Source organism: Clarias gariepinus, chromosome 4 (genome assembly GCF_024256425.1).
Source record: "Clarias gariepinus isolate MV-2021 ecotype Netherlands chromosome 4, CGAR_prim_01v2, whole genome shotgun sequence".
In the NCBI taxonomy this organism is placed as follows: Eukaryota; Metazoa; Chordata; class Actinopteri; order Siluriformes; family Clariidae; genus Clarias; species Clarias gariepinus.
Genome location: NC_071103.1, coordinates 14,247,841 through 14,305,439, shown reverse-complemented (window position 1 = coordinate 14,305,439; position 57,599 = coordinate 14,247,841). Strand labels below are relative to the sequence as shown.

Here is a 57,599-nt window from a genome sequence, read left to right as displayed (position 1 = left end):
TGCTTGAAAGGCTTTCACAAAGCATGCATTGCCATTTTTTTCCTGCTCATGAATCTAGCAAGGTACAAATGCATCTGTTGCCTTGCTGGGTAAATCTGTATGTTAGTCGTTAATATACCCAGTGCTCTGTTTCTATTGTACTTACAATTTTATTTGGCTATGGTTGTGCAATTAAAATATGGCCATGATCCACAGCTTTGCATTAAAGCCTCTATATCTGTCTGTCTGTCAATGTCTCTCTGTCTAGGATGTGTCTGTAATGACATTTTTTTTTTTTTTTTTTTGTATTTCAGAATCTCTTCACACATCCCTGAGAAAACAGCACTGCTGATGAGGATCATCAGTTTCCAAAGTCAACCAGTCGGAATTCGAAACGTTTGAAGATTCAGATCTCAGTGTTGCTTTTACTGTTTACATGCGGCAAATGTTCATAAAGGTTCCTTTTGCTCGCTGCAGACGTGGCGCCACAAATCTGCTGTTGCAACCAAACCAAGTGCTGCTTTCAACTACAGTGACATTCTTCAGATAGTCAAAGAATCAACATCTGAAAGACATCTTCGTTTTTCCGTTTTCTTTTTAAATAAGTACAATAAGTATTTACTCCCTTTTTTTTTTTTACAATTTTAATTTCACATCACAACTAAATAAGGAACTAAGCTATAGATGATCTCTTAGAGATATAGAAAGTTCTATGTTTTATTTCATCCACACATTTGCACTCTTTCACATGCTTAGTAGACGCACCATTTTTTGAACAAGCAGGTAAAAAAAATGTATGCTGCTCTGCTCTAAGCAGAAAAGCATTGGTTAGATGTCCAGCGAGGAAAGCCTTTGAAGGGCTGTGCAGTCAAAATGATTCCCCACCACATTGACCTTAACCATTCCAAAGATTTCACCACCATAAGTAGTCCTCTAAAGACGTAAACCTATCATAGTGTTAGTTTGTTAATATTATCTCAACAATATAGTTGGTTCTTAAACTGTTTTAAATGATTAAAAGAAAATTGCATTCAGGGAGTATTACGGGTCAGGGAAATTCCTAATGACTTAAGTGCCACTGTTGAACATAAAGAGTGCCCAAATTGTATAAAAGTCCTACAGAAGACAAAAAAAGACAGTGCATTAGTTTACATTTTATGGTGTTTACAGTTGTCCTTTGCTTCTGAGCAAAATCATCTTAATAAGTGCCAAAACAAGGAGAATATATTATGTACTAAGTTGTTCTGAATGAACTTACATAAATACATTTCTTAATTCAAAAGCCTTTTAACTAACTCTACCTGACCAGTGCTTGTTTAATAAGGGAAGCCATTTTATTCATAAGAGACGTAAAGACACTTTGGGATATTTTAAAGCATTTTTGAAGATAAGGTGAGAAGTGAGTGTCTCTCAGCTTACTTTGCCTCAAGGGAGAACCATTAGGCCAGTTACTCAGGCTTCCTTTGTTCTGCTGAGGATCTGAGTTTCCCTGGAGTCTGAGACCACATTATTATCACTGCCCACCCTATTTTCTCCCGAAACACACACAGTGCCCTTTTTTACAGACGTTTAAACAAATCTTTTATGTCGGAAGCCCATGACTTACATTTCTACATGCGCTGTTAGGGACTGTGGTTTTAAAGGAGGATTCTGCACTGAACAGAGGGTTGAGTCAGCAAGAGAAAATAGTCGTGTTAGTCACATAAAAATGACGGCCACCTTAGGAGCCCGAACGTGTGTCATCCTACTCTTCCTGTTAATCGCCGCGCCACTTTACACGTCCTCAGCCAGTGTGTCTGCTCCCTCCAAAACCAGAAATTTTCCGATCAGACCCACCAGCACCCCAACAGTCAGCCCTAGGCCCAGTAGCTGGGGGTTCCTAGTACTGCAGTCCAGAGGTGGAGGAAATGGGAGAGGAAATGGGCGAGGGAAAGGGTCAACGGGATGGCCAGAGACACCACCCAGACCCCAGGCTCAAGTCATGCTTTCTAAAAATGCCACAGCTGATGCCCTGGGACCTCCACTCGGAGCAGCACAGGTGGCCCCACCTCCACGAAGACTGGTGGAAGTGGATGTGTGCCGGGGTTACTATGATGTCATGGGCCAGTATGACCTTACCTTCAACTGCTCCAAGGATGACTTTATCTACTGCTGCGGCACATGCCACTACCGCTTCTGCTGTCCAGATCGTTCCCGCCGGCTCGACCAGAACATTTGCCATAACTACATCTCACCAGTATGGGCCAACACAGCCCCACCAGGAACGAAACCACCCCATCACCTTACTGACCCTGACCTCAGGCACATTGAACAGAGCAACAATACCATATATGTCATCGGTGGAGTAATCTCATTCACTGTTGCTGTGGCTGTGGCCATCAAGGTGGCATTTAACAAGGCCTCTCGGCAGGCACGCAACAGGGAGCTCAATATGCCCAGGTAAGCTATATTTAATTTAATGAATCAAGGATCAAGTGATCATACCAACATATCTGTAATCTTATATGAATTTCTCTCTTCCTTTGATCTTCCGTTTATGTTGTTAGAGCTCTGGTGGACATGCTGCGGCATCAGTCTAGCCCAGTCCAACAGGGAGAAAGAAACAATAGTGTTGCCCTGGGCAGTGGAGGTGGAGAGGGAACTCTTGGACGTCCTCCTAAAAACCTGTACCCCACCTTGCAGAGCAAAGACAACCGATGTGAGACAATTGTCCATATTATATTTTCATTTTCCTTTTTAAAGTTAGCTTTTAGATCTCCTTCTAGATGATACAGTAATTTAATGAGATGTTTTATTACTTATGTGTTAGTTTATATATTATACTGTATTTTTAGATAGTTTTGGGTCCCATGAATCCTAAGCTCTTCATGCACATGATCTTCTTTATTGCTATGATTTGGCAAGAGTTTCTCAGTGCAGCAGACAGTTTTTACAAGCAATCATTTACAGGGAACAGATGCTCATGGCATCAGTCATCTCAGCAGCAGTATTTCACCCGGGGTGTTCACAATGAGGGGGCACTCCCAAAACAGATGAAGCTGTGCCAACTGTTCTAATTATTATGCTGTGTGCTTTTAGGTTTTGGTAACTTACAGGAATGGGTTCGAAGTAAAACTTTAACTAAGATTTTGCGAATTCCAAAAATACACAAATAACCAATGTTCTTTCATTTATTCTAGTAAACCAGCATTTCCCAATGCGCTCGTCACTCACATGTCATGGTTTACTCTGTTTTAGTGGGAAATCTGCAGCACAACTTTATCCATACCTCAGGTTCTAGCCCCAAGCACACTGCCACCATTGGTAAGTCAATTTATGTCTGTATTCCTATAGAGTGTTTGCAGTTACACTGTATGACTGGATGTTGCCATTCCTCACCACTGATGGTCCAGCTATTTCTAGCTGCAAGGATTCATTGTTGAAACTATCACAGGATTGACGAAAGAATCCTTAGCCTTGCTGCAATTTTATTATTGATCTAAATGAATACATGTGATAAAATAAACCTGATTTCTGTCTGCTAGACAATAGTGGAAAAGTGATCAACTCCAACTTTGGATTTGCATTTATTTACAATATAAGAACAGGTCAGATATTTTTTATGTTCAAATGACTAAAATATAAAAAGAAACTCATAAAATCACATATAAAATAGAGTTATATCAACCTCAGTACCTCCTATTGGATATACAGTACTGAACAGGCAGGAATAATAATTTGCACCTGGCTTTATGGTCTGGGTTCGACTCAGCAGGGGTTCTCTACAAGTTAATGTGTTTCCTTTGTCCCTCTGCTGACACATCAGTATGCATTGCACTCCTCATGCATTTATGGTTTAATAGACAAAAAGCTAGTGATGAGATTGAATGAATAAAAAAGGTGGCAGAAGTGGATCCAGGCCAAGTGGTGATCTTAACTGCCTAGACTCTGCCTGTAGTTCATTAGTTCTCGTGTAAGTGGAGAAAATAATACAACGAAAACCTGTAGTTTTATAAGCAAATATGTGATCATATTTTTGCATGTTTTGCTATTTGAACTAAAGTGTGTATGCTGCTGTTCACAGAGCGTGCACCACGTATGAACAATGTGCAGATGACCGCCGGTGGAACACTGAAGCCAAATAAGCATACTAATGCCATGAAGCCTCAGCCCTCGTTTCACCACTCACTTCATAACCTGGCACAGCTCCCACCCTCGTATGAAGCTGCCATGAAGCCTGAGCTCAACAGATACTCTTCCCTTAAACGGCTCGGTGAGTCTAATAGAACATCCTCACTAAAGGCAGGACATGCAACAGTTCTCAGAAGCTTACTGCCATCATTTGACACTGTTGGGTTTGTGACACTTCTTGTTCGATTGGAAGAATAATTAAAACAGCTGTTTTATTGTGCGGTGGGACCATTAAGCGTAGGACAACTGGACATAGTTCTACAACACTTTGCTTAAAAATATATACACACATAACTTCATCCAATTCAGTATGAGATCATGGTCATTTTAACGAGACCAGCTTAGAGCATGAAAGCATTTTTAGCCTGAAGTGTATCTGGGGATTAAGCTGCAGCCTGATGGTTGTGGCAAGATAGGCAGGAAAACGAATGGACAACAGAATCAATACAAGATACAATGAAAAAAACAAACAAACAAAAACTTCAAGAGATACAGTTTAGGTTTCTATACCTTTTTTGATGTATATGTGTATAGTATAGGTATGGGAATAATAATTGTATGAGACAGATTTTCCTGTGGGCAGCACAATGACACAGCAGGCAACATTGCCACCTGACAGCTCCAAGGTCGATCCTGAGCTCTGGTTACTGCATTTCCAGATTTTTACAGGTTCTATGGTTTCCTCCTACCTCCCAAAAAACATACCAGACTTTAAACTTCCTGTGCTAAATTGCTGCAAGGGTAAACTTTGTGTGTACACGGTTCTCTGTCATGGACTTTAAATGACATATTTCTGTTTCACGCCCAGTGTTCCATGGTAACACTGATCAGAATCAAAACTAAAATAAATATATAAATCAAAATATAGTGCATCTTAAAAAAACATTTATACAGTAAAAAAGTACATTTTCTGTGGAATGTTAATGTAAAAAACCAGAACTCTCATATTAATTACATGTAAAGTAAAATATTTTAAGTCTTTTTGGTTTTCATGGTGATTACAACTTACAGCTCAAAAAATAAATGTTACAGCTCATCTCAAAATGTAAGCATATTTTTAAAGATTAAAAATTAGCTGGTCTGTATTGTTGGGTCAGGTATCTCTAATCTTCTTCTTTACCATAGTCCAGAGATTTTTTTATGGGTTTCAGGTCAGGTGAGTTGGCTTGCCAATCAAGCACAGTAATATCATGGTCAGCAAACCAGATAGTCAGAAGTTTGCATCTGTGGGCAGGTACTAAGTCCTGCTGAAAGAGGAAATCAGCCTCCCATAGAGCTTGTCAGCAGACAGAAGCATGAAGTGCTCTAAAATCCCCTGGTCACAGACTGCACTGACTTTGGTCTTGAAAAAACAGCAGATGAAATAACACCCCAGTATATCACAAAATGTGAAAACTTGGGACTTCAAGCAACTTGGATTTTGTGCCTCTTCACTCTTCCTCCAGACTCTGAGACTTCCCTTTTGGGATTTCCAAATGAAATGCAAAATTCACTGAAATCTGAAAAGAGGACTTTTGACCACCGATCAATTCAAGTCCGTTTCCTTTGTTCCTTAGGCCAGGTAAGATGCTTCTGATGTTGTCTCTGTTTCAGGACTTGAAGGACTGAAGACGTCTATGTGTGGTGGCTCTTGATGCATAGACTTCAGCCTCATTCAACTGCACATAAAGCTCTCCTAAAGTTCTTCTGTTCCTAATCATTTGTTCTTGACAAGTTTTTAAGACTACAGTCAGCCCTGTTCTTTGTGCACCTTCTCCTAAAAACAAAATAAAGGCATGAAAATTTCACTTGAGGTGTATTGAACCTAGACTATACTGTATGAGACTTTCAGGGATATCCATCTCAGGGAGTTTTCCTTGCCACTGTCGCCCTCATCCTCGGCTTACTCCTCATGGACAGTCTTATCATTTTAATTCATACACATTCACATTTCATTGTGTAAAGCTGCTTTGCGACAATGTCAATTGTTAAAAGCGCTATACAAATAAAATTGATTAAAAATGTAAAAAATTTTAACTACATCACGAAAATAACATTACGTTTTCATGATATTCTAATTTTCCAAGATGCACTGTACATCTGTCTTCAATTTTCATGGAGGGGTTGGTGGTTTTGTCTGAAGAGGTACCAGTAGTGTATACCAGGCATGATTTATATCACCAGCTATATGATGCCAAAAGTCTGATATTTCATAGAGATTATATTTTATACTGTTGCCTTTAGATACCATACATTGTTGCTTTATCTATTAATTATAAGTTACAAATATGCTAAAATATGTGTTACATTATTGGCCACATTTATTTAAAAACATCTGTTTTTCTTCCCAACCACAGAAAAAGGAGGTCTGGAGGAATATTCAGGTTACTGCACCACTAAACGGAGACCCAACAATGTCCCTCCGTCCTTCCACTCATCGCAGCACCACTTGCCTTGGGGTGGTGACTATACACTGGGTGGACGAGGCACACTACCCACACATGCTGCTCGTCCCCGCATACCTCACCCTCAATCTGCTCCCAGCCATACTCCTAACCCCTATCCTTTGGAGCCTAAAGAAACCAAGCCCAACCAGAACTACGACACCCTCTCCAAACCTCCTCGCCGTGTCAAATCAACAGATCAGCTCCTTGCCCTTGCGGATGGCAGCACCTTATCACGGGTCCCCAAGAACCAGCAGCACCAGTACTACAAAGCCATGAATGCTACAACAGGCAAAAACTCCAATAACCAGAATACCCTGCGCAAGTCTAAGGAAAGGCTGCTGATGTCCCCTGATCATCTAGAGGAGGAAGTGGGCATGGGTGGAGTCGATTATGGAGGTGGCGGGGGTGGTATGGGCATGGGAATGGGCGACTACACAGTTGGAGGGGGCATGGTGCCCACTCTACCCCGCATGAGCCACCAGAAGGCTCAATCACAGCAGAATGTCTGTGCCACTCCCTCTCTTGATCGCCATCACATGATCAAGATGAACTCACACCCAACCTCGGGCCGCGAGCAAGAGCGCAACACAGGAGCCATGCCGAGTCACATGGGAGGCAGCGGAAGTGGAGGTGTGGGATGGAGCGAAATGCAAGGAACAGGGGTTGTCATGGGCACAGGAACACTAGCAGGTCATAGCGCCAGGAGGCTAGCTTTTGCTGCAAAAAGGCAAAATACCATTGAGCAACTACATTTCATTCCTGGTGGAGGAGGAAGCAGTGGAAGCGGGGTGGCTGCAAACCAGGGTGTTCGGACGGGGAGCAAAAATGAAGTGACTGTGTGAAGGGGATGGAGGGGATTGAGAGAGAGTTAAGGGAAATTGAAAGATATGGGGGGTGAGTTTGAGGGTGCTATGAGTGGGATGGTAATGGAGGGATTAAAGAAGAAAGAGTAAGTGAGTGGGCAGACAAGGGAGTGAAAAGTGTAAAGGAGAGTGTAAAAGTAGTGGGAGGATGGTATAGGTAAGAGAATGGCTGAAGAAAAGAATATAGAGATGGAGAGCGGATGAAGGATAAAAAGTAGAGAGAGAATGAGGACATGAAAGAAAGTATAACAGATGAAGAAGTAGAGGGAACCACAAGGGAAACAGAAGCTGTAAATACAGAGAGAACACAATGTCTTGTAGACAAGTGTAAAACTTTTTGTTGTTTTATTCTCTTTGTAAAATTTCAGCCATAATTACAGTATAGTAATTTTCTTATAAGTTCGATAATAGCCACCTTAGAAAACATTGTCAGAAACGAATATTGTACATGAAGAGCCTGGGTAACCAGGTGAAGAAAGATAAATTCATGTCACTGTGTCATGCTTTTTTATTTTACTGGATATTACATGACATTTAATGCCACTATAGAGCCATATGTTCAAGTAATGTCCAATGGAACATTCATCTTATCAAAAAAGAAACAGAAAGGAAGGAACAAAACTTAAGGAAACATTGCACGCCAACAATTTGCTCACATCTGAAGATTACTTTAAAACAGAAATAAGTTACTCCAGCTGTTCGGTTGTGCTGCTACAGATTGTAAACTGAAATGAGTATTAAAACAAACACATCGGGATACTGATAACCTGTCAATGTACAAAAGGAGCTCAACAAAAATGCTGGAAATCAGAGCTACTGTCACAAAACAAGAGAATACATGGTGATGACATGGCTTGTCACAGAAACAAGTTGATCCAAAAATGATTGCTATGATTAAAAAACAAAAAATGACACAGAGTAAGGGAAACTAAACTGCATCAGCTTTAGGAAAGCCCCATGATTATTATTGCCTTTTTTCATATACACCTTACACTGCATCACAAGTTCTGAAAGACTTGCTTGTGGATTTTCTAGATAAAGACTGCTTTATTGGAGCACGTTTTTCATAATGTTCACAGAAATCAACATATGTGTGGAATAAGATAAACCAATAATCATCATTTTGTCCTTTCAACCTAAAAATTTCAATGTAGGTGGTGGGTAATTTATCTTCAAAAGCCATTCTGATTGGGCAACACAGCTCAGACCAGAGGGAGAAAAAAAGAGAAATGTATCTGACAATCATCGACTTTCACCAACTGAACTAAGCTCATTACTGATCAATGGCACTTTGTTTGGATTCTAAGCCAACGGTTTTCTTCGATGTCCAAGTGCAGGGACTTGACAATGACTTTTCTGCCTTGGCTGAAGGACAGTGGCAACGAATTTGCAAGAAAACTAGTTCTGTAAGGATGGGGACACATTTGTGTCATTATAAGCTCTATGTATGCTGTATGTATTGTTGAAAGGTTTTTATTTATATGGATGCCTCAAACTGTTCAATGTGGCTTATATGAGGAAAACAGGAGAAGAGTCCAGATGTTCACAGTTTTATATATATATAGAGAGAGAAGTTTGTTAAGGATTATTTATGTTCATTAGGCAGCACAGCACAGTAAATGTTGGCAAGGTTTAGCCAACATGAGAATTTAGCTCAGGTGTGCACAGACACTTCAATGAGCTTACTAACAAACCTGCTGGGTTGCTGTTGAAATCTCCCTAAAGCCATGTGTCTGCGCTGTTAAAGTGACGACTGAACACGGGGAGAGTCCAAGTCATCTCACACCGCTGATCAGCTTTCATCCAGAAATGGACAGAGCGTCACACCCAATATCATAATCAATAATGCTTATCAATATTAAGGGCTATACTACATGTGTGTCAGTGGTAGACTGCCTAGGCACAGTTTATTAATTGTTATTTAAAAAGTGGTGAGAATACTGACGACAGTAAATATTAATGTATATAGACTGAGATAAAAAAATCCTGTGAAGCAAAAGAAAGCAGTGAGGTAAAGATGACCTCAGTCTAGCCTACAGGACAGGCTATGGTGTAAAACCATTTTAGTTCTCATTCATTTCTAAAAGTCCACAGCAAGTATTGGTAAACATTTTAGTATTAGGTAGCTAGTTATTTTAAATGTATTTCTCCCAGTACAAGTAGTTCAGAGTAAATTGCCTAGTAATTTTTGAGGCAGAAAAGTGAAAGAAGTTCTTCATGTGGTGGCAGTAGACTACATTCACTTATTTCTGACAGAAATTAAAATGGATCTTGATGCGTTACAAACAAAACTTAGAGACAATCTTCCTACAGACTCTCTTATACATACGTGTTTGTTATTGTCATTAATATGACAGTTAATATTATGGTTATTGGTGATATTTATTCTTGCTGTTTATTCTCTATTATCTTAACATTATGATGGTGATATTTTCTTCTGTGGTTTTAGTGTTAACTTGTTTTTAGGTATCTATATTTCTCATTAAATTATTTTGCATTCTAAGTACAAAATACAAGCACAAAAACAGGCACTCATTCTTTACAGATTCTCAGTGCATCCTGATGAGTGCATTGAAACATTCCTTGGCGTGATGTCATAGTGTGACCATCATACAGAAGCTTGCCAGTGTCATTGTGGCAATGACATCCCACTGGGTTGATATGATGTCATAGTGTGTATGTAAATGAAAAATAGATTGATTTGAATTCAGTTTCAGCTGTTTGAATGTTTATTTCAGGGAATATTAGAATAGCTAAATTGATTTAGCATCTCTTTTTTTTTTTGTCTTTAAAAAGGTCTGTAGCAACGTCTGTTCGGTTTTGTACCCACAAGCCATAACTGTAAGTTTTTATGAGATGTTTAAACTTAAAACTGCAAAGATAACCATCAGTTGTGCTGACGTAGGCCTTCGGCAATATTATCAAAGTAATTTAAAAAATAGGCTACAAATATAATGCCGACACACGTTAGAAAAAAGGGGGGAAAAAAGAAGAATCTCCAGGTAGATTTTTTTTTGTCTTCGGGATCCTTATAGGTAATATTTTATATGGTGTTTAAGTAATGTTGTTGGTCTTTCGGCTGCTCTCATCGAGGGGTCACCACAGCAGACCATCCAATCTGCACAACAACTTGGCACAGGTTTTATGCTAGATGCCCTTTCTGACGAACCCCTCCCATTTTATTTGGGTTGGTTTTTAAGTAATTAAGCTTTGTTTACAAGTTGTGAACATTTACGTACCCTAGAGCACATGGTTTATTCAGATGTGCACTAAACAACTAAACATATACATATATATATATATATATATATATATATATATATTTCCCTGAATTGAATAATTGGGAGGAAAAGAAAATGTTCTCCTAAACTGAATAGCTTTAAATGTACCTTTGTAACGAAATGTAACAAAAAGCAACAGAATAGAGGTTTGGTCAAAAGTGAAATATTTTACCCAGATCACACTATTGTTTTACTCAGCACTTTGTTTTCTATATCCCTCTTCGATAAGGCAAATATGATTGTTTACCTTTGTAAAATAAAGTCAACTGATGAAAACTGTCTTTGAGATTACTGTCTTAGAAAACAACATGACATTTTTTGGGTGTTTGTGTGCCACTGGATTCTTTGTCCACCTGGACAGAACCGCTGCCAAGAAACTCAGGCAGCCATTTTGATGCGGACATGGGCTTTTACTTTAAGCTGTCACACCGTAATAAAATGGCCACTGCCTTTTCACATACCACGGTGTCACAAAAAATATATCCTGTTATGATATAAAATTATATACTGTATTATTATTTTAAAATATAATTTTTAAGAATCCTCCCCAAACCCTCCATTCTTATCTTACATCAGCGCAATAAACATTAGTAATACAGCTTGCTAGCGCGCTACATGAACAGCAAAGCGAGGTCAGCTCCACAATTACTCACATATTTTATTTAAAAAACACTGAAATAACGTTTTACAGTATTATTACTACGTTATTACGTAAAAAAATAGCTTTAGAATAAAACACAACCCGCAGAATAACTATAAGCAAATTGCGCACTCGCATTAACCGGAAACGTTCTTAAAAAAACCGGAAACGCCTGATGGAAATGCGCTCACACGTCATTCGTTCCTTAAAAAAAAAAAAAAAAAACGGTCCTAAAATATTTTAGCCGACAAAAATGAAAACATGCATCGCCTAAAACCAGAAAGCAGGCTTGGTGTCGTTTAAAATAGAAAGATTTTTTTACGCTAATCATGTATGTTTAGCAGAGGGACAAAGAGCTTGTGTGCGAGATAGAACGCTAGGTTGCGGTGAACATAAGGTCCTAGCTATCTGGCTAACGACTGGAAAACAGCACGCAGAACAAGGGGGCATATGAGCAAGAGGGGCAGGGTGGGAGAGTGTAGCAGGCCCCGTTCATCTCTTTCCCAATCTAAAAGATGGATGCATAGGTAAAAAAACGGCCTGTTTTATTGTCTTCGGTAACGATGCGTTTGCTGTCGACGTGTGTGTGATCCGTGCTTGCAGATGTTTGCTTGCGCATCATGGACAGACTGATGACATAGCAAGCTAGGCGAATGTGTTGCTGTTAGCCAGATGTTTTGCATGCTAACGACGTGTTAACTACGGAGACAGTTTTCCTTAGTGTTGCGCATCCGGAATTTCTAACAAGGTGTATCATGCATGTGAGCGTTCGGTTTGTCGATTTCCCCGTTTCGTGAGGTTCCCGTTGCGTCTCCAAACGTTGCGTGTTTTCCCCTTTTGTGTGACATACAGAGGTATCAGCAGATGGAATAATTACTTGAAATTCACACCTCTCCCCGCTCGCGCGGCTCCTCAGCATCATTTTTTGCACAATGCGAGCAGCTCGCGATGCGTAAAGAAACGCATTCATATATTATAAGTGTATATAACTTATGTGCAAAAATGTATTTGCCTTTTTGCGTGAGTCTTCATTGCATTGCGAGATTAAGCTCGTATGCAAGCGTTAAGCAAATGGTAAACATATAAATGATATTTATATATACAGTAGGTGCTAGACTGTGATGCGGTTGATGCATTAGGTCAAATAAATCAGCCACATTTTTAAATTAAATATAAAGAGCAGATTTAGGGCAATATATTTTACCTTAAAAAAAAAAAAAAAACTATGCGAGGCAAGATGAACCCAAACAGTAATCAAAGGTGCAAAGCATGCATTTCGGGTTAGCAGTGCGTTTGTGTTACACCCCCACCCCAACCCCCCCCCCCCCCTTAAAAAATGCTCTTTTTTTTTTTTTTTTTTTGACAATGCATGCTTTAAAAAAATGGGACAGACAACAACTTCATACAGTATAACATACTGTATGGACCAAGCTTTAAAAAAACACTCATGCATTATATTACAAATGTTGTTTGCATTGTACATATTTAATATAAAATAAACATTATGATTGTTTTACACATGCTCAAAAATATCTTTACAATTCTATTCACATATTCATAAGTTAGTTGCTTGTCAAAACTCCACTCACAAGTCTAGTATACGGTATATTTTCTGCCCTATCATACCAAGTCCAGTGATAAATCAACCCTTACGGTAGTTAAATGCTTTTTAAACTGCACAGAGCAGCGGGAAACTAAGGGTTTTCTCACGTTTACGTTTATATTTGCTCTTTCTCTGTCTCACAGTGAGAAAAGGAGCGGTGTGGAGAAACGTCCCATGCATCTGAGAGTAATTTCTTCAACAATGGAAAAGATGCCTGGCATATTTGCTGAAACACGGAAAAGGAATTGCATATCACTTGGGCTTGAACGGATTAAACATTAGCAGGCGTTGACTGTTATGAACTAACACATGGCACTTGGAGAAATCTGTCCATATCTAGGATGATCATGAACTCAAGTATGTAACCAAGAAAAAGTCTTATCTAGTCATCTTGGTTTTGTTTCATAACAAAAGCATCACTAAGCACTTTCAAAAATGTGAAAATAAAGTGTCACCATTTGTGATTTACACATCTTCTCACTTACATTACATTAAAGATCAAATCCATTTACATTAATGACGGACTGACCGTTGTTGCAATTCGAGGAAAACAGTACTGACAAGGATACTGATGAAAGAAAAGAACCGAAAAGAAAGACAACTTCTTAACCACAGACAATGACTCAAGTTATCATCAAGCACTAAAACCACAGAACTGTTAAAGACTCAAAAATCAAATCCAGCCTTTGAATTGTGTGTTGCAGAACTTTGGAATATCACTATCCATACCGAAAATCCATTCTACGCTGCAGCATCTGCTTGGCACAACTGGCTTTAAAGTGGGAACAGTTGGTGATTGTCCGCTAACTGCAGATCAGTTCAAAGCAGACCATACACAAGGGTGAGTTGAAACAGGTTAGAGAATCAACAGTGATTTTCATTGTAACACCTCGTCTGGCAATTTTAGTGTGATTGTTGTTACTGCTCCTAGAGCAGACGGTGTTGCCATTGCACACCCATGTTTCAGTAACTGGGAAATGTTCCAGTTTGGAAAATACAATGTGGACATCATAGAGATGCTGAGTGGACACCAAGCCCATCAGTTCAAAGGTCTTGGATTAGAGCGACAACTACAACACCAGCAGCAAGTGCAGCTTCACCAGCACCAGTTGCAACAGCAACAACAGCAACAAGTAGAAACCTCTGGTGCTATTTTGTCTGGACTTGGCTTAGGCCCATTGCAAGGATCTAGAAGCAGTGCGTTTTCTGATTCTGCATCAATTTTTGCAAAAATGAGTGCACCCCCTCCTCCTCTACAGCAGCAGTCACTGTCTTCGTCATCACAAAGTTCAAGAAAGTCAAGCAAAATGTCTGCGAGCAGTAGCAGTGGAGGAAGTCACGTGAGTGGGTATCCTCAGTTTTTGCGTTCATTTCATCCAGCTGAGGCAGCCCTTGCACAAGAACAGCTACATCCAGGAGTTGGGCGATTTGACCATTTTGCAGGCAGTAGTGGAAGTGGAGGAAGTGCAGGAGGAATTGGAGGACTAGTATCATCTGTTCCACCTCCACCTCCCCCATTACATCCTGGCCTCACTGTTCCCCAAGCATCCCCTGGACCATCCTCCTCTTCCCCATCTCCTTCAAGTTCTAGCTCTAATAACCCTTCTAGCACTAGTGCAGTAACTTCCCTTGGTCACCAGTTGACAGGAGCTCAGTCTGATGCACGGAGCTTGCATCAACAGTTTAGTTGCATGCTAGCTGCTAATCAGTATTTTCTGTCAGGAGTACCAGCCAATTCCAGCCTAGAGCAATTTTTGGTGCAGCAAGGAAGCCACAACCATCTAGGTCTTGAATCAAGTTCAGGTCTTGCTCCACCCCCTGCTCTCCACTCCTCACACACGCATAGCCATTCAACCACCTTGCCCCAGCCACAGCAGCCACCACCACAACAACAACAGTTGCCCACTCACGCTTTGTCACATCCCCATCCACATCACCCTCTTCATTCCTCATCTCAACCTTCCTCATTAAGCAGTTTTGACTTTCAAGGAATCCCTGTCCTCTCCTCAAACCAGCTGGCATCTCTGATGCAACAGGAAACTGGTTTACCCCTTCCTCTGCCCTTACATTTGTCCCTCTCCAAGGATGAAGGGAAAGTAGACAGTGCATTAGGGGGAAGTGGAGGGGGCAGGAGAAAGAAAGCAATGGCTGGGTATTTGCCTCAGCGGAAGACTGACGGCAGCAGTAACACTAGCAGCAGCAGCAATAGTCATGGCTCTGCAAATCATAACTCCAGCAATAGTGGCTCTTCGGGGGGTCTTAGCCAAGATCCTACACCTGGCCCCCTCCACCAAGGCCGTGTTGGTATGTCAGGACTTGGTAGAGATCCCCCTTCCCACCTAACCCCCCCATCTTCCTCTTCAGTCGTGTCATCATCCTCTTCCTCCGCTCCCACTTCTACATCCGCATCCGTTCTAGTGACAAACAGTTCTAAACCTGACAATCATAGTTCCATGCACCCACGCTCATCTCATCCTGAACCTGAACCGCTTTATCATTGTGGAGAGTGTGGAAAAACTTTTACTCACCTGTCCAGTCTGCGCAGGCACTTACGCAGTCATGAGTTGACCACTGCAGGCACAGCAGGCACAAGAAGTAATGTCATAAATCCTGTTTTGCATCCTGCTGATCCAAGTATTCCTCACTCAACCCAGGATAGTTCAGCATCATCCTTATGCCAAAGTCCTGACAAGACGTTCCATTGCTCAGATTGTGGAAAAGGATTTAAAAAAAAGGGACACCTGCTTCAGCATGGTGTCATCCACTCTGGTGCACGGCCATTTGCCTGCAGTACTTGTAGCCGTGCTTTTAATCGGCGTGAGTCCCTCACCCGTCACGAAAAGATACACGAAGAGAAGCCTTTTCGTTGTCCAGCTTGTGGCCGGTGTTTCCGTGAGAGTACCTCTTTGTTGAACCATGCAGCCTCAGGCACTTGTGGCAAATCAGGCAGAGGACCAAGACCGAAGAGTGATAGTAGCAACTCTATAGTTGGTGGCAAGAACAGTAAGACAGGGGCTTCCAGTGATGGAATGGTAACTAGTGCAGTGGGTGAGTCACATATTTATCTTACAGGATAGTATGTGTGTGCGCCAAATAAAGTTGTGCTGTATGATGTGCTAAGGGGATATTTGTATATGCAGCATTCATACTGTTTGATTTGTCATGCAGGGTCTTACCGGAGTGATGGTTACAATAACTTCAAAGACCAGCGCTCTCAAGGCAACCTTTATGCTGGAACATCCTCATGTGGTGGAGGCATAGCGGGGCCAGCACTAAGAAAAGCACCTTTAGCTCCTACTCTGCACCCACACCCACAAAGCCAAAACCAGCAGCTTCACCAACAGCACCCACATTTACCCCTCTCTGCTCTGCTGGAGGACTCTGAAGACGATGTTACCAGTTCTGTCAATAATGCTATTTCTGCCATCACTGCTGCAGCGGCAAATTGCATGACTGGTGATCTTAATAATAGCAGTCGAGGAGACGATAGAAGAGATATAATTGGTGGGCTACTCGGAGGTCTTGGTCTAGGCCCTCTTGGATCACCCGGTGGTCCGTCTTCAACATCCGGAATGGAGAAATCATTTCGAGGTGGCGATAACCAGGATGCCCTGGCACTTCACCAACAATCAATCCAACAGACAGCAGGTGGAAAGCCCAAACGTCCTCGGAAGCCTCGTAAAAAGAAGGAACCTGGGGCAGCTGGTGCAGATCCTCCCAAAAGACGTCAGTCCTCCCAGAGAACACCAGGGGGTCTAGGGGATGTCAGACCGTATTTGTGCAGCATCTGTGGCCGGGGATTTGCGAGAAGAGAAACTCTACGAAGACATGACAGAATCCACACAGGGGAAAAGCCTCATCACTGCACAGTATGTGGCAAATACTTCAGAGAAGCTTTTCACCTTAGTAAGCATCATACAGTGCATTCTGGAGAGAAGAACTATAAATGTCTTCTTTGTGGTAAGGATTTTGGATATGCCCAGAGCCTTAAGCGACATGGAAAGCTACACCAGAAAGGAGAAATTGAGGAAGTACCTACAACACCTGGAGGAGACAACCTTAATAATTACCCAGCTCCTGGTGGAAGCATGATTCAAGGTGGTCAAGGTAATTCTTCATTCTATCCATACCCACAGGATGTTAAACCCCAAGGTTCAAATCCCCATCCTCCTCCCAGACTTTACACATGTGCTATATGTTGGAAGTCTTTCCGTCATCACTTCCATCTTACTGCACATCATCAAACAGTGCACGAAGGAGGAGGTGACAAGCTGTTTTCTTGTGAAGTGTGTGGGAAGGCCTTTGCATATTCTAACAGCCTAACAAGACACAGGCTGTCTCAGCATGGCTTAACCCGGACCGGTCAAGGAACACCACAAGGGAGCGTTAATGTTACTGGAGAAGACAGCAGTGTTGGTGGCTCAGTATCTGAAAGTGAAGCTGCCACCAACGCTTTGCTCCAGCTTGCACCCACCGGTGGAAACCACGGAGAAGAGGATTCTCACAGTGGTGTTCTTCATAGTCACCAGCATGCGCCGCCACAACCACAAGCTGGGTACTCACCTCTTTTCTATGATGCCAGTACATCTCTCCCTTCCTCTTCTAATGCCACACCATACTCCCAGCCTTTGCCTTCAAGCTCCTCTCTACAATCCCATCAGCACACAGGAGTAAAAGGTGAACCCTTGTACCAAGCTGGCCAAAGACATACACTCAACCCAAACTTACCCATCCACCCCCTTGTTCTGCCTCCACCTGAGCAGCATCAGCACCATTCTCTAAGCCAGCAGCATCCAGCTAATGTCCAGCCACACCACCACCACAGCTTTCACAGCGAAGAAGAACTACGACGTCGCAAGAAAAAAAAAAAAAGACGGAACGGGAGAGAGAAGATAGGCTACGAATGGGGTCAGACCACAAAACTGGACGGGGTACAGATGGAGCTCTCAGCTGGGGAAAGGAAGAGAAATGAGAATAGAAAGCTTCAGAAAAGATTAAGAAAAACATTTCGTAGAAGACAACGTAAATTTAGAAAAAAAATGGCTATGCTTTTGCGGATTAGGAGAGGAAGCGGGGGAAGCAGAGTTGTGTATGAACTGAGCCCTTCAGGAGGACTGGAACTATATAGACTACTCTCTTTTCAAGTTCCTCTTAAACGATTCCCTTGTCCCTTCTGTTTTCTCACAACATTTTCACGACGAGCAGCACTTATGGTTCACATAGCAGCTAGACATTGCCCAAGAGTCAGTTACCCTTCGGGTCGATTAAGATGCGCAGTTTGTGGAAAACAATCTCGCAAGTTACTTTCAGCCCTCATTCATAGAAGCTCTCACTTATCAAATAGAGCATTTTCCTGTAAACGCTGTCCTTCTCGTTTCTGGAACGCAGCACTTCTCACGAGACACAAAAGAACTTGTCGGGGAAAACTGACAGAACTGACACGGGGGAGTGCTCTTTGTTTAAAATTAACAGCAGGAAAAATGTTCAAAAGAGGAGACAGTAAAAGGAATATTTCAACCCTGCAAATACAGTACAGTCACTGAGTGTGCTTTACTTTAATGTTAATGTTAATGACTTCAGTATGTAGTAGCAAGAAGGACATTGTGTTTTGCATGACAAAAATAGAGACTAAGGCTTGGTATCTGACCGTCAGAAGGTCGGTTGATTGCTCTTAGTTTATTCTTTTCGATTTAACCATCATGAGTTCCTCACGTAAACCGAACTTCCAAACTGAACTGCTACAAGCAAAATTGCAAACTCTTTGCAGATGTCTTTTATAAAGATACCAAGATAACAAATCCCACCTCGGTCTGCAAAATGGTCTTATACAGTTTTGTGTGTTGAACAACATCTTGGATCCTTCACTGACATTAGGTGAATTTATAGTCATGTTACTAATACAGTATTTCCCTTAACGGTAATACTCACTGTAAGTCAGCAGTTGCTCTGTAGAATTATTCTGTCGCTGGTATGTATAATGTGTAGTTCACTTAGAACAAGTGTGGGGATTTGATCTTTTGTAACAATGCATTAGTAGAATAAGAAGAAAAGAAAGAACGTATTAGGAAGATCAGTGTTTTGTTCCAATCTGTGCATGTTAAGCACTGGTCTTAATGTGTTGGATGAATGTTGATTATGGGATGGTTTCATATTAAGTACGATTGGAAATGTTTAAAAAAAAAAAGAAGCTAAAGCGGAATGTTTCAAACTGTCCCAGAATAAGCACTACTTTTACCTCCATCTTCATGCTAGTGACACAGTGAGATGATCAGAAGGGTTGTGTCCAACTTTGGAAATGAAACTAGCACGAAGAAGGAAGGATTAGCACTTAAATTGAAAAGGCCTCCGAAATAATATATAATGATAAAACAAACAAACAAAAAACAAACAAACATATGCAGCCCTGTTCATTGAGAGCTACTTTGATGCATAGTTTATTTCCTTAACCAACCAAAAAACAACAAGCAAGTATTCCAGGGCATCCAGATTAATGAAAAATGTGAGCTATGCCAGTGTTTAGCAGTAATTTAGGGCGGAAAAGAGGTTCTGCAGGAGTAGCTCTCGAGGAACAGGTTTGAAGACACCTTAATAACATTGTGATTTAGTATCAAAATTTCAGTAAAATGAGGCAAAAGAGCCTGTTTAATTTGAAATTCCACCTATTGGCATGGAGTTTTTATACATAGAGTCTATGGTAGAATTAGGAAGGAACAAGTGTACTGTAATGTAAATTGTGTCAATATTTTATTATTGTTATGATTTTTTTTTAAAAACAAACAAAGGTGAAATATGTTTTTTTATCATAGGTACACTGCAGGTAGTTTGGAATGATAGTGGAAGTTATCACGTTCATATTTTACTTAATGTATTATGTGTCGGACATAGTCTGCCCACTTGCCAACTATGAAAGCATCCCTTATACTTTTCTCTTAATTTCTTATGTAGTGAGGCCATACTACCCATAGCTCATGTTTTTTTTGTTTTTTTGAGAATAATAAGTAAATCAACAAGTATGTTTTTATCACTTTATTTACCTATAATAAGCTGGTTGTTGATGATACCCAAGCATTTAATAAAATTTTAAAATCTTATATATCATTATTCATTCTGTTGTTTACTGCATTTCATTTTATTAATGTCGAATAAAATACAAATTTTCCAATATACATTTTTTTTTTACGATTGTCCACCCATATGTTCAGGTTTTGTCCCAGGTTTATGAATTATTTATTACAGAAAAGAGTATGATTTACCTTTAGTAGAGATCATTTTTTTTAATACAGTTGCTCTCAACTCTGTTTCTTGAAGTCCCCTCATTTAACACACACAACAAAATTCAGAAAGGGCTGTCACTTGGCTGATTAGTTAAATCTGGTATACTTGGAGCTGAGGAAGCAGTTAAATGTTCTGGTTACTTGTACAGATCTGACCATGTGGGCAACATTTTACATTTTATTGTGTATGTTTATGTCAATGCTTTTGTTTCTACTGATGAATAAGCTTTATGTCCTGCTTTATGCTTTGCAATCTTGAGCTTTATGGTATTATTATTATCATTATTATTATTACGAGGTTCGTATCTCCGCTTCATTCTTAATTCAGATAAAACGTACAACAAGAAGCTTTTTTTTCCCTTCTTTAACCAGAGACAATGATTTAATGCATACCTGTAACAGTTAGCAATGTTTGTCTCAGTTTACTATCTTGTAACACAGCAGACATGCCCTGATCATTATTTGTTATTTGAAGCTGCACATCTCTACTTGGACCACAGGATGGCAGAATAAGGGTTTCTCATTTTGATGTTAAATTCCAAGAAAACATGTTTGCATGGTGTGCTTACATTAGAGGAAATTTAGTCTGAAGGCCTGCACAGCAGTCATTTGTGCAGCAATTACTTATTTTATTTTAGTTTTTATTGTAAGTAGCATGTAAGTATGTAGTTCTTAAGGAGTGCATGTGGGTTTAATTTAAACAGGGTTATGTCTACAACAGATTGACTATCAACTGAATAGTACCACTGACAGTGGGTGTTGTTTTATCAGATTGTGACTTCAATATGTGGTTTGTTTGATAAAATCGTTTACAAGCATAAGTATGTGTAGCCGTGACACACACCGAATAAGTATGCACATTCTACACACATACCAACATTAGGTCTAAACTGTGTAGTCTCACGCGGCTGTGGCGAGCGAGGTTACGGGGGCGGGATTGATTTCACGGCGGCAGCCAATGAGCGGATTCAGGGGGCGGAGACATTGTTTCTGTTAACCAATCGCAAAGAGGACAACGACACGGCCAGAGGGTTTTCCGCGTGCTGTGTACACGTGCGTTGGAAAGCGCTTGAGCTGTTCCCCGTTCCTCATTGGAGAGAAGGAGAGAGAGAGAGAGACAAACATGTCCACGGATTATGAGCAAAAACGTGCCTTTTATTATAAAGGCTTATGACGGTGATTTGTGATGTTATATCCATGTGATATGTTAATAAAGCACAAACATGTTATAAATGGTCAAAAAAAAAAAAAAAAACCTGCTTGTATTATAAACACTACAGGCGTGTCTAGGTGATCCTATAACTATATCACATAATGTACTCACAAGCCTCACCCTGGCAACTGTTAAGACTTGAGATAATTTATAAATATATAATTCTATCGTGCGGAGGTGTGTCATTACTATGCATCCGATATTTCACACCAAGTTCTGAAAATAAATGATGATACATGGAATTTCCTTGCACATGAGATCTACAAAGAGTGTATACACAATTTAGCCATAAGATTATTACTATCTGCCTAATATTAAAAAGGTCCTTGCTTTTGCCATCATAAAAAGTCATGCACTGTGTCATGAGTGTTCTGACACCTTTCTATCACAACCAGCATTAACCATTTCATCAATTTGATCTTCTATTGGATCGGTCTACACTGGCTAGCCTTCAGTGTCTTCATGTGCATTCAGTGAGCCTTTGCCATCCATGACTCTGTCAACAGATTATTTTTCTGTTCTTAACTCTGTTTCTTGAAGAGCCCTCCTTTAACACACACAACACAATTCAGAGAGGGCTGTTACTTAGCTGATTAGTTAAATCGGGGGGTACTTGGAGCTAAGGAAGCAGTTAAATGTTCTGGTTACTTGTACAGATCTGACAATGTGGGCAACATTTTCAGTTCACTCATTTGCCTTCCTTGGATTATTTTTGGTACGAAAACTGAAGTTTTGATGTTGCTTTGACCCAGTCCTTTGGTCATCCCTATTTGGCCCTTGTCAAAATCACTCAAATCCTTATGCTTGCTCTTTTTCTTCCTCCAAATACAGCAAATTCAGAATAAAAGGTTCACTTGCTGCCTAACATATCCCACCCACCTTCAGCTGCCACTGTAACAATATATTGAAAATGTAGCTAATGTTAGAAGGACCAAATTGTAATGGCTAAAAGACTGGGTTAGAGCAACTCCAAAACAGCTGCACTTGGCCCTTCTCATAGGTGGATGAAAGTGGGTGGGATATGTTGGGCAGTAAGTAAACGTTTTCCCCTGAAGTTGATGTGTAGCTTAAATGTGAAGTTGATGTGGAAGCAGAAAAAATGGGCAAACATAAGGATTTAAGTGACTTTGACAAGGGCTAAATTGTGCTGGCTAGAGGACTGGGTCAGAGCAACTTCAAAACTGCAGCCCTTGTGGGATGTTCCCAGGTTGCAGTGGTCAGGACATACCACCAAAAAGGGGTCCAACAAAGGAAAACTGGGGAACTGGCAACAGGGTCATAGCTGCCCAAGACTTCCTGATGTACAGTACATTGGAAACGAAGGCTGGCCAGTGTAGGCTGATCCAGTAGAAGTAGCTCAAATTGCGGAAAAGGTAAAATAATATACATATATAGCAGCCTTTCGTCCATATTATACTATAAAAAGACAGGGCTGGATTTATATTCAGGATTTTCACATTTGTGTTGTGTAAAATGATACACATACATCTCGCCTTGTCTTTGTATAGTATAATATGGACGGAAGCCTGCCATCCTCTCTCTCTCTCTCTCTCTCTCTCCATTCAGTCCAGCGTCTGCTGAGCTCGCGGGAGATCTGACGTCACGTGACTGCCCCGGGTTCGTTCCGGCTGAGCGCGGAGCTCACGTGCTCGCTCAGAGAGGAGGAGGAGGAGGAGGAGAAACGGCTGCAGGAAAAAAAAGCGAAGCGATAAGGTCCGACCAACCGGCACTGCGCAGCTGCACCCGTGTCCTGTATATTTTATTTTCCCTTCGGTTTTGTTTTCATTCGTTGTTGTTGTTTTTTTTGGGACGAGGCTGCTTCCTTTGCTCAGTTAATGTGAATTTTTATTATTAGTATTATTATTATTATTATTATTACTGCTGCGCTGTTTTTAAACAGGATTGGAATTTTCACTCCTTGTCTTCCTATAAGCAACTTTTCTGTTTACTGCAAGACCTGTTTCTCCGGGCGTCTGACACTTTCGGCTGGTTGGTCTGTATGGACAGATATACGTCGCAAAATTGAGCTTTTTTTTTCTTTTTCTTTAAAGTTTAAGCCGACAAATATTTTATCACCTTGGAGTTAAGGAAGGCGTTTAATCCACTGGACTGTCACCAAATGCAATTACAATGACACTCTCTTCTTCGTGCTCTCGACACGACTAAAGGTAAATATCTGCTTAAGGCTACTAATCATTTCCTAATGTTTGTCTTGATGATTGTCACTGCTTTCCTTTGCATAGCCCTTGGTAGTTCTACACTTCATGATCTGTCATCAGATTGTTTCTCATGCTTGTACAGTTTCCACTGATTTATTTGTTTATTTGCTTGTGTGTGTGTGTGTGTGTGTGTGTTAACTACTATATTGTCATATACTTGTCCTACTCTCTTTAGTAAACCAGATAATGGCAGGGCCTCCTTCCCAGCGCCTGTTGCCCCCTTCTGGACCCAAAACACACTTCAGGAGCTTAGACCATGCAGGAGGAACAGACTCGTTGAACACTGGACCAGTCAACACTGGGCCAGACCTCAAATCACCACCACAAACCCCACTCAGAGGTGATCAGAGCTTTAAAGACTGCTGTCAAATTAAGGTTGTGTGTCCGCTGTAGTGTCCGTACCGTAGCCTCCGAGTTCAAATCAACGCTGTGGCTTAGTTTGCTAAAGTCGCTTATTGTTTAAATGCCGGTTGGTGTTTTTGTCTTGAGTTGTTGGTAGTTGCCATGGTTTTTGTGGTCCTGCATGGCTAGTGAGACATGGTTGCAAAAACTACATAGCTATTTGCGGTGGAAACACTAGCATTTCATCTAGTTATCTTTATTTGTGAATAAGGTTGAGGCTGTCAGCATTTCACAGTACAGTATGTATTAAGGATATTCAGCAAAACATTCTTGAAGCCCCAGGTACATCAAATTCCTCCCATACAAAGGACTGGATAAGAAATTATCATGGCTGAACAGCAACTCCAGTTACCTTTTAATCTTTAGTGTTTCAGTAACTATGCCTTAGATTGTGGGTAAAGTGGTTAAAGTCAGATCAGATGTAAAATTGCATTGAAAATGACATGTAGCAAAGATTAGACCAGAAAGGATCAATTTAACATTGCACAGGCTAAATCATTCACATAAATGATCGTGATTGGTTGCGGGAGAGGATCTGCTACAGAAGACTTGCAGGTTTACGTTCACAATACAGGAGTTCAAATCCCATTTGCATAAAGTTTAACTCTTCTCACTCCTTGCCAATCTTTGCTTTACCTACCATAAAAAATTATGATGGTAGGTAAAGCAAAATTATGAACTACTATTAGGAACTCAAAAGTTTTTCCACCATTGTTAATGCAATAATTTTAATGCTGTACTAGCAATAATGTAATAGATTATTGTTTTTGTGATTTGTGCCATTTAATTAGAGATGCAGAAAAAATATTTTTTACATTGGGCTATCAATGTGTATATAAATAAATGTTAAATAGCATTATTTATGTAAAATAAGGTTTGCAAATTTCTATAAGGTTTATCCAAGCAGCTGAGCTGCTGATTAGCTTTACATTAGCCATTCACCTAAGAACATGTAGCAAAAAGCATGTTTTTTATTTACTTGAATTCTGTAAAGTGTTAATAAACTAGTAAGAATTAAATTCAGTGTTTAGAATACACAACAGTATAGACTCTAGCAAATGCTCTAACCAGAGGCAGAATCTGCTGTAATCAGTGAACATTTTTTCAGCTTTGGTGCACTCAATCAAAAAGTGCCCCGCATTCAGATGCCCTTGCAGAAGGAGATGTTGACAGCTGTTCGCCACAAGATCAGCATTATGAGACGAGATCCTATGTATTGCTCTAAACTGAAAACTGAAGGATTTTTTTTTGTTCAGTGACTATGTGAAATTGGTGTATGATTAACCTGGTCAAGGATCAGGCATTTTGATCTTAGACAGATTATAAACCAAGTGAAAAGCCACCTGCTGCATTAATTCCAAAGGTTTATTTGCAGCTCAAATGCCAGCCCACAGGGATTTAGGTACATTTGTTCAAACATATAGGATTTATTGCCATTTAGGTTTAAGAAAGAATCTCTAACAAGCTTAATGAAATTTTTCTAATGGTGGGAAGGCACTGGTTATTTCGATACAGAATTTCTATAGCCATTGGATGCATCATTAGTTATGTCACAAGGCTGAGAAAAAAAAAAGATTGACATATTTATAAAATCAATGTTACCTTAAACAACACACATAATAAAGATAACCTCTATCTTTTCTGAATATGCAACTGCAACTTCACAAATTTTTATAACTTTGACTGATCAGTGCAGGATAGTGTAAAGGCTGATGTTACTGAAAACATATGTACCTTTTTGCAGTGGCTGTAGTGACACTGAAGTTATTTCTAATATAGATATCATGTCACACACAATAAACACCACAGTTCCTTCTGACAACTGAATTTTTTAGCCCTTTTTTAATTTAGAGAAACAGCAGTTAATGGTTGGTTATAACTCAAAAGAGCTTGGTTTTTCTTTGCTAAATGTTATATCTCTGACAGTGATGTGGAGTTGGCTGCTAATGACTTAGGATATTGAATTGGTGTTTTAATTGTCAAATGGACTATTATAGCATCGCTATTGCACATTAGTAGTGGAGGGAGACTACTAATGACAGCTCTAATAGTATGGGTTATAATAGCATCAGCATCTGCTGTGAGAAATGGATTTGCTGTTTTTTAGAGTGTATGAGACTAATGTGGTATGATTGAAGCTCTAGTTTTGCAGCTTCCTCATGTTCAGTCTGTGCCTGCAGCTGTGGCCTATTCGGATGATTCAAGCTTATAATGCATTTTCTAGACCTTTTAGGGATAGCGGTGTTTGTGGCAATGTATGCTGTAGTTTTGGACAAAATTAGTCCCATGAGCAGATTAGCACAAGCATGTGCATTAGGAGTGACCTATAGAACAGGCGTTAAACATTTAAGTCTAGTACATTATAGTAGCCCAAGCCCTTGCAAATAGAGATAAGCTACTGAGATGAATTTACATATACCAAGAACTCAAGGGTGACGTGTGCTACAGAAAAAAAATATATTGCGCAGTCAATTTATGGTGTTCTGTTTGTATTGTATGAATATATTTTGAATTGCTTTTTTTATACCTCTTTGCAAAGCTTACAGTGAAAAAATCGAATCTCTAATAAAGACTCTAAGGAAATGCTGTTATAAATAATTCCACCCATTATGTATATTTCATAATTTTTTATTTCACTGACTTTTAAGTTTGTAAATATTTGAAATGAGATTAAATTGAGCATGGATTACATCTCAAATTTGATCAGGACCTGCATGCTTTGATGAGAAACAGTACTGTAACTCACAGCTTTGAAAATCAGCTATGACCAAGCATTACTTTATTTTCAGTGAATAAACTCACTGGATAATAAGAGCATGTACCTAAAACCTGGTGCTGTAATCATAGAGAAGGTCTCATATTTGTAATGTTCCTCCTTCTGGCTCATTCATTAGATATTTAAATCTATAGCAGGACAGTTAAAAGCTTATAAAAAATTTAACAGAATGCAAGGAACTGTAAAGCATAACCTTTAAAAAAAAAATCAATTTTTTTTTTTTGTTTGTTTTATTAATTTTTTCCCCTCAATATACAATATACAAATTGTATTTCATTGCATATTTTCCATCTTTCCATAACCCAGATAAGGACAGGCTGGACATGGATGAGGATTCTCTGGGACGTTGCTCCATCCGTGACAGGAGCAGCATTGGGCAAGTTGCAGATGGCAACGGTTTAGGGACAGGGGCAGGCACCTTCCAGAGCCTGTGGGAGCGGACAGTGGCGTCCGATCCCGGTTTGTTCCAGCTACACTACATGGACCTGGGCGAGTTCCTGACGGAGAACGGCATGGCCATGCATGGAGCTCAAATTCCCTCCCAGAGCTCGCAGTGCCCTTCTACATCTCCTTCTCCGTGCTCTTCCTCTTCCTCGTCTTCAGCTTCCGCCGCCTCACCACCTACGCTACTTGGCTTGGACATGCAGGTCCAGCAGAGCATGCTGGGAGCTGTCGGCTGCTTGCACAGTGAGTTTGTTTGGTGGGCACAGTTTTTGCTGGTGCAATTTGGGAGACTTTAACCTTGAGTTGGGGCTTGCAAAAAGGCAGAGTGCTTAGACATAATGTGAATAATAATTCACAACAATTCAGCTAATTTTAGAACAAAGTCATTTCATGGCGCAACAGAATCAACACTCCACAGCAGGCCTATGAGATATTGATTTTTTTCCATGCTCAGGATTTTCCATTTTCAAATATCGCTGAAAGTGATTTAATTGTCCAGAGCCTAAAAAAAGATTAGCAAAAGCGCATTGCAACAATTTCAGGCTTAAGGAGAGTAGGGAAGAGCATCAGAATATCAGCTGTGCAGTTGGGAACTGTGGCAATCATGAAAACACAGCTGCATGGTGGATTTTTAGTGATTCTGCAGTATCACTGCAGCATGTCTATAAATACAGTATAACTGTTATGCATTTGTAACAATAAAAAAAAAAACAGAGGAGCACATTTCAGTATAATCCTTTCACAAAATCGATTGTCTTATGTTCTTATGCACGGCTGGCATTTTCACTGTCGATGCTGCTCACAGGAGAACAGTTGTGAGAAGATCAAAAAGGAAAAAAAAAACACAACAGGAAATTTAATCACATTTTAATTATCATAATCATTAATTGGATTAGATTAGATTAGATTAGTTAATTTGTTGAAGGCTTGTTTAACATTTTTGGAAATCACTTTGATAATTTTTTTAAATTGATATATATTTTAAACATTACTAGTACTGTGCAAAAGACTTGAGCCACCCCTCATTTTTTCATATTAAAAGAAATTAAATTCTGTTCATTAAATCAAAGAAATGGGAACATATGTTTTACAGTAACAAGCTGCAAACCTCAGCAGCAACCTCATTTCCCCTCTTGACTTTTCCAACCACTAACCATTCAGCATCACCGGCATACTAATCACCTGACTGATCATCTGTCTTATTCAGTCTATTTATATAGCACTTAACAATGGGCATTGTCATAAAGAATTTCTACAGTATAATACAAAAAATATAACTAATATATATTAGTTTATATATCAAACTGTGCATGTCTATTTACTTTTGTCTAATCTTAGCTCAGTCAAACAGTCACTGATAAATTTTATTTCACATGAACGAACTAAAAATATTCAATTTACCTTGTCAAAAAGCAGCAAGAGTCAAAAAACTGCTCTTATGGATAGAGCTAACAGGAGGGTCCCTTAGTTCCTTAGGTCCCAGGATTTCAAAATACTGCACCTTTGCAGATCATTTTAGATTTATATGTCAGATGGTTCTTCTCTGGTTTTACTGGGGAAAAGAAATCGTATGTTTTAAAATTATAATGTGTACTAGCATACTCTGATGTTTTTTGCAGAGCTCCTACCCAAAATGCATAAAGGGGAAAATAATATTGGTATTTTGCAATTATGCTGTCATAACTGAAAAGCAGTATTAATATGTTTGATCTTTTAACTGAAGATTTTTTCATCTTTAAACAGATTTGAATATTTTTACTAAGGCTCTATAGTATGTACTGTGTACTATCCATGTGTCAGAAGTTGCTATACTGTATGACTTACGTCATTATCATCACAGCCACTGCAAGAAGGAGCATAGGTTTCAATGTCAGCGTTTATAACCTATGGTAGCTAGCTAAAATATAATAACATTTAAAATTTGGGCCCATGTGGGGTCTGTGTGGTCCCATTTTAAATGAAAATATCCCAGTGAACTGGAAACAGGAAGTTTGACTGCTCTATTATATGTGGATAGGGAAAAAAGCTCCAGGACTGGTAGCTCAGTAAACCTGTATTCCATTTCCCTTTGGATTTGTCAGTGTATAAAATCCTGAGGAGGTTTGTGATATTGGCACTTTGGCAAGAGTGAGCATATGGGGTTTGTTTCCAGTTGCAGGATTTGAAATGTTAATTAAAAGGTTTCAGGGCTTTGTAGGATTTACATACATGCAAATATTTAATCTCGCTCATATTACTGCAGTTGTTATATTGCAGTCTTTAAAAGTACCATCCATATATAAGCCGCTGGTTACCATGTGTTTGTGCATGTGCATGTGTTCGTGTGTCTATGGCCCTTGTTTATCCTGTGTTATAAAGCAGTTAAGATTGGGTTGGGTTTGGAATGTACTGTAAGTAAACTGCTATCAGTCCTCACATGCTGACAGAGGGACTATGCACAAGATAAAAGCATGCAAAAGAAAGACAGGGGGGTGGGATTGGGGGTAAAGAAGAAAAGAGACTGAGAGCCTTACTGAATTGTGAATGTGATAGAAAAGAATGGAAGAACAAGATGGAACAAAATCATACATAAAGAATTGCAGGATGTTTGTGTCTGTGTGTGTGTGTGCGCGCGAGTGTGCGTGCGCATGCGTGCGCATGTTAACGCTCTTGGTCCATGTGCACATGCTTCATCACGTGCCAGGACAAAGTATGGAGCAGAGTGAAGGAAGGGGGGGGGGTATAGAAAGATAGATAGATAGATAGATAGGGAGAGAGAGGGGTGGAGGAGGAGTAGGAGTGGTTTAGTTCTGTGTGTGTGTGTGTGTGTGTGTGTGTGTGTGTGTGTGTGTGTGTGACAGTGCAAGAGAACAACTGTACTTTAGAGTAAATGTTTACTTTGTGCAGCAGAGGGCAAGAGAGAGATTACAGATGTTCTGTAGAGAGACCCTGTCCCATTCTTTTTCTGTATTCTGTTTTTATATGCAGCAATAGTAATAAATATGGATTTCAAGGGGCCAATAGATCACACACTTCTTATTGAGCGTGGTAGTATTTAAACAATTCTTTACAACTTTTAAAAGGGTTATATGGTTTACATGTGATTGAATTATGTTAGTTTGTGTGTGTGTGTCTAGGTGGCTGGGTGGGTTGTGTGAGAGCAAAGTCAAATAGAAAATGCTGAAATGTATGCTGTGTTTAACTGCTGCCATCTGGTGGAAATGTAGAGAATAACCACCTGCATTGAAATACTGTATATGATAACATCATGAAAGATCTGATGCAAAAATAAAATAATAAAAAAAAAGCCTTAAAGAGGCGTGTAAATATAAAAGACGTTTAACTTGTTTTATATTATTGGATGGGATTTGTGAATTTCATACAAATTCACATTTCATACAAACCTAAATAATTCTTTTGACTATGTAAAGCTGCTTTGCGGCAATGAAAATTGCTAAAAGCGCTATACAAATAAAATTGAATTGAATTGAAAAATTTGTGTCATTTCAGTGAACAGGATGTTGCACTCTTCCTTGAATTCACCATTATTAAAGTGTAGAATAAGTTAATAACATAAATTGGTGATACTGTCCAGAGTTGATTTTTTCAACAGGAATGAGTGTACTTATTAGGCTACACTAATCAGTCTTTGAGCTTCGGACAAACAATTGACAATGATCAAAATGCTAAAAGCTCTTTTCCGATAGCAGGCTATGGAGAGAGTGGGTTAAAACACCACATGGATTTTTTTTGGCTCATGATGCTTGTGAGCTGTTTTTGAATCTAAAAGGTTGACTTCTTAGACTCATGTTTAGAATTGGCAGCCTGCGTTGCAAGTTATTTCTGAAAAACACACACACACAATCTCTGTTACAGCTACTGACAACTTTGGGGTTTTTGGCATGAGTATGGTTCTTTGAGAACCTGGCAGAACAGTTTTGCATCTTTCAGTCCTGAGTCGCATCATACCTGCCATATGAGATAATTCAGGTGATAGCCATATACAGGTCATCCAAAAGGCTGGATGCATAGACCAAAATGTATTTCAAATTATAATTATGGCAATTACTGAAATTGGAAACCTCGGACTTCAAGACAATTGTGTATACAGTGGAACCTCGGATTGCGAGTAACACGGTTTGATTTTAATTAAATTTTGACTCGGAAAAAACGAACAAGTCTTGGCTTACGAGTACAAAGTCTCATGTATCACGCATGCGCCGAGCGTCACGTGATTACAACTGAGCCAATGGTTTTTCTCTCCCTTGCGTGTGTGTACAGCGCGCGTCTAAAGCAAAAATTTTATTTCATTTACGAGTCTTTTATGAAACTAATTATACTCGTAATCCAAGGTTCCACTATACACTAAATATAAGAAGGTTAAGAATTTCCTAATATATAAAAACTGATGTTGAGATAATTTCTTCCTTTAGTGCAGCAATTGTTCTAATTGTTCTACTTGTTAGAGCCTGTTTTTTTTTGTTAAGGCTCCTATTGTTAGTTTTAAAACCATTATGGAAATATAAAAGAAAGAAAAAGTTCATATAGGGAAAAATGCCAACACATCCATCTAATATGTATTTTTTCTGCCCTGATGATACAAAAAAATTCCAATACACTAAAAGGTTCTGGTAGCATGAGTAATCATTTATATACTTGAATTGGCGACCACATTCTGTGCTTTAATCAAAGCTAAAAGAGGTTAAAGTTGTGTGAAGGTTTGCACGGTCTCATTTTGCTTGGTGGGTTTTCTCCCGGAAGTAATATAGTACTCTGGTTTACTCCCAGAGTCCAAAAACATGCAGATTGGGTCAATTAGCATTCCCAAATTGTCCGTAGTCTGTGTTTGTGTGTGTGTGTGTGTGTGTGTGTCTGTGCCCTGTGAAGGATTTGCACCCTGGGATAGGCTCCAGGGCCTGTTACCCTGTACACAGGATAAGAGGTATAAAAAAAGAATGAATGACTGAATGAATGTTCCCACATATTGTCTAATAGAAGTGTTTTCAACTCTTGCATCCACTGAGAGTAATAATACAATAAGAATAAAATAGTCATGCTAATAAGTAATATGCTGGCATCATCTTAATGAACTTATAATAGCTGCATATTATAGATGGACAACTTATATATGCACATCACTGCATTCCCACAAGAAGACTGAGAAAAGAGGAAAACACACATACTTTTTATATATATTTATATATATATATATATATATATATATATATATATATATATATATATATATATAGTTTCAAGTGAATTGAAAGCAAAAACTTAATTTTGTGTGACTTTTTAATTGGTCCTGTGGGACATCAGCCTCTGAAACTTGCCTCTGAAACTAAAAAATAACAACAAAAAAACGAATATCTCTGAATACTATGTTTACTGTTTATACACATATTAATATTTGTTTGGAGGGCATTTATTTATTCATTCCGAGTACTGTGTTTGTATCCAGTTACATCTCTGGTACAGGAGATTATGCTAAAAGAGGTTTTATTTCTGCAACATAAGAAAGCTGTTTACTGTAAAAAAAAGTAAACAGCTGGTTTGCTATTTAGTTACTGTAAAATTCTACATTTTATACAAAGACATTATGAACCTACATTTTACAGTAAACTGACTTGTGAAAATACATCATTTGTCTATGCACATATCGTTCATTCTTTCTTTCTTTCTTTCTTTTTTTTGTAAAATAGGAACTTCGTTTATGTGTAGTTACAGGTTATTATTGTAAATGTGTATTGAAATATACATAGTACATATGATTACAGATGTATGTCAATATTATGAGCAATGTGATAAGCCTTTCAATACCTAATTAACCTAATAATTAATAATTATACAACAGTTCAGACTGGGTAATCTGATTGGATGCGAGTGTTGATAATGGACGGTAACACCGCAGGGATGTTAAACAATATGTATCACTCGCATCACTTGTTTTATAGTCGTTAATTACGCTAACTGACAGTCGCATCATGGGTGAAAGTGGGTCTATACGGTCCGCCATACTAAGGAGTAAGCAGCTACCTCTCAAAACCCACAAGCACTTTTAGCATCTTATAAACACTTAATAATGCTTCTAAGTTGCACTAGTTGCCTCTGTGTTGCTTTATTTATACCTATTTATAAGGCGGGTTACAAAGCTAACTAGTGTCTAAGGCAAACCTAAATATCAAACCCCTGTGTAACCACTAATCAATGGTTCTACTTGGTGTGTGACTATTTGGGGTTTAACCCCAGAATACAGAAATTAACAGAGCTGATATACTAAAGCGGAATAGATGGAACCATGAAGAGAATATTATGACATTGACAGGACTGTTCACTGTTCATGTTTTATTCTCCTCAACTTTTGGCTATATAGTACCAGTAAGAATTTAAAACAAGTTTTATTCTTGTTAATTACACTACTTATCAGACGCTAAGTCAGTAACCAGCTCATCCAGTCGCAGTTAGTACTGTATGTGCTTACTTATTATTTTTATGCAACGAAGTCTCATGATTCAGTGACTGGAACTTTTCACTTATTTCAATAGGGTATAAATTAGTGTATAGCAACGTGCCCTTACAAGAACAGAGTTCAAAAACAGATTTATTAGGATGTCAAATGTTCATATATGGCACTATTGTGACTTTTTGAATAAAATCTGGTATCCCTTACCTGCTCACACTCTCCTGTCTTTCCATTTCCTTAGGTCCTCCACAGGGCAGCCTTGAGACTACTCCATCTCCGTCCTGCCCGCCACTCACTGCCCCACCCGTAACCAACGCCAATGACATGGTGACGACCTTTGACCCTGACCCTGCTGATGTGGCCCTGTCCACCGTCCCAGGTCAGGAGGCATTTGATCCTCGCACACATTGCTTTAGCGAAGAGGATCTCAAGCCCCAGCCTGTGATCAAAAAGGCTCGTAAGATGCTCATCCCTGAAAACTTAAAGGTAAAAACATTTAGCGTTTTATATATGTATTAGAATAACAGTTTGATTGACTTATCGAAGGCCTTTACCTTTTTATCTATAAGGGGTAGAAGTCACCAGTCACCACCTGACTTTTATTGTCGACATTACATATTCTATAATTTTGTTATAATTTAAACCTTTAAAAAACGTTTATTGATTAATTAAATGTAGCCCATTCCTTATAACATTAGTTTTCGTAGTTAAAAACCAGGGACAACATTTTAACAATACAAAATAACATCGTCAGCATTTTAACTGAGCAGTACGTATCCCTGTCATCTACCATAATTATTTCTAAACAAACTTATCAAATAATAGACTCCTACCACACGGGCTGAAAATGTGGAAAAAGTTCAGAGTGTACCACCTGAAGGATTATAAAGAAAACTTGATGTTTTACTTTCCTAAATGCCTCCAAAGTCTCGAAACTCAACTTGACAGTGATTGTGTGAGTTGAGTAATTGCGAGTAACCTAGAGCTTCTAATGCGGACACTTAGGGCTTCAAACGCACACCATTTTTGCCTTATTTTCACTTGTGGTGTTTTGAGACTTGCATATGTAATGAGTGGGTTTGAGACAAGAAGAGAAAAAAAGCAGATCTGAGGTTTTTAACGTGATTTTTGATAATATAACACCAACAAATGTGTTTCTGTTGTGCCACTCTAAAGCTTCTGCGTTTGATACGGAATTGTTTATATCTGAGGCTGATCGGTCGGTCACCGGTCACGGCCAATCAAACCGGAAACCCAGACAATTCTGGTCACATATTTATTAAATATTTTTATTTAATGCGTAACTGAATTGTTTTATTCCCCCCACCCTCTATTATCAATAGATCTGGAAATTTACTTGAAGTGCTTCTGTTGGGTATATTCACAGCAGATAAAGTCTGATCTTATGAAACATTGTTCATTATCCTGGGAGTGAAGTTGAAAAGCTCTATTTAAATGATGAAACAATCTTGTGCAGCAATTAAGATCTGTTCTGTGTTTGAGATGTAATTCACTGCTCTCTTGCACTAGCGGTGTCATTGTATGAGATGCTGTTCTACCATTAAGAACTACACCGCTCCATGGAGAAGCAGCTCAAACTTCATCTAATTTCTTGTGTTTTCAAAGTGGTGATCGGTGTAAATTCACCATCTCTGTGGAATAGACTGTCTCTATACACATAAGCACTTCTTTCTGTCTCTTCCTTTCCAACTCTATTTTTGTCTACCTCTTCTTTGCCACTATTACGTGGCTCCTAAATAGATGGAAAGACAGATCTAGAGCGAGCTTTACTGATCCCTGATGGAAACAAGTTCACAAAATTCAGCTTTATAATCATCAGACATTGAAACCCAACAGATGGACCTAGTATTTCAAATGCTTCACATTCTCTTTACTTAGCTGCTCAAATAATCACTTGCTTCTCAGCTTTTCTCTTTTCTCCTTCCTTCGTGTACAGGATGAGAAATATTGGAATCGGCGTTTGAAGAACAACGAGGCGGCTAAGCGCTCACGGGACGCTCGGCGGGTGAAAGAGAACCAGATCTCGGTGCGTGCCGCCTTTTTGGAGCGAGAGAACGCTGCTCTACGTCTGGAAGTGGCCAACATGCGCAAGGAGCTCGGGCGCTGCCGCAACATTGTCAACAAATATGAAAACCGCTACGTCGAGCAGTTATGAACAGGAAAGGAGAGAGAGAAGTATACGGATCACTGAATGTGTTGAGTGACAAAGGACATGAGCTGCAACTCACACAAAGGCACAAAAAAGAAAAAGAGAAATACATGAACAGAAAGCGTAATGCAGGGAAATGGACAAACAGGTTGTTTATACTTTTGAGATAAGAAATATAGGATAAAGTTTTTTCCATAAAGGACAGAAATGTATATTTTTATAAATAGAGGCATTCAATATGGGAAAGAGGAATTTTTTCGAGGCTATTTGATGTGCTTATAGGGGAAGATTATTTTAGAAGTGTGTTTGATTGAGAAAGAATGTCAAACTATTGCTGTTTTCTGAAGCATCTTTAGTTGGTAATGCACTTAACGGGGGATGGACAGAACTATCTATATATAAGGGGAATAGAGGTGGAAAAGTATAGGGTTTTGGAGTAAAATTTTCATCAAATTGGTGGAATATTAATTTAAGACTGTGAAAGGTAAGATGTGTTTTAAAATTTGCTACAAATACTATGATTTGGTTTTGTTCAAGTACTTAAATAGTTGTGTAATTTTCATGCGTTTGTGATGAGAGTTCAGGTAGATAGTTCCGTTTTTTGGAAGACAGAACATTTCCTGAGTTTTGGCTTATTAAATTTATAATTAGCAGATCTAACAGGTTTTATATTGAATTGAGATTTGGGTTTCTTTAGGAGGAAGATGAGAGAGAGAGAGAAAGAATGGAATAGATTGAGATGCTTAATATTGACTTTTCCTTTTATTCTTTCTTCGCTCTCTGTTCATTGATTTGAATTATAAATGTATTGTGAAATTAGTCTTCACACATGTACTCAGTTTCCTTTTTTTCCTTTTACTGAAATAGACATCTCCTTCTCTCCTTCCTCCCACACAGTTAACACTACAACGTCTGCGCTCACCAGAACTGTTGGTGCCACAGTGTTTAACTCCCTCACGTACTTGAACCCTCTATAGAAATGATCCTTGCTGTGCAAAGCATACGCTTGTATAATACTGATACAAACGACAAGAATTATCCTTACCAGATTGTGTAGAACATACCGTCTGTATTGTATACAGATATTTAGTATATTTTCCACACAGATTTGCATTTTGAACTGATTCTGCTTTTGTAGGTTGCTTGAGTACGTGTGTGCAAAGCTGTTCCAGGAATCACAAGTTTTACATCTCTGTCATTTCTGGAATTTTTTTAATTTCAGCGACTGAACGGGAACAGTTACAAATCATGCCCTTGAGTTTTAATAATCTTCTTTTAAGAATCTCAATATTAATGCATTCACATCATGGCATGGCGCACTTCACTTGTTATAGCACCTTGAATATTGACCTCTCCTTACAGCTTCTAAATCTCTTTCTTTCTTTAGATCACTTATAAAGTTCTTTAAAATCTTATTGTACTAAATATTACATTTACCTGTAATATGATGAACTTTTGTTTTTCATTTAGCTTTGCTCTATATTTCTGTTCCTGTAAATGCACAACTCTTTCTTTAATTGTGCATGTTTTCGGCCACTTCGTCGTTGATAGCTCTCACCGGTTCTGACTGGTGCCAGGCGGATTTGCTTATCCAAAGAGTGCATCATAAACCCTTTGAGACACTCTTGTCATTGCCAGCGGTCACCACAAGCTGTCGAGGAACTGAACTTTTAATTTTCTGTTTAGACATTCCATTACTTTTTCAGTCGTTTTTGGTGATGTAGGTGTTTGAGCAGTGCACCCCCGCCCCCACCTGTTTTTTGTGTCAGCAGTGACAATATGATGATTTCCTTGCAACTTTCCATCTTGGTTAACAGACTCATGAACACAAGATGAACATCCTCATCATCCTTGAGTTATGCATCCCAGTGACCACTTTGCTCTTAGCCAAAGTATTTTGAGGAAATGTCTTTTAATGGAGAACACAAATAAATAATTCTTATTCACGAAGCTTGAATATTGTCTAGTTTTTTTTACAGTTACAGCCTGCAAGATCTTTAAACTATTCATCACATTTCTTGAATATATCATACTTGAATTTCTAAAAGTCTAAAAACCCATATTTTTATTTAAATAATTGCATGGAACAATATTAACTACATATCAGTAAAATGTCAAAAATCGCAGACACTTGCTTAATCCTGAAGAGCCCTGATTTGCAATCCTAGATGATATGATTAAATTCTAAGAACAATCATTTGTCATTAAACAGGCCCTGCATTCTTGTAAACCTTCCAAAGAATTTTCTGGCATGTTTTCATGATGTCTTGGTGACCTCATGATGCTACTTATTTTTGTGGCGTTCCAACTGTGACACTCTGACAAATGTTTTGCTTTTGTTGGCTGAATACATTTCTGGCATGTGACAATAGAAGGTTTTTAGGCCAGGTCAGCAGCTCTCACCACCTTCATGATTCTGTGTGGTTTTAGGGTTTTAGTAGGTTCATAAAAAAAGCCTTGAAAGCCACCAAAGGTAACTAAAGTTAAATATAATTATTTCCCTTGTGAGGCACTTATAGCATCTTAAAACCTCTAGCCTAGTTAAGAACATTTGGAGCAGTTAGGCATATCATTCAGACAAGCCTTTAAACAAGGCACGCCTTTATGAATGTAAATATAGAGGATTTACCTCAAGATGTAAATGACTGGTAACATTCAAGAATTGAAAGGCCAGATTAGACTTACCGAGAAATAAAATCTACAAAGATTCTTTGGAAAGATGAAACCAAGATTAACTTGTTTGCTAAAGAAGATTATGTAGCTGGAAATGAAGGGCTCATTTTCCAAATCATACCACATCATCGATCAAACAGGGTGAAGCCAATGTAATGGCATGGGCATGTATGGCTGTCAGTGTAACTGGGTCGCTGGTGTTTATTGATTATTAGACTGCTGATAGAAGCAGCAGGACGAATTTCTAAAGCATATAGAACAGTCTGCTCAGATTTAGTCAAGTGCTGTAAAACTTATAAGGAGCTACTAATGTACACGGTACAAAAGGATAATGAAACAAATCTGACACAAAAGCAACCCAAAGCAAAGAAATTAAATGTTCTTAAGGGGAAGAGTCAGTCACCTGACCTCAACCAAATCGAGCAGGCCTTTTATTTACTGAAGACAAGACTGAAAGTAGAAAAAAACAAGGAACAATTTGAATGCAGCTGCAGTAAAGGCATGGCCAAGCAGCTCAAGGTAGGAAGCTCACCATGGTAATGTTCATGGGTTCCAGACTTACATATATAACACACACACACAAAAAAAATCACATTAAAAAATATATAAAAAATATTCCAAATTATGTTAGATTTACTTTTAAGTCTGTGAAAATGAAGGGACTTTGTAATATAATAGCCGTAATTCATCAATGATTAAGGTTAAATTTTTTGTGAAACCCCTTGAATTAAAGTTGATCGTCTACTTTAATCGCTGCAATCACTGTCCAAATCCTTATTTACATGATCGTATAATTTTAAATATTTTTATAGCCTGATTTGGCCAAAGGTCAATAATCCCTTGTTTAGTTTTTGCTTGTGTAATTTGTCATTTTAAAATCTGCAAGTGTCTGTAAAACTAAATAGAAGAAGTACTAAGTGTCCTGCAGAGAACCCTGACCTCAACCCCACTGAATATCTTTGGGATGAACTGGAATGGAGACTGCAACATAGGCGTTCTAGTTCACCATCAATGCCTGAGCTCTCTAATACACTTTGTGGCAGAATGAGCACAAATTCCCACTGCCATGCTCCAAGAATTAGTAGAAGGCTCTTCTAGAAACGTGTGGTTTATTATAATAGCAAAATGGGAACAAAATCTGAAGAATGAGGTGTTTAACAAGCACAAATCATCAGGTGTCCAAAATGCTTGGGTATAAAAATGTTTTTTTTTATTTATTTTTTTTATAAATACTTAAAATAATAAATCCTTTGTGTTTTTTTTTTCTTTTGGGTCAAGGAAATATCTCTTGTATTACTACAAGAGATTAAAGCTGATAAAAAAAACACTGACATGGCCATTTTAACAATTGTTTTTTATTAAGTGCCAGTGATTCCAGAGAGAGCTTTGTGTTCCTCTTCAGTATGATAATCTATCATCCATTTCCCCATCAGACTTACAGATACAGACAGGACGAAATACCTTTAAAAACTCAATCAAGGACTAGGGGACAAAAGTAGTTAGGACAGACAAAGCTGATGGTAAGGTTATTGTCCTTATGGCTTTGCTTCTTAAACTAAATGGATTAATATTGATTAAGAATATAGCCTTCTATGTCATCCAAAGAACAGTAGTTCCAGGAACTGGGACAAATACAAATATTTGCAAGCATGTGAGCTGGGAAGTGACTCGAAGGAAGAGTCTGAGTAGGTGTGACGTTCATCAAAAGGGCGATAAAAAAAGAAAAAGATGTACATTTGAGCAGTTAACACTATCAATTTTCCTTTAAGGTCACCAGTTGGTTGTTTTATATTAAATGGTTTTATTAAGAGTGTGAGACAGTTATCACACTTTGTAATTGTGTGGTCTGTGGAACAAAGAGAAGAGAAAGAAAGATAGATAGAGAGATAGATAGATAGATAGATAGATAGATAGATAGATAGATAGATAGATAGATAGAATATGAGGTGCATGTCTGCACAGAGGTAAGAGTTTCTGTGCATCTTTCTCTGCATGTGTGTGTGTGTGAACTTGTGGGTGACTGTACTCAGTAGGCATTAATGGAATTGGGTGAAAGGTCCTTTAACAGGGGTATTTTGGCAAGTCTTTAAAACACAAACCAGATGTATGTGTATTTCCCTGCATGTACCCTCTGCTCCACTCCGCCCTCTCTATCACCCCACCGAAATACCCCCTCCTACCATCCCTCCACCACATCTTTATAGCCCAGTTTTGTCCTTTACTCCGTCATAAGATTTCCTGTGAACAGCAGGGAACGATGGAGACGGCTCAGCTGCTCCTTCTGCTCTGTGTGTGGGCGCTCAGCAGCCTGTCCCTGCAATCAGGTGAGTGGCCACTGTGTGCATGTGAAAGAGAACGGAAGACAGGAAGACAAAGACAGAATTAACATGCATTATTATGTCAAGTGTTTTAAAATGTAGAAGGTTTATTACTTTATAAACATATAATTGCTTTGGGAATGAATGATTAAATGCAAATTTATGGATTTTTTAAAAATTGATATTAGATACAATTCCGAGTCTCTGTACTGAGTCTGTGTACATTTACAGTACTGTAGTCATTCAGGAATTTAGGAAGCGTGCCTTGATTAGTGGCGCTGCTGGAACCTCATTGAAAACCTTTTCTCCTACCTTTTTTCCCCTTCTCTCACTTTGCCTTGAACCAAATTGGAATTCCATAAGATAGGTGCAGATATACATAATGTGTTTATTGGTAAAGTTTTCATTTTACCAAGTAATATGCACCAAATGCAAAATTAAGACTGTGTATATGTAACAACATTAAACTTCCACCAGTAGAACCCTATGGACAAACCATTATTCCCAAACCCACTTAACAGCAGCACTTTATTGCTCCCTTTAGACCATAAAGTTAAGCACATTTACATTAACGAACAGTGAAGTTCTATATTCTTGGCATATACCAGCTGTGTTAAAAGACTGGTGTCAAAGCACAAGGTCAGACCTGGTGAGTCAGACTAGTTACATAAAATAGATTTTTATGACAATTATCCTGATCTTGGAAAGATTTTGAGACTATCCTGATCTGACTGGAGAGCACTAATCATTTTAAATCAGTTTCCATATACATGATCAGATTCTCCAAAATAAAGGCTGATGTTGTTTGATAATTAATTATTATTATTATTTTTACGTTTTCCTACATTCTCATTTTAATCAGCATATACACAACAAAATCGCCACTGGCAATTAGACATCATATAGTGTTTATATAGGAATAACTATGTGGACACAAAAGAACTGTAAAAGCATTAAATCAATACTGGCAATTTAATTGTGTGACAATACTCTATATGTTTACAAAATGGGCAGCACGGGTTGTGCAAGGCAAACCTTGTGCCTCTAGTCTGCTGGAAAAGGTTTAAAACCTTAGAGAAATGATGAGTGAGTGAGAGTGAGGTTTATGAAAGTGTGCAGAGTATGTGTGTGTGTGTGTGTGTGTGTGTGTGTGTGTCTGTGTGAGAGAGAGAGAGAGAGAGAGAGAATGCAGCTATTACCTGTAGGCACAGTAATATTACATAAGTATCTGATTTATTCAAATTTCTGGAGTGTTTACTCCATATATCCCTGTCTCATACCATCTGTAAAAACTACATATGTAAATGCAATATAATAAAAAATAATATAACATTTGCAATAGATAAAAGCCCCTTGAGCACTTTCCCCCTTGCACGATGCAAAAAAACATGGGTTCTTAATTAATTAATTTATTTATTTGCACAGATCCAACTGTGAAAAAATCTTCATGTACCCCATTAGTGCTGACTTATTTTTTTTAGCTGTAAATTATGACATTTAAATGTGCACAACATTATTCAGACTATATATACAGTGCAGCCCAACAGTAAAGAAGAAGCTTCGTTCTATTTTATTTTATTTTATTTTATTTTATTTATTATTATTATTATTATTATTATTATTAGTATATATATTTTTTACCTTTTTATTTTATTTTCCACATATGCATTACAGCACAGTCAAATTATTTTATTTGTATAGTTGTTGGGGAGTTGGGGTCAGAGATACAGCTCATCTTTATACAGCTGTGATGTGGCACCCCTGGAGCAGAGAGGGTTAAGGAGCTTCGCTCAGGGGACCAACTGTGGTGGCTTGGCAGTGCTTAAGTTTGAACCCCTGACCTGCTGATCAATAACCATGAGCCTGGCTTGTTTACATAACCAGAATAATAAGAAGAAATATAGCAAATATACAGTAGGCTATAGGAAATATACTACTTGTAAACTTTCATGCTTATTTTTTAAAAGGAACCACTGGCTATGCCTTAATGACACTTTGGGCTATTTCTTTAAACACAGAGTTAAACGTTATTATTAGTAAGAAGCTAACTAAGCATCTCGTGGTATATCTTATTACCCACTTTGATAAAGGATTGATTTTAAGGTGATGTCTTAGTGCCCTTGTACCTTCCTGAGCTCTCACTCCCTAACATACCCTCTAGGGCTCCTCCGATCATATGCTCTTGGTTTCATCAACGTCCAGACACAAGCTTAAAGGACTTATATTATAGAACGGTCTACCCCTACACATTAGGACTGCATTATGACTAACCTTAAGTCTAGCCATAAACCCCATCTTTCCCAATGGCTTTCACACCTGGTTGAGACGATAATTCCATATTTATTTCTTTGCATTATTTTATTGTTGTCTTTTATGTGTTGTATGTTTTATTCCTTTTCTTTTAAAATGTTGTAAAGCATTTTGGTCACATTTTTTAAAGTGCTTTAAGTAAACTTTACTTGACTACGTCACCTTTGAACGATCTAAGAGTGTAAGAGAAGAGCATTTATTGGTGTAGATGCTCACTGTTAACATTAACCAACACATAGCGTTTCTGTACATGAATTAAACACAATGGAATATGCTCTAATAGGAAAATAATGGGGTGGTGTGATGTGAAGCATGACCTTACTCCCCATGTACCACAGCAGTTTCCTGTTTCAGAAAGGGACGGCTTTAAATAAAACTTCACAGAAAAAACATCACTATGTTTAAAAAGAGCTGTTTACATGGAGTGTACAAATGACACATCTCTGTATAATCTGTTAATATCGAAATAACAAACATAAATGAGCACATTAATATGAACTTGTCATTTGCCTTGTAGATGGCACAAAAACATCAACAACGCTGTTGTATAACATGAGTGCACTGTATGGTGACAAGTAAGCTGTAATTTTTTATTTTTTTTGGGGATAAAAATACAAATGATTAAATATCTATATAATAAATCAGAGGTGGTAGAAAGGCGTGGCTCTTGCCCCGCACCTCCAGGGTCTGTGGTTCAAGTCCCGCCTCAGGTCTGTGTGCGTGGAGTTTGCATGATCTCTCCGTGCTCGGTGAGTTTAAACGACATGCAGATTAGGCTTATTTACATTCCCATATTGCCTGTAGTGTGTGATTGAGTGTGTGATTGAGTGTGTGTGATTGAGTGTGTGTGTGTGTGTGTGTGTGTGTGTGTGGATTGGCACCCTGTCCAGGGTGTAGCCCGCCTTGTGCATGAAGTCTTCTGGTATAGCCTCCATGTTTCCAGGATAAGCGGAACAGAAAACAAATGATTGAATGATACTGTAGATCCGTTAGCTGGTAAAGTTTTTCAAGTTGTCAAGCCTATTTAAGGACTTTTCAAAAATACAAAATACATTACACAAATTATTTGAAAACCTAACCGAAACCCTTATTTAACAACTCCTGTATATCATTTCTTCCATGATGTAACAGAGGTGACCGAGCACTGCCCAGAAAGGATTCTGGGTAAAGAGGGGAGAAGAACATGCCCTAAAAAGTGCCAGCAAGACGATGATTGTGGCAACAAGCGGCAGTGTTTATGCGATGGGTCGTGTGGACTCAGCTGCGTGGCACCGGGTCAGAATCTTACAACACGTCAATAACACCTAAGCAATGCTTGTAATTGTAAATCTTCATATGAAGACGATCATGATTAGTGTTTACGTCAACATTCCTACATGTCTTTGTATGATTCACGATTAACCTACAGCATGTCCTATATATATATTAAACTCTTTAATGAAGTATAAACACGGAATGTATTGTAACTCTTAAACTGTTACTACAGGTCGGACGTGTCCGTGGCCTCTTCCCGACAGTGGGCACTTCAATGTGACTCTCCTCTCTTCATCTCCTTCTTTCTCTTCTCTTATGGAGGTGCGCTGTCATCCTGGTTACGCCATGGCCGATGGCCGGGATATTACACTTCGCCGGTGCCAAGGTGACCGACAATGGAGTGGTGATGAGCCTGTGTGTACAGGTAGGAAAAAACATAAAAAAAACAAACACATTAGATAATACAATATTGCATGGAAACTAAAGTTATGGATAATCTTTATAAAATCAAAGTGTTTGACAAAAATTATTGTAAACATATAACAGACATCACAATTCTTTTCATAACCAAATCCTTAAAACATCAGGCAGGCATGTTGTAACTTACATGTTTAATGATGAAAAAAAGTGAAGCTGAAAGCACAGTATTCGCTCTATATATGTCTACTTCTGCACTTGCACATTCTTGCAGTTATTTAATCAGCCCGGGGCAGCCGCACTAAACTAAAAAGCCAAGTGATTCATGAGACTTTAGCATAGTACTGGGTTGGCTGGGTTGAAAATCTCTGAAACTGTGAGAAAATAAAAAAACATTAAGTGAACAACAGTTCTCTCTCTCTCACTCATTCTCTATACCATTTATTACGTACGGGGTCACAGGAGGCCTGGAGACGATTCAGGGAACTCGGGGCACTAAACACTGGACGGGGGGCCAGTTCATCGCAGAGCAACAATCCTGTGGGTGGAAAAGCAGTATTGATGAAAGAGATCAGAGAACTAGACAGTTCTGAGCTGGACAGGAGGTCTCTGATCCATCAAATGATCACTCTTTGCAACTCATGCTGAGCAGAAAAGCAGTTCAGGACCTGGAGGTGGATAGGCTAAAACAACAAAAGAACGAGCATCTGAGGCTATCATGGGCACAGCCTCACTGAAACAGGACAGCTGAAGCCTGGGAAAAAAGACAGCTGATTTATTTCTAATGTTCAACTGTCTAGTTTCATTGAGTCTGTGTCCTCGGATTCCTATCCTTGGCTGGCAGAAGTCGATTCCGATGTGGTCTTTTGCTGTTGTAGCCCTCCAGGTTTGAAGAGTTTGTGCATGCTGAGATGCTTTTCTGCTCATCAATTACTGCAATCCTTTCTGGCAGCTTGAACCAGTCTGGCCATTTTAGCCTGACCTCGCTTATCAACGAGGCAGTTCAACCCACAGAACTGTCAATCACTCAATGGCGAGTATAAAACAAGGCGAAATAAAATAAGATTATATAATCTGAGAAAAAGCTAACTGGGAAAAGTTCATCTCAAGTTCTTAGTTCAACGAAGGTGGTCGATTCCATACAGTAGGTCCTGATTCGATAAGGGCACAAAGGGGCTGAGACTGAGGGACCAGTGCTGAAATTCGCCAGTTAACTGTAACCGTAAGTGTGTTTTCTACATTACTGTCGAAGTAGAAATATCTTTACTTTTTAGATATTGCTCACCAACACTGCCGCCCAATAAGTGCGCATGAAACTAATTTATCAATTTACAATCCAGGGAATAAAACAAGCCCAAATAAACATAACATCATCTTCCTATCTCCTTTCCTTTGTCTCTCTCACATACAAAGACAGGTGCACTATGCTTTGTGCGAAGCTCTCTAGCATTAAAGTACAAGAGTCTAGTGAGAGCTGTATGAGCTTGACCTGCCTGCTGGGGAGCCCACACACATACACACACATACACACACACACACACACAGTACGCTGAGAGATATTTCCAGGACTAAAGCGGCAGGCAGAGAGGAGGTGTGGGCGTTTTGAGAGCATTCCTACGACAGCACCTGCAGCTCAGTGACATGACAGAGCAGAGAATCCACACACATGCCAACATTGTAAATGTGTTAGATTTCCTCTCTCTTCACCAGCGAATCACCCACGCATGTTAGAGTTTGCCAGATATGAGTCAAGTGAATGTGTGAACAGATCATTCCAGATGGATCGCTGTGAAGCTGTACACTATTCATCTGTCCTCCCTTCCACCTACCCACCCACCCACTCATTCATCCATCTTCCCGTCCGTCAACACAAGTCCTTCTGCAATCCTTTATGTCCTCTGGCGTTACAATCAGCATTGTTTGTGCATCGAGGTAGACGCTTCATACTCAGTGATTAAAATCTGTTTTTTTTTTTCTTCCCCATAATAGGTCAATACTGTAAGTATCTGCTTTAATAAGGTCTTCAGGGTCTAATGTGCTGCACTGGTGTTATTGCTTTCGGTGCAGAACTACCAACACAGTTATAAATGGATAAACTATTCCATAATACTGTGTTAAAAAAAGAATCTGTCAATAAATACACATGAATATTCATTTGTTTTTATGAATGTCCACCAAAACTAAACTAAAGTAGGAGCGGAAGAGAAACGTGTAGAATCTAAAATAAAATATTTTTTAATAAATCCGCAGTAGCTTTCCATTCCAGCTTGAGTCGATTCATTGGTTAACCCCTCAAGCTCTGGATTAAATATTGATCTTCTTTACCATAAGCCTCGAATTCAATTAGGTGGCATGGTGACTTAGTGGTTATCACTCCAGTGTTGAGGGTTTGAATCTCACCTCTGGTGCTTTGTATTGAATTTGCATGTTCTCCCTGTTCTTGGTGGGTTTTCCGCACGAGTACCCTTGCACAATCCAAAGACATGCAGTGCAGGCTGACTGGAATTCCCAAATTGCCTGTAGTGTATGAATGTGTGAGTGTGTGTGCCCTGCAATGGGTAGGCTTTAGACCCCTGTGACCCTGCACAGGATAACGGGTATTGGATAATGCTATGAATCATTGAGCAAATGTAGGCAACTATGCGAGTAGACCTGGTAATGAAGTTTAAGGGGTTAACTGAGTGAAATGTAGTAATTTGTTTGGCATTTTGCTCAGAAAATTGTATCTCCAGGGACAAGGGTTCGATTCCCACACTGGGTCTGTGTGCATGAAGGTTTCTTTCCACTGTCCAAAGACATGCAGATTAGGCTAATTTCCCAAATTGCCCATAGTGTGTGAATGTTTGTTTGCATGCCTGCCCCACTATGGATTGGCACTCTGTCCAGGGTGTACTCCGCCTCATACCCTAAGTCTCCTGGGATAGGCTCCAGGCTCCCCAAGACCTGTATAAAGTATACCCAGGATAAAGTGGTATAGTCGGTGAGTGATTTTACAATCACACTGAACTCTCACTGTGCTACAAGCCCAGTATAGTTAAATAAAAGACCTGAATATTAATATTATTATTATTATTATTATTATTATTATTAATAATAATAATAATAATAATAATAATACAGGTACATCAGCTGTCAGGCCTTTATACATTTATAACACTAAATACTGTATATACAGTAGTATGTGATGTGTGTGACAAGAAAATATTTCTTAAAGGTTATATAAAAACAGTTGTTATTTGCACAATGTCTTAAGATTAAATTCCAAGGCGTGAACATTAAGATGCATTTCTATTTATATTTACTGCATATGGCAGTCACGCTTATTAAGAGTGACTTACAGAAGTGCTCTAAGGTCCTCATCAATAAATACATTCTTATACTGGTTCACTAAGTTATTGAATAAGAGTACTTTTAGTCAAACCCCTGTTGTGAAGTTTTTTTTTTAAGATGCAGATATAATTTATGCAAAACAGCAAAAGAAACATCCTAAATTAGATGATTTCATTAAAAAAACGTCTCACTGTTTTGAAAAGAACTGGGTTGTTTTGCTTCTGGCGTCTACACCGACGGTGACTCACGTCCTAAAGGGACACCTAGTGTTCTGTACTTGAACTAATTAAGTATTAGAAAGACCTCTGAGAGTGACAGGGATTCCCATATCAGGAAATGATGAGAGGATTGTTGATGAAGACAGTAATGGAGCACAGCCATATCCAGAGATGATTACTCATGGTATCAGATGCAAGAGCGAAAAAAAAAATATTATCTCTATCAATAGCTAGACAAGAAGATTATTATGGCTGAGCAGTGTATTATGTCATGATTATATCTCATTGTTGCCAAAATGAAAATGAGTTGGCAAACTATTACAAACTGAAAATAGGCGACTCTGCTCATAATCTATCTTTTAATACATAATTCATTACTATTTATTTCTGCTTTTATTTCCCCTCCAAGTCCGTGATGGCATGTTTTTTTCCAATAGAAATTATGCTTTTTTGGTTCTACAAAGTCCCAAATAATCTGATTAGAAGACATTTGTTACTAGCTTCCTCTGTCCGTAAAATAATAATTTATTTAATCTGCTCTTGTTGAGGGTTAAATTGTACTTACACAGCCCACGAATTATGATCTATCTCTACTTTTCTCTTTTTTCTTAGGTAAAACTGCTGAAACAGAGCCTGAATCTAAATTGTCTTGCCCTTTGCCCGATAATGAGTTGCTGTTAATTCATGGCAGTGCTGCTGTAGGTTCCACCGTACAGTACCAGTGTACCCCCGGGTGAGAGACAGCCTGACAGATAAACAAAGAAACACAAATGCAGCAATGCACAGCCTATTCACTTTTCCTCACACTTCCTCATCCTTTCATTCCTGCAGATCTGTGCTAGTAGGAAACAGTGAAAATGTTTGTCACAAGGACCAGACGTGGCGTTACCCGCACCCCATCTGTCAACGTAAGGATGCAATGTGTGTATGTGTGAAAGTACTTGTGGAGACGTTTGTTAAAGATCAGACAGGTTCCACTTTTAAAAAATTACCCAGCAGGAATGTCAGGTGGTAAACAGGTTGGCGAAGATGTGCATGAAAAATAAGGAAGAGATCAACCAAACGTCTTAGCACTGAGCGCTGTGTGTTTGATTGTGCATGCACACATCCGAACTTGTATTCGCCTATTTTTGAGTAAGATACAAATTAGTAAAAGATGTTAGATTGTTAGAGATGGAGTGAGACATGGGAAGGAAGGAAGGCTGTGTAGGTAGGATTTTACTCTTTGAGTAGAGAATACTATACTGGCCTCTGCTGGATCAATTTGAACATCCAACTTTTTGTGTGTTTCAAAATCCTTGCTTGCCATCTGCAGGATATAAAGAATATAACAACTGCTGCATTTTACAAGAGCTCACATGGCTGATTCCACGATTCGGGTGGAATTTGTTCATTACATATACAAATGTGTGTAAAGTAAAGGTAAATGAGATTCCAAATGCAGGTAATCTTACAACATCCACTCCGTTCTGTAACCTGAATACATTCCTCCCCTGTGGAAAACCTTCAATATTTAACAGGAAGTTACATCATGTGACTTTCCTGAAGATCAGGGGGAAAAAAAAGGATTTCTCAATATTTTTCCTCTATACTTTTATCCATCCATCCATCCATCCATTCATCTAGAAACCTCTGTCGTCCAACTAGAGACTGCAGTACCCATTGTGTTTATTTCCATTTATTTGCCAAAATGTACACAGCCCATTTACACAGTAACAGGCAAATTGGGAACGCCAATTACCCTTATCTGCATGTCTTTGGACTGTAGGGTTAAACCAGAGCAACCCACTAAGCACAGGAAGAACATGCAAACTCCATGCACACAGACCACGATGCGAGAATCAAACCCAGACCCTGGAGCTGCAAGACGACAGTGCTAACCACTAAGCCACGATGAATTAGGACCAATTTATAGACTTAAAGTTAATTATCCATCTGAGAGTACCCCAATTGTGGGATCACCCATAAGTGAAACCTTAGTGAGTTAACTGTGATTTTAAGGTTTCTTTTTTCAATGTATTTATTTATTTATTTATTTATTTATTGTTATCTCTGTGCGTTAAAGAGTATTATGCATTTCTAGGCAATGACAAACATACAGTCAATTGTTTATATGTGTTTATTTGTCCTATAGGGATGTTTTGTCCACCGCCACAGGAAGTCAATCACGGCCGCTTAGTGGCCGTACAAAAAACTGAATATAACTTGGGCGATGCCATCTATTACCTTTGCAAAAAGTCTTTTCTAATGGATGGGCCTAATGAAGTTACTTGTCAGTTAGATGGCACGTGGAGCACAGCACCTTCCTGCCGAGGTAAGGGAAGACCCATCACAAGTATAAAATATCTTATATAACAGTTAGTTCTGAACAAGGATTTTGATTGGACGAAAGGCAACTACAAGCTAATTTCCGGGTTTCAGAGTTAGATCCCAAATAGAGTAAAATGGGAAGCTGGTGCACTATGTAAGGTGTATAATCCCTTGTTCCACATACCAAGTAGTAGACCATTGAACAGGGGCTGGAGAGGGATTTTGGATTCAGACTCATGTTAAATTCTAGTTAGCTTTGTAGCTCACATTAGCTATAAACAACATTAGCATTAGCTATAAACAAAACAGCATAGATGGTTCAAAGGCAAATTGGAATGACGTAAAAACAATTACTAGGAAGGCAAAGTAAAAAAAAAACATAGTTAAAAGTCCCTGGGCTGTTCTGGTCTATAACACCACTCAAACTTTTAACTATATGTTTTTTTTTTTACTTTGCCTTCCTAGTAACTGTTTTAACATCATTCCAAATTGCCTCTGAAAAAAAAAAGCTATACTTGAATTTAACATAAGTCTGAATCCAAAATCCCTTATTAATAAATAGAAAACTTTAATAAAATAGAAAACAAATAGATTAATAAATTAATAAATAGAAAACTTTATTTTAGGCAAATTGCTTTGGTATAAATGTAATAAAACCCTTTAGGATTTGCTGTTGTTAAAAACAAAACTGTGTGGTATGACTTTCCACTCTGCATTGTGTTTTATACTTACTAAACTGTTATGTATTCGATGTGTGCCATTTTCTCTACTTGTCTTCTCTGCTATTTAGCCCATTGTTCAGTCCCTGTACAGCGTAGCAGAGTGATAGTGGGCGGGGTTAAGAGCTGGCCCTATGAACTGACCGACAGGAAGGTAACCCACGGCGAGAATGTAACATTCTTTTGCAAGCATCCACAAAAGCATTGCAGTTTCACATCTACAGAGACCTGTTTTGATGGACTGCTCCCTGCACCACGCTGCTATGTTGGTTAGAAGAAACACACCAACACACATACATATAAATATAAATCTGAACATGCATTACATCTTTTCTTACTTAGTCCATGTTTTATTTTCTTATTTTCTTCAGAACCCAGCTGGGTGCAGTATAATTTCTACACTCATCGAGTGGTATCAGAGATTAATCCATGTGATCCTGCTGACCTGAATACCATGTCTGAGTGAAGCTCTTTTTCTGCCCTCCATTTAAACTAGATGCCACTTTGCCACATAGGACTCAAGCTTCTTGTTATCTGTTTCATTGCTTCTAAGATCTAGATATTTTACACATTTTTTATGCAGAGGAATTTAATTATCTGAAGCACTTTTGGCATACTGACCTTCATAGAGGTGCAAAGGCCAGGAAAGTAATCAGAATGCTGTTTGGGGTTCATTAAATACAGTTTATAGCAAATCCACAGGGAGATAACAGAACTTGTGGAACCATTCAGATCATTTAATAAATGTGGAATATTTTTAGCAGAAAGACAAAAGAAAGAAAAAGAAAAAAAGGCATACACTGGCAAAAAGAAGTCACGGTTTCATAAGGGTCTGCATCAAACAAAGAAAATAACTAAGGAGATTGGTAAAAGTAATGGAATTGGGTTAAAAACTGTCCAAAACATTATTAAAACCTGTAATTACAGTATAGTGCTGGATTATAAACTTTGTGAAAAAAATGAAAAAAGAAAAACATTTTGGCCATGATAGCAGCTCACTTAAATGCTTGGTGAAGTTCACTCACTCACTCTCATCTTCTATACCGCTTTATCCTGGACCTGGAGCCTATGGGCATGAGGCAGGGTACACCCTGGACAGGGTGCCAATCCATCGCAGGGCACACACACATACACACACTCACACACCCATTCACACACTACGTGCAATTTGGGAACATCAATTAACCTTCATGTCATTGGAAAGTGGGAGGGAACCGGAGTACCTGGAGGAAACCCACCAAACACAGGGAGAACTTGCAAACTCCATGCACACAGAGACAGGAATCGAACCTGGCTGGGAATCGAACCCGGACCCTGGAGGTGCAAGGTGACAGTGCTAAACACCTACACCACCGTGCCGGCTTGGTGAAGTTGAATCATAAAAATCCAACCGTGTGAATCACCGCCATATTTAACAGTCAAATTAAAAGTGTTGTGTTGATAACTCACATGGACTAAACAGCTGTGTGACTATAAGAAACCACTGGTTTAAGTTTAAGACTCGTTTTTAAATTAATAAGGAAAAAAGAAAAAGGAAGTGGCTAAAGTGATGAACCGATTATGCTTTGTGGCCACTGTACAAGCCTCTGGAAGAAGTGTTATCATCTGGTGTTGCTTCACTTGGTCAGGTCTAGGCTCAGCAACGTTGTGCAGCACAATAAAGTTCAACTTGCAACCTGACTGTACTAAATTAGAAATTGTATAAGGGCTCTGGGAGCAAAAGGAATAATTTTTTAAACATGACCTGGCAACCATATTGCACACTATAATCAAAGCCAAAGGTGGTTTAATGTAATATTAGAGTGTGTGACATTTTTTGGCCAGGTAGTGGAAATCTACTGCTTTCATAATGAAATTTGTATTTATGCGTTTTTTTTAAGGTCATTCAATCTACTCTGTATTGCACAGACGAAGTTATTTTAAACTAAATGATTGTACTGTATGTTGTATATTAGCTGCTATATTCTTGTCAATTAACAATTGATAAAAAATATGTCAAATGAGTGCCTTTCAAAACCTGTACAAATACACAGCTTAGCACAGCAAAATGCACTTTTCAATAAAATATTTTACTACAACACTGAGCACTCCTTTTCTTCTCATAAGAATGTTCTTTTAATATTTTCATTATTTAATTTCCTTCGTATTGTAGTCAAAGACTTTCCCTTGCATGATAGTGAAAACAATTGTTTTGTGTAAACTTTTGGTTAGAAACTGAATAGCACATAATGCCGGATCAAACAATTACAAAATGAACCGAAAGTGCTTCAAACAAATATTTTGTAAATGAAAAATATTTATCCCAAGCTTACCATATCTACGGTAAGGGTAAGAAGACCTTAAGTTATAGCTAGAAATATGACTTTATTTCAGTGTGGGGGGTAAATCAGTGCGAGACTGCATGAGGATAGTGGTGCATTGAGGTTTTTGTCATTTCTTTCCCCCTGCATGTTTTCTTTCTTTCTAACAGTCTCAAACCTTACATAAAAGTCATCTGAGAATGAAACTAGGTACTGCGTTTTGCATGTGCTGATTCAGGATTTGTGGAGCAAAATCCCTGCACACAAGGTGCTCTTGATACTTTTTTGACTTTCCGGCCCTTTTTAAACTTTTAATTATATTCAGTATATATTTATTACTTAACTGCTTTTATCTGTGAGCGACACCCAAACACCTGTTCATCTGACTTTGAATAGACACTTTTTAGACTCGAACTCTAATGCCATGTGCCTTGTGATTTCTCCTCACTGTTTCTGTTTATTAGCACTAGATACTCTATCTACTAAACTTGATCAGTGTTTTTAAAGGGGATAAAATGTCTCATGTGTTGATGTAAGAATCTTACAAGGATACATGGAGTATACATGGAGTTTGGAGGAAATGTGGTGATGTTACAGTATATGAGGACATTGGGGTCTCATGATGTGACGTGAACTTAAACTTATAAAAATGTACTTAAACATCAGCAAATTGGGTTATAGAGACACACAGTTTGCTGATCGTAGATAATAGATGATAATTTAAACACTAAAACAATTGAACTGGGTTTTTCAGTTCACACAGTGCATTGTCCTGTTGATTGTAGAAAAAAAAATGACTAGTTTGACAGCAAAATGGGATTTTTAAAACTTTTACTCATTTTGATAAGTTATTATTCCCTGGCACACAAGATTGTTTAGAACAAACGTTTAATTTGAAAACTGCTACATAACCTTTAGGTGGCACAGTGGATTCAAAATAGGCTAGTTGGAGTTCCCAAATTGCCTGTAGTGTGTATGTGAGTGTGTGGTGTGTTCATGTGTGCCCAGTGATGGATTGACAACCTGTCCAGGGTTTACCTCGCCCCGTGCCTGAGGTTTCCTGGGATAGGCTTTAAAATTCCTGTGACCCTGTATAGGATAAAACATATAGAAGATGACCAAATAAATATATACGTATAACCTGGCCATAAACTTCCACTATTTAAGCAAAGCACAACACAAAACTGCTAGATCTTTGGGCAAAAGCTCGAAAGTCTTCTTTCTGTCCTCTGATCAGTGAAGTGAAGATACTCCCTATGCAACATAGTGACTGCCATGTTTGGTGGAGAATGTTGAAGTCAGGAAAATAATGTTTACACCCTGTTATTGCTATTGCAGTCACTCCAGATGTATAAAATGACAGGTATGCACCACTTAACATCTGTGATACGTTCAGTAAAACGGGACATTATGTTATTTGAGCACCTTGTTGTATACTTAACAAAACAATGTGGGATACTATAGTGTGGTGAAGCAGTGAAATAATGCTACAAAACTTAAAATATGCACAAGCTATTTGTGTGCAAGAGAGATGAGATGCGCATGCTGTGTGGCAAGCTGTTACATTTGTTTTGTCTGGTTCTGACCACTATTACTGTAATGTAGGGGACAAATGACAGACACAGCGTTGATTAATGCATAAACTGACTTCATACAGTGCATAACTATACGATAATAGAGAGCTCTCGTCATGTAGTGAAGGGAAACAAAAAACTGGTAGAGAAGAGGTTTTGTATGCACCAAAACTCAACACATTTTTAATTTGATGCCACTATGTTCTGTTTGAGTCAATGCAAAACTTACCAAACTGCATACCTACTGTATATAAGCACAAACAAAGCTGCAGCCTGATTTATTTATCGCGACAAAACTGTGGGAGGTGGAGTTATAATTTTTTTTTTTTTTTAAACAAAACACTTAATTTACACTAATATAAACACAGCAATTTGGACAAAATATTTTGACACCCTTTTACATCAGAAATTGCACTTTCATACTTAGTAGTCAATTAAGACCTTGCATTCTGTAAAACTTTTTTCCGTTATTTCATACTGAAAGGAATTAGAGATTATAATGCAACCAGTAAAGGGCGAAATGTAGTAAAGTTTGCAGATCTGTTATAGGGCAATTCCATGCAAAGGTCAACTTACCCACAAAAAATAAGCATAATTCATGTGGTGGTTACATATTGTTAAATACATAAATATTGGAACAATCATACATATTTTGGCATTTGGCCTCTGTACAACTGGAGCAGACAGGGTAAGGGCCTTGCTTAAGGGCCCAACAATGACAGCATGGTGGAGCTAGAACCACTGGAGCTAGGCTTAAACCACAGACCTCTGATCAGTAACCCAGAGCCTTACCCCTTGGAGTTACCACTACCCCAGTAATGAAATTGACCTCTACCTTTGCTTGATTACAATTGTGTTTTTCTGTACCAAACAGTTTCAAGATGGCTTTCCTAAGAAAAACTGGAACTATTAGTTTCTTGTGTAATTTCCCCCCCACTTTTGTCAGATTCTTTTCCCAGATTCCAGAGACTTTTTTTCCTTTATCAGTCATTAAAAGCTATAAGAAATGTATTTATGTTTCTGAGATTTTGTGGGATTGCAAAACTACATATCTGGAGTGAAATAAAACAGCAGGCCAACTGGAACAAAGTTGATTAATATTTAGGGGAAGGATGCAGTGTATTGAGCAAAGTTTGTCAGAGGCTAAATTGCTCATAAGTTGCTTTGGTTTGTTTAAGAAATTTTTTTTTTGAATGCTTCACAGTAACAGGGTCATTTTTTATTATATTTGTTACTACTGATTATACCACAACACTGTTAAATTCTCACGTGACTATTTAGAAGATGTTTATTTATTTTTCTAACAGCATGACTCTGAGAAAGGTGCGAACTGTAACAGAAAAAACCCTAAATACGTAAAATTCACTTGTTCTAATATTTCCATTTCTATAGTAACAACTCATTCAGGGTAAAAAATCGATATGTTGAAGCTTTGATTAGTTGATTTAACATTTATTAAAAGGGGTCTCTGGTGTCATTGCTGTTTAACAATCAGTAAGTTTCTGCTAGGGAATCTTCCGAGCAAAGGATTTTGTTCGTTCCTGTGTTTCAGTAACATGACAAGCTGACTTTCTCTTCCTAATAACCACATAACACATATAATATGACTTTATGGGTGCCGCAGAACATCCATCCATCCATTTTTCTACATCTCTTATTCTGTGCAGGGCCCAGCAGCCTGGAGCCAAGGAACAAAGCAGAGGATATGGTACGATGGAATTCTACAAAATAATGGGTAAATACACATCTCAGAACCACAGTGGTTGGCATTGTGGATTAGTGATTAGCAATACTGCCTTGCACCTCCAGGGTCGGGGGTTGATTCCTGCCTTGGTGCTGTGTGGGTGGAATTTGCATGTACTCCCTTTGCTTGGTGGGTTTCCTCTGGGTACTCTGGTTTCTTCCCACACTCCAGAGAAATGCAAATTAGGTAATTTGGTGTTGTTCGCAAATTGCCGACATGTAAATGTGTGAACTAAATTGGCACACCATCCAGGGTGTACCCCGCCTCATTCCCCAAGTCTCCTGGGATAGACTCCAGGCCCCCCGAGTCTGTATGCAGGATAAAGCGGTATAGACAATGTGTTAATGAAAAGCCCAATGCATGGTTCATTGATGAAGAAAAAAAGAGAAAATTTTGGCAAAAAGCTGACATATAAAGATGAACAGCAAACGTTGAAATGTGCTGTTTTATAAATGCAATTCAGGGCCCATGTAATCTGTGAGTGTCATTAACCCTTGAAGCCCTAAAAGCAGATACATACTGGCAACTCA

General features: G+C 38.8%; 4 protein-coding genes across 8 annotated transcripts; all 4 read left to right on the top strand.

Annotated features, from left to right (window-relative positions):
- The first annotated feature begins 666 nt into the window (after positions 1–666).
- Positions 667–11,000, top strand: LOC128519809 (protein shisa-7). Its single transcript, XM_053493690.1, has 5 exons — positions 667–2,418; positions 2,526–2,677; positions 3,217–3,282; positions 4,043–4,231; positions 6,486–11,000. The coding sequence occupies exons 1-5, from the start codon at positions 1,577–1,579 to the stop codon at positions 7,415–7,417; spliced, it is 2,181 nt and encodes a 726-aa protein (XP_053349665.1). The 5' UTR covers positions 667–1,576; the 3' UTR covers positions 7,418–11,000.
- A 580-nt stretch (positions 11,001–11,580) lies between these two features.
- Positions 11,581–20,053, top strand: si:dkeyp-69b9.6 (zinc finger protein 865). Of its 4 annotated transcripts, none has more exons than XR_008357886.1 (4): positions 11,581–11,886; positions 13,106–13,319; positions 13,667–13,803; positions 16,131–16,262. XR_008357886.1 is itself a non-coding variant. In XM_053493862.1 (4 exons), exons 3-4 carry the CDS (start codon positions 13,940–13,942, stop codon positions 18,503–18,505), a joined length of 4,446 nt encoding a protein of 1,481 aa, XP_053349837.1. In that variant the 5' UTR covers positions 11,581–11,886; positions 13,106–13,319; positions 13,667–13,939; the 3' UTR covers positions 18,506–20,053. The 4 variants fall into 4 exon arrangements, 3 of the variants coding, with proteins under 3 accessions (XP_053349837.1, XP_053349838.1, XP_053349839.1); XM_053493862.1 differs by having other exon boundaries at positions 13,667–16,010; positions 16,131–20,053; XM_053493863.1 differs by lacking the exon at positions 13,667–13,803 and having other exon boundaries at positions 16,131–20,053.
- Positions 20,054–23,138: 3,085 nt separating this feature from the next.
- Positions 23,139–37,852, top strand: dbpb (D site albumin promoter binding protein b). Its single transcript, XM_053493865.1, has 5 exons — positions 23,139–23,617; positions 23,844–24,008; positions 27,153–27,533; positions 33,974–34,218; positions 35,690–37,852. Exons 2-5 carry the CDS (start codon positions 23,855–23,857, stop codon positions 35,906–35,908), a joined length of 999 nt encoding a protein of 332 aa, XP_053349840.1. The 5' UTR covers positions 23,139–23,617; positions 23,844–23,854; the 3' UTR covers positions 35,909–37,852.
- A 2,963-nt stretch (positions 37,853–40,815) lies between these two features.
- Positions 40,816–53,535, top strand: ntd5 (ntl-dependent gene 5). 2 transcript variants are annotated; one of them, XM_053495425.1, is made up of 8 exons: positions 40,816–40,899; positions 44,335–44,478; positions 44,690–44,881; positions 49,035–49,155; positions 49,254–49,330; positions 50,557–50,736; positions 51,523–51,720; positions 51,823–53,535. In XM_053495425.1, exons 1-8 carry the CDS (start codon positions 40,833–40,835, stop codon positions 51,915–51,917), a joined length of 1,074 nt encoding a protein of 357 aa, XP_053351400.1. In that variant the 5' UTR covers positions 40,816–40,832; the 3' UTR covers positions 51,918–53,535. The 2 variants fall into 2 exon arrangements, with proteins under 2 accessions (XP_053351400.1, XP_053351401.1); XM_053495426.1 differs by lacking the exons at positions 49,035–49,155; positions 49,254–49,330.
- Positions 53,536–57,599: the final 4,064 nt, after the last annotated feature.

Excerpts from the sequence above, each read along its gene's own strand:
- LOC128519809 (XM_053493690.1), top strand. The coding sequence starts at position 1,577 with ATGACTTACATTTCTACATGCGCTGTTAGGGACTGTGGTTTTAAAGGA. Across the intron at positions 2,678-3,216 it reads GCAGAGCAAAGACAACCGAT|TGGGAAATCTGCAGCACAAC; the intron begins GTGAGACAATTG and ends ACTCTGTTTTAG. Across the intron at positions 4,232-6,485 it reads CTCTTCCCTTAAACGGCTCG|AAAAAGGAGGTCTGGAGGAA; the intron begins GTGAGTCTAATA and ends TCCCAACCACAG.
- si:dkeyp-69b9.6 (XM_053493862.1), top strand. The coding sequence starts at position 13,940 with ATGTTCCAGTTTGGAAAATACAATGTGGACATCATAGAGATGCTGAGT. Across the intron at positions 16,011-16,130 it reads AATGGTAACTAGTGCAGTGG|GGTCTTACCGGAGTGATGGT; the intron begins GTGAGTCACATA and ends TTTGTCATGCAG.
- dbpb (XM_053493865.1), top strand. The coding sequence starts at position 23,855 with ATGGCAGGGCCTCCTTCCCAGCGCCTGTTGCCCCCTTCTGGACCCAAA. Across the intron at positions 24,009-27,152 it reads ACCACAAACCCCACTCAGAG|ATAAGGACAGGCTGGACATG; the intron begins GTGATCAGAGCT and ends TCCATAACCCAG. Across the intron at positions 34,219-35,689 it reads TCATCCCTGAAAACTTAAAG|GATGAGAAATATTGGAATCG; the intron begins GTAAAAACATTT and ends CTTCGTGTACAG.
- ntd5 (XM_053495425.1), top strand. The coding sequence starts at position 40,833 with ATGGAGACGGCTCAGCTGCTCCTTCTGCTCTGTGTGTGGGCGCTCAGC. Across the intron at positions 44,479-44,689 it reads ACTCAGCTGCGTGGCACCGG|GTCGGACGTGTCCGTGGCCT; the intron begins GTCAGAATCTTA and ends CTGTTACTACAG. Across the intron at positions 49,156-49,253 it reads CAGTACCAGTGTACCCCCGG|ATCTGTGCTAGTAGGAAACA; the intron begins GTGAGAGACAGC and ends TCATTCCTGCAG.